This window comes from Protopterus annectens, chromosome 9.part0 (genome assembly GCF_019279795.1).
Source record: "Protopterus annectens isolate FY-2018-M chromosome 9.part0, PAN1.0, whole genome shotgun sequence".
Lineage (NCBI taxonomy): Eukaryota > Metazoa > Chordata > Ceratodontiformes > Protopteridae > Protopterus > Protopterus annectens.
Window position 1 is genome coordinate 80568456 of NC_056743.1, and position 72089 is coordinate 80640544.

The following is a 72089-nucleotide window of genomic DNA, read 5'->3' on the forward strand; positions in this document are numbered from 1 at the left end:
GAGGGCTCTGAACACAGTAGCTTACTACACAGCTATCATGCTCTTGGATCATTAGAACAGTAAACATAATTGAAACATGGGAGAATATTACTGTGATGTGGAAGCTACAAAGTGCATGCAGGTATTGTCATACTGACCTGTGGGTAGTCAACATGTACATATGGGACTCCCGCATACAGCAACATCTCTCGGCACATGCAACTACACCTAAAAGAGGAAGGCAGAACATCAGGATCAGCATGCTGTTAGTGGTGTTACACATGATACATGCTGTCAGACGTACAAAATGCATTCTAAAACTGCAATACATGTTATGTCTGCTGCCTGTCAACGCTACTCAACAATATTAATCTACAATTGTCTACCTAGTATTTTCGCCCTGTGCATCAGACCATATGAACATGTCCCTGCACCAATGGTGTAGATGATCCCAGGCATCATCATATGCACAGGGTGATAATGTTTACCAGAGGCCTAGGCTGTCATTGGATGACATCATGCATGTGTGTTAGGACCTGTGATATCATTGGGTGTGTGTGGATGTTATGCGTGTGTGTGTTGAGGTGCCCTACATTTGTTTCCAGTGTGTGTGTATGCATGCACACAGGTCTGGCATGAGGCTGACCTATACAGGGGTAATATTGACAGCTAGAGACTGTACAAGGCAGGTGTCACAGTTCACGGTGTCTGGCCACGGCCACGTGACCTGCGCCTGACAGAGGTTGCACAGGCACTACCAGGCAGAGGTCCAGATTGGGTACCATCTGATGAGACATGTCCAATGGAATTGTGTCCCTGTTGGGACCATCCAGGAGCATGTGCACGTGGCCTGATGCATCCTGGTGTGGACTGCACAGCACCAGCAACACTGCTGCTGCTACCGCCACTATGGGAGGGGGCATGTGCAGTAGCATGTTCACGTAGACCTTAAACAGGTGACGTAGCTGGCCTATGTCCACATGCCCCATGCCTCACTCCCACCAGATGTTCCAGCATAGACATTCCATGCTCGAGGATTGACATGCCACGGTCAACGACTCCCACCATGTCACCCAATCATCTATCCAAAACATCTGCAAGATGATGGTGAGCATTTGCAAGTGCCTGGATGTTGTCGGTTAATGAACAGACAGCAGCCCTCTGAAGCCTCAGACCATCTCTATTGTGCCATTCAACACATGCCTGTGCCTCCATTACAGCTGAAACATGCGTCTGGTGACTCCAGCTGATGTGCTTGGTCCCGCAGGGGAATGTTGGCCAGTGGTCCTCCTACGAACAGCACTGGACACATGCCTGTGTGGGACATCACCAGTCTGTTGACTGGGAGCATGGTGTGCAGGCACAACTTCCATAGTCACCACACTTCCCTGTTCCATGCTACCAGCCGCCAACTGTCCTTCTTCTATGGCCGGTGGTGATGGGGTATGTGCAGGCAGGGGAACTGTGTGTGAGGATGAGGGGGAGACAGGTTGAATGGCAACCAATGGCACAGATTCAGCCCCTGACAACCCTGCCTGCACCTCAATCATACTATCATCATCACTGCTAGAGTCTGTGGTGAGACTAACGTCAGGTGGACTGCAGGAGGGCAACGCACCTACATCAACACCTGTGAGGGGAAGAGAAGAACTGTGTACATTACAAGTTATATCAGATGCACACAGACAGAGACACACACACAGACAGACAGAGATACACACACAGACAGACAGAGACACAGACACACACACACACACACACACACACACACACACACACACACACACACACAGACACACACAGACACACACGCTACATGCAGGTGATATGGCAGATGGCATTCAGCTTAGACAATTATAGTTTCAGCTTAGGCAATTATAATGGTAGTCATCATACATCCCTGAGTTGCACACAACAGCATGCACCTTACATAATTATAGTGGTGGTTAGCATACATACCTGTATTTCACCCTTTGTGTTAGTATCCTATAACCCATACCTGCAAAACAATTCATGCACTTTGCACTATTTCACTACACTGCCATGGTGTGTGCAACATACACCACATGTTAACGGACCATCGCCGACCTTTGTATATCTGCCACTGATGCTTTGTGTTGGCCACCACCCCTATGTGTGAGAACATGAGCAGTAGGGTATGTCGACTGCATACTATGTTTGCCTGAGCCCTAGCTTGCATATCTCCCTCAAAGCAGTGCATGTCTGTTCAACAATATTGCGCCTACCCCTGAGCTGAGTGTAGACATTGCGCATGTGGCTGTACATACATGTTTGACATGGCTGTCCCTACTTTGCAATGGTGCCACAGACCAGCACAGGTTTACAGTACACCAGCCTGCTATGTGGTGTATGACCTTTCCAATCACATGTAGTATGACATGTCTTCTACTGACATGTTGAATGACATGCATACATGTGTAACACAATGGTGTCCTTTCCACTCTACAGTATGGCAATGGTGTCCCAATGCAGGGACATGTCATACTAACATGGGCCTTCAGCTGATGCAGTGTTTGTCCACCCTGTAAATATGCAGGGACATACTGCACATTGAGCTGATTTGCATAGCCATTGCAGGGCATCATGTGTCTTCACAATTGCTATACAGTGTGAGCTACTGACACAGTTCATAGCCATGACTATGTTCACATACAATAAATATCTAATGTGGAATGTGACCCACGTCACTGAGGTGTATACACAATAAATATGGAATGTATGACACAGGTCAGAGAAGGGTATACAGATGACACCCCTGCACATCTGCAACCATATTACTGATACCTGCCAACTATGCCCACACATGGCTAACTTACAAGTTCTCAATGTCCCACATGCCATCTGTGTACCTCACACACATGAGGAGCGGGCATGACAGTGATGTCTGACACCAGCAAGGTGAATCTACTGTATCTGCGGCTTGATGTGGATGTATGTGTATGTTGTGCAACACATATGTATTTGGATATTGTATAGGTGAATGTTTCCATGTTGTGACACACTCCAGATGTTCAAGACATATTATGTGGTGGTTTCATGTTATACCTACAGAAGCTGTGCACAGGCCTGTATGATGTTTAGTGTTTCACATCAGCAATATCACCATTACACAAAGGCCATCATGGTATTGTGTCAAGCCAATGTACAACAGGGTGTACACACATGTACATCACTTTACTGTGTGCTGTGGTTCATGTCTCTGGCCATCCTCCATGGCCATGTGTACACATGTGCATTCCAATGGTTGTGATGGCCATTTTTATTTCACATGTTAGTGTTATCCCATATGACATACACCCATAGATGTCATATGCTCCACTGAGGACAGGGTTATGCAGACAAAGGGTGGTATGTATGGGATGTGAGACATGGTTTGCAGGATAGTTGAGCAGTGTTGCAGTCAGCCCACTACATGTCATGGACATGTCTGATAACACATGACATTGTGTGACATTCATAGCAAGGGTATACTCCACAAGGGTGTATCATTTGGGCCGGGCATACTCCAGCTCCAACATATTTAGTGTGTGCACACATATGCTCTCTGTACAGTACTGTTCGTATTCCCAACATGTGTAATGCTGATATGTAGGACCTGTCCCTACAGTGGAACACACCTCCACCATTGTATTCACTGTTGTCCACACATCTGGCAATGACAGTTTGGAGGGTTTAGTGTAAGTGTTTCATATAGTCTACAATTGTTTCACATAGGTAAACAGTGTGATGCACTGCAGGTCTGACCAGTGTCCATTACCAGGACCACCCTACATTATGTGTATGTGTGTTATGGCAGATAGCATGCAATTAATATGTTCCATGCAGTATCATGCCTGGTAAATAATAACAATCTCACCTGACACAGGCTGCTGTTGCTGCAAAATGCCAGAGGTACCTAAACAGGGGTGTCACAGCAGTAAGATCATTAGCCACACCTGTGTGGTAGCTACATGGTGCAATGTCTATGTTAGCACATAAGCCAGTACAATACACTATACTATGGAGTATGCACATCTGTGCATACATAGAGTAGCAGACTATAGTATGTAGCATGTGTGCATACATGCCTTGCATATGATGTTACATTACATACTGTACAGTAACACATGTAACTATGTGATATATGGTTGTGTTTTATGTGCAGTAGTGACTTACCAGGCAACTCCAGGCTCGGTGGTTGAGAGACACCCACCTCCACAATACCAGCTAATGCTTTTGGATGGAGGTATGCAGGTGTCCCCAGGTTGGCCAATAGCTCCCCAGTACATGTGAGTGGGGGCTGGGAGAGTGCCCCCACCTGTTGCACCTTGTTCCCTGGTGATTACATTTGCACGCTGTTTCACCCATCTTATCTGGTCAGTGCAGTGCCGGCACACCTGCTGTTAGGTGCGATTGTGACCACCAACATCATTTACCCTCCTGCAGTGTTCCTCTCACAGGGCATCGTGCTGCTGTGCATCCTATGGCACATGGCTGAAGAGCATTGTGTAGTTGTCGAGGAGGTATGGGTTGAGAACCTCATCCTCCAAGTGGCTGTATGGCAGCAATCAGCTACGGGGAATACCTGGAAGACATAACAATGCAGACGGGTAACAGTAACTCACAGAGAAGTACAGCAGTACAGCTGAACATACATGTGTATCACATTTATTAAGTTTACAAATACGTCTTTGTAGATCTACATGACACTAACACCACTGAAATGTATAAGTCACACACATTTGACACCTACTGGTGATGTGATGTTATCGCCATATATGTGTGTGTCTTGCGATGACATTGCTCATACACCATGTGGATGTTGTCTTGACGTGGGCATGTCTGTTTGCCTGTAGTAGTGTCTTTACCTATCAGCACATTCCTGGATGTGTTCACATTAATGTAATCAACCTTAATGCTGTGTCTATGCCACATATATAGTCATAGCCATTAGGGACATGACCTGTGACTCTGCAGACTTGCAAGCATGTATGTGTTTTGCCATATACATCTACATGGCACTGTACAGCTGTGTAGCATCCTGCCATGTATTGCCTGTGTTGTGCATGTGTAACACATGGGAAAATAGCTAGCCTGATGGTATTTACAGGGTTGGATATCAACTATGGCATGTATGGTCATAGTGATGTGGTAAGCTATATGCCCTGGGCCATTTATGAGCCTCTGCAGACAGGTTACCTAGCTGTAGGCAACGGACAGGTAATATTCAGTGGCCAGTTCAAGCAGTGACACAGAACTGATATACATGGTTAGTGATATATTTGGCATGCGGTCATCACATCATGTCACAGAGAAGGGTGATGTGCAGCTTCGCTGGACAGGGATGCATAGTATGGCAAGAGTATGTTAAGTGTATGGGACAGGGATCTGTCAGACATGTTGTGATCCTTGTACTAGAAAGGTGGATGTCCATGATGTATGTGTTTATTTGGGATCAGGATGTGTTAAGTGTAGCATGTCCAACACCTCTGGGTTGGACATGGCTTTATTCAGGGTAGACTGCATGCTACATAGTGCAGCTAGGGATTGTGAAGGGCAATGTAGGCCATCTACACATGGACAATAACCCTTAAAAGAAATATGTGATCTATTATGGGTCACATGGGTGTTGCGTATGGCTGAGCAGTTATGTTTATATTCCTGGATGGCACCCTATCATGATTAGGGGTGCCACATATGACTATCTGTCTTTTGTGGTGATGTAACTATCAAAGGGAAGTACTGTCCAGCTGCATCTCATACACACAGTTGCCATTATGTTGACCGCTGCCTAGGTGGTAGTTAATGGGTACAGGGTTTGTAACATAGGGGATGACAATGCAATACTTAGCTGTCAGAATGTGGCCATATATCACACACCACACATCTGACACACTAAGGCCCTTCTGTATGTTGAACACAGCACAAAATGAGTTGACTTTTGTTCCTAGTTCATAGTCATTTGCAGACATCAATAGGCTGATGCCTTCTGTGTTAGTCTATGTGGTATAGATACCAAAGAGGAGGCATACCAGGAATGACCCCTGTATTACTGTGGCTAGCACTGGCTTGATGTGCGTGTATTCGGACACCTTCTGTAGTGTGGGTTCTGCCAGCAGTCCAGTTGCCAACCACTCCTGTGACACAGGTATATACACCTAGTTCACTGAGTGTAGCTGGAACACAGTATAGGTGATGGTGTCCTATGACCTGGCAAGGTCATGATATGCAGTGTGAATCAACCCTACTGCCATCTACATCTGTACCGAGTACATCAATTACACTGACCCTGTTCATGGCTGTACAGACCACACTCAGCAGGGTAGTTGTGCACTATGTCCCATTATCAATGGTGTCTCCCCTTCTGTGGGGTGTGATAACTGTTGCTGTGCACCATTCAGTGTGTACACAGCCTGACATGGAGCTATGCTTGAACATGATGAGTATGTGGATAGCTGAATGTTCTTACATTTGTGTAGGATACACCCTGGGATGGTGACAGGTCCCATGAAAGCTGTATGTATGGCATTAGAGAGTGAAGCTTGTACCTGCATAGTCATTAGTACAGGGGCCCTGTAGTGTACATGGATATATTACTAAGTGTACCTGTTGAGGTGGGGGAGAGGTGGGAGTTGGTTTATGTTCTCCAAGACCCTATCAGGATGAGCGGGTGATATTTCTGTAGGTGCAGTACTTCCCATGCCATAGTGCTGTGCAGCTCAGCAGGTCTTGTCGTTACCATTACAATTAACGACACAGCTATAGAATGCTCTGTGCTTGGCCTCATAATATGTGGCTGATTGGTTTCACGTTAGCTTTGCGTGGTTTCATATGGTGTATCTGCATCTTACTGAGGCTGACCAGGGATCAGCTACACTCATGTGTGTTCACTCTTGCAACAGTTACTTCCTTCTGTGGTACAGTTTAAAGTATGGTACCACCAGTTTGCCTACTTGTCTGTGTTGGGTTGACTCCTAGTTCTGTTTCAATGGCACAATCACTGCACATATGTGACTGCTTAAGGTTCATTTGTATAGTATTCAGCATTTGCACATGCATTGTCCATCTACATGGGTGCTATGGCACTCACCGCTCTGCTCTTAGGGAACAAAACATTGGCATTGGAGACTAACTATGTGTAGCATACTGTTAGCCATGTTTGTGTTACTACTGTCATCCAAGTCAGTGGGGTCGATGGAATCCAACATGCACTGAGCGCAGGTGTTGGTACATGAGGAGACTTCACAGTTCATAATGGAATATTTGAGAGTAGCCAATAGTATGGTTCTGTCTCAGACCTATTCTTCCTCATTACAGCACATTATGGCAGTTGGGAAGCCTGCGGCCTGGTGGGTGATCTGTCTCAAGGTGCATTTTGAATTCCACTGTGGCATAAAAGTAGCTGCTCAGCATAATGCATCTGATGTTATGCAAGTGTAATTAGCATGGGGGTGTACATATCTTTCAGGAATATGGACACACCTACGGCCCGTGTGTTCCAATAAAGGATAATGGGCAAAAGGTGAGTATGTTTTATAACATGGTCATGCAGGTGCGCTGTCTGGAACGTTGAAACATATCTCAGCCACTGCACAGATATGTTCTCCATGTTAGGGATTGACATATGTGTGTCCGTATAGTGCTTCTGACATGTATCATTGTGTAGCGAGACCAGCAGTGTATTGCTTGGCTGTCTCTGTAACAGCAGTGGACCCTCACCTGAACCATGCATGATGAAAGCACTATAGGGGAAGCATGAACCCTAGGCTGTATCCAGATTCTCAGGGGTGACAGGTGCAGGCCCTGTCTGGCAAAGCATCATGGTCTGTCAACCATGTTATCCCAGGATGACAGATACTGGATACCCTATGACATGCACCACTACACTAGACAATTGTGGACTACAATCCTTTTTTCCCTGTACTGCAGTATCATTCTGCCCAATGGCAGAATGCTACCCAGGCCTTGGGACATACCTGCATGGCCTACAAGACCTGACAGTACCCACATGAGTTTCCATGCTGTCCAGGCTACTGCATCACAGGTCCAGCACAACAACATGGAATATGCCAGAGCCATGTGTTTAGATCCATAGGTGGTCTGAGTGTATGAGTATGTGGCTAATCATGTCAGACAGGCAGCTGACAGTATGTATGCCCTCGTATAGGTCGGTGTGTAACGGAGTGCTAGAGTTTGCACTCACAAATAAGTACTGTTGAACATGTTTCCAGTCATGTGTTCAGAGGTGTGGCACAATTATGCAAACTATGTCATACAGTTTGTGTATTTCAGTGTCTGTCTTTTCCTGCTTGGGGGGGGGGTCACTTGTTTGACCAGATACTTAGACATGTCTGTGAATGTGTGTGATTTCCGGTAGTGTGTGTGGGTGTCCTTACTGTGTTCTGGTAAGGGTATGTGTTGGTTGTGTTGATGATCTTCATTTGTTAACCTACATCTCATGCCTGTCCAGTCCAGTCATGGCTGTAGATTGGGATGTCGTCCAGCTTACCTCTGTAGCTGCATCCCAGATAATGTGTGGGGTGTGGTGTTAGGTGGGTCTGGCAGTGTACATGGCATAGAGATTACATTCCCCCAGGATGGCCACATACACAAAGCTGACATTAGGAGACACCAGTAACTGACTAGTGGACATGCCTGTATGAGCAGTCAGTACTACAAGTACCAATTACTGTCTTTAGTTTACTTATTGCCTATGAAGATGTTTTAGACAGTGATGCTCACATGTAATTATTTGTGTTATGGATGTGACAACACTGGCTACTATGGAAACAGTGTAGCTACCCTTGACAGCAAACCTCCTCTGAGGAGCACATCACATCCTGTTAGTTGATTACAGATGATGCATGTGTCTACAGGTTTGTTTCCTTCTCTGGGTATATACTCGCATATCCACCAGGACCATGAGCTCAATTGGGCACAGACACCCATTCCCCAAACAGAGTCATGTATCAATAGGCTCTGATGACACTATCAACATGATCAGGATATAATAAGATAGTGTGAGCCATCACCTATGATGCGGCTATTACAGATGGGCAGCTGTCTCCTACATCCTGCACTCCTACTGCAGATGTTACACTGGAGTTAAAGATGGTGTGCAACCTGTTTCATTACCAGTGCTGTGCACTACCTTGCATGCAGTATGTGCTGGCGGCTGTTAGGTTGGACTACACAAACCTGGTAGTTCAACTAGTGTGTCTGTATTCTCAATATCCACTCTATGTAGGTGTGCACATAGCCATTTGGCCCAGCCCTGTAACAAGGGTCACTACACATTTGCATAACATGTACACATGCACAGCTGTTATTGCTTGCAAACAATAGTAGAGTAGTGGATATTACATGTGTTATGTGCATGGATAGTTACCTGGCTCTTCCAATTATCTTTGCTATCATTCTGCTAACCTGTCAGATGAATACTAATGCTATGTATCCTGTCATTTGTAATTGCCAATAGATACAACTACTGTTTGCATAACATATCAAAACTGCTATGTAGAATAGAATACAGATCTGCCTAGAATACTGTACATTACACAGTTATTGGAACAATATCCCACAATGCACGCCATATTTGCACGGTAAGCCCACATTTAACATGTTCATCTTACTTATACACCCATACATATGTCGACTGTTACAATATAACAACATATACTATCCCCTGTTATAGCACATACTTGTTGGATCAATCCTGACACTGACCATGGCTGGAAGCAAAATGGTGGGTTCCAAGCCCATAGCATCCCTTGTGGTGTATGTGGAGTGTGCCATGTGACCTACATCAGTACACACTTAGAATACTACATGCATTACTACTGGTCAACAATACATCGCTACAAGATAGCTATTTCCACTATATGCATTGATTACACTGTAATTCTTACAGTATAGATACATACACAGACACACTACATATTATACATACCATCATAGTAATCAGAGGTGTTATTAACTAGTGTACTACTCATTTTCAGTTCATCTTTCCGTGTTTTGTACTGTCTTACAGGTAGATACAGAAGGTTTGAATGTGTGACAAGGCAACCTTTTATATTTACAGATCAGTAACATGTGCTATCCCGATGGCCAATTGGTATTCCTAAGTAGCTAATTACATGCACATCAGCTGCGCTACTACTGCCTTAGCTAATACCATGGCTACAGTGGAGTATAATTGAGTACTCCACTTGGGCATTGTCCCTAAGCCTTACTTGTGAGGAAGGCAGTGTGGAGGTTTTGTTTGGTATCCATTCCAACAGCTGTATTGAGATGAATAGTAATATATCATGTGCAATGCCTAGAGGAGTTGGTCTAAATGTGAGTACTGTTGTTATATTTCTGAACATTGCTACTTGTGCAGGGTTTGTCTGTACCTAATACTTCTGCATATGTGTCAGTCTGGCCAGGTTGTCTGACCAGCTCAAGGCTGCATAGCTATGCATATAATGTTCGGGGGTTTACAGTGTGCTTACCAGACATATTTAGTGTGGTGTTACAGCATATCATACTGTGCTTATAATCAGTACTCAGTAAAACTTCCTGGTGTACGAACCATTCAACCCTCTGAAACGGGATTAATTCATACAAACCCTGTTACATCAGCAGCTGCTCAATTGTATAACAGCAACTATTTCACATAGGGCCATGTTAGTGTGTCTGTGTCCAGGTATGTTAAGGTTTCAGCAGATGTTGTACAGCAGTTGCATAAATGGCTATGGTATGACAGCATGTATTGATGTAATTATTTCGGTTGCGGGGTATATGTTGGTAGGTGTATGTAGCACATGCAGGTGTGTAAGAACCCCTTTTATACAATGTCTATATGTGTGTGGGTGTTCTTTCCCTATGTGAACACCTATCCCTTAGTGGACTAATACTATGGTAAATGCAGGCTGATTCATTAAGACACTATTAAATGCTTCCTGTATAGTATGCAGGTACTGTTAGTCCTTGAATCCTTTTGGCACTACATCAGAATGTAATGAAGATTTGCAAAATGAAAGCTGTGTAATTCTGTCATGGATATTTGCAGTCAATGCAGTTGCGTTGGTAACTGCGTCCATAAAACATATTTGTAATAGCGTATTGACATATACTCTTCATATGTTATGTTCATATTGTTTGGGGGGGGGGGGCGAATGTGTAATTGCTATAGTCCATGTTATACTCAGATATGACCACTTTGGATGCTGTCTACAGACATGTATGTATGTGTGTGTGTGTGTGTATATATATATATATGCAGACCTGTATATATTGACATGTCTCTATGTATCCCTCTCTTCTCTCTCTCTCCCTCTCTCTCTCTCTCTCTATATATATATATATATATATATGTATATATATATGAGCGTACACCTTTAATTGGGTACATGGTGGGTTGTCCTGTTTCAACACATTCCACCGTTTTGTGTTTTAACCTGTCTGCATACACAACTGGGATAGGTACAGCCCAGGCAGCTTAGTGTTAGGTTAATTGGAGGATGGAGTACATGGTTGCGGGTTCTACTCCTGGAAGGTGTTATTTTACCTCTCAGAGTAGGCATTGGTAGTGAAAGTGTGAGCAACGCACATTTACACGGTTGTGAGCAGGTTTGCCCGTGGTCTGCATGACATTAAGCAAAGGTCAAACGTGTGAAGCACTTCTCCATTTACCATGTAGCAGCACCACTTACCGTCCCGCAAACACGTGGAAACCCGCTTGCAACTACTTAAGAGTGCTTTAATCCACCTATATCCAAAAGCCCTTATTCTGGCCCTCAAAATAACCTAACAGCCCTTGCAGGTCTTGAACCCTGGACCATGAACACCACAGTCACTGACCTTACCACTACGGCATCTGAAATATGCACAAATGTTATGGTGTTTAGAATATACATTGTACTACAGACATTCCTCACTAATGAAAACATATGTGACAATCAGTTGGTGTACATATGTCTGATACATGTTAATGTTCATATGTTTGTGAAAGTAGTTGTTGCAATGTGACATGACAGGGTGTATTATGAATGAGTAAGGTTCTTGCTTTGTGTCCTTTTTATATTGTCCCCATACTCCATGTATGCCCCTCCAGTTCACTTATTGGACATCCGACCCAGGCCCTCCTTGATGCATGATTGCATTATCCATCATTCCTCCCCCACCCCGATCTTCACATACACGACAACCACCCCTTCTATGGTGACTTAGGTTAATATTAATTGTTATGATACCAGAGCTGCATGTGTTTTGTGTACACTCCAATTCCTTTGGAGTGCTTATGTGTCACGAAGTGTGTTCATAGATGCTTATATATATGGCTATTGCTGTAACTGTATAATATATATATATATATATATATATATATATATATATATATATATATATATATATATATATATATATAGTTCTTATTAGTTTGTAACAGTAATACATCTGTAGACTGGAATGTGTTGGTTCACAAACTACAGTACATTATAATGTACTGTACATATGTTGACAAGGCCACTATCCCATTTGTGATCATTACAGTGAAATGCATATGGTATAAGGTGTAGTCTCAGGACCATGAAACATGTCCACACCTCGGATGGCTTAGTGGTACATCCCATGACTATAGTGTGCATGGTCCAGGGTTCCGAGACCTGTGATTCTTTACAAATGTTTTTTGCTGCAGAGTAAGGCTCATTTATGCAGTTGTAAGCATGTTTAACAGTGTTTGTGTGGCATTATAGCAGCAGTTAAACACAGTTAAACAAACGTTGTGATGTATAACCTGTGCACGCAAACACAGCCACATCCGCTAACTACTCTGGATATATACCTGTCAGTGACGTAACATCTCACTATGTGCTGTCATGACATTACATTTTCTGTTGACTGTACTCTCCAGCACACATGGGTTTATATGGGTGATTTGAATGTTTATTATACAGATGATTACTTCCTATATATGCAAGCTGTGGTTAAGGTATACTTTTGCACATGATAAACATCCCTGCCTTTATCGAGATTGTAACCTCGAATGCACAGATACTATGCGGATGCTGTAACCATTACACTGTTGACATTAACATAGCTTCTACCTATTTCCTATTTAGATGAATTCTATGTGTAAGCTAGGCTAAGAAAAGGGTGGGAGCCCCCAAACTCACTGAGCTTCAAGTATTCTTGACATAACAACATATAACAAAAGTACTGTGAGATAATACATTACATTCCTAACTACATTAGGCATAGCCCCTCACTGACACACTTCAAGAGAAACCTTGTTGTGTGAATGGGTAACAGACTATACACCCCTAGGATCATGTGTCCCAGAACCATACAGCCAGGGGGTGGGGGAGCCTGTCCAGATAGCTGCAAGGCATGTTGGGGGAATTGAAAGGTGTTGAATTGCCACATTAACATGCCCTCTTTAGATCACTAAGTGCCCCTGTCACCCTCCACAACCCCAGTCTTCAACAGCTTCCTGCAACTCTGCCCGGAATTGCTTCATTGGCTATGCTTGACAAAGGCTCATTTACTTCATCAATGGTGCAGGGAAAGCCAACACACTGTTGCTATGCTTCTAATTGCCCTTGGGCAGATAGTCAAGTCAAGTCAAATTTTATTTATATAGCATCTTACAGACAAAATATGTCACCAAAGTGCTTTACAAAGTTACAAAAAATAAAATACAAATTCAATCAACATACATTAATAAATGCCAAATCATAAAAATAAGTCTTAAGATTTGATTTAAAAACTGCCACTGAAGAAGACTGCCGAATATAAAGTGGAAGCTCATTCCAAAGTTTTGGAGCTGCAACAGCAAAAGCTCTATCTCCCCTCGTCTTTAATCGTGACCTTGGGACCTCAAGTAAAAACAAATCTTCTGAGCGAAGTGCCCGAGCAGGGACATAAGGATGCAACATCTCTGATAAATAAATTGGGGTCAACCCCTTTAGGGCTTTAAATACCAATAACAAAATTTTAAAGCGAATTCTATAAAAAACAGGTAACCAGTGTAAGACTGCCAATGTGGGCATAGCATGATCAAATTTACGTTTGCCTTCCAAAAACTTCCCAGCAGCATTTTGAACAAGCTGCAAGCGGGACAAGGCACCCTGACTCACTCCAAATAAAATGGAGTTACAATAATCTAGACGTGAAGTTATAAAAGCATGCACCACAATTTCAAGATCACACTTAGACAAAAAAGGTTTCACCTTAGCCAAATGTCTTAACTGATAAAAAGAGGATGCCACTACCCTATTAATATGACCCCTAAAACAGAGATCTTTGTCCATTTTTACCCCCAAATTAATAACAGAATCCTTCAAATAGGGAGTAAATTCACCACAATCTGTCGTAATGGAATCCTTATAACGCCTAGAACCAAAAAGCACCACTTCTGTCTTTCCTTCATTAAGACTCAAGAAATTTTCCACCATCCATATCTTAAGCTCACGTAGGCAATCCAGAATCTTTGATAGTGATCGACCATCAGACTCATCCAAAGGTAAAGTTGACAATCATCAGCATACAGATGAAAGTCAATACCATATTTTCGTAAGATGTCTCCTAGAGGCAAAATATAAATACTAAACAACAAAGGCCCCAAGATTGAACCCTGTGGAACTCCCCAAGGAAGATGGAAAAAATCAGATGAAAAACTACCCAGCTGTACACATACCATTCTATCAATAAGGTAAGACCTAAACCAATCTAACGCCAAACCAGTGATTCCCACATAATGTTCAAGACGGTGTAAAAGCACCTCATGATCAACTGTATCAAAAGCAGCCGTTAAATCCAACAGCACTAATAATACAGATTTTCCTCCATCAGTTGCAAGAAAAATATCATTCATAGCTTTCAACAAGGCTGTCTCAGTACTATGTAACGGTTTAAAACCAGATTGAAAATTTTCTAAGAAATTATTTTTATCCAAAAAGTCCAACAATTGGCCATAGACACATCTCTCCAACACCTTACTCAAAAAAGGTAACTTGGAAATTGGCCTATAATTAGCCAGTACAGACGCATCAAGGCCCGATTTTTTTCAATAGTGGATGTATAACCCCCTTTTTAAAATCATCGGGCACTACACCAGAAAGTAAACTCGTGTTAATTATTGTCAACACGACCGCTGCCACTATAGAAGATACGTCCTTATAAACAAACGATGGTAAAACATCGTCAGGAGAACCACTAGGCTTAGCCTCATTTATCATTTTAATTAAATCTGGCAATAATATTGGATTAAAAGTACATAATTTCTTCGAAACAGGAATCAATGGACCCTGTAAAGAAACCATAGGCACAGCCATTCTTAACTTAACAACCTTATCCATAAAATATTTGAGAAAATCATTACAAATTATAGTTGAAGCCTGAGCTGGGAAATAGTCTTGAGCATTTAAAACAGAATCAATTACATCGTACAAAATCCTAGGATTATGAGAATTTTCAGAGACAAGGTTAGAATAATACATATTTTTTGCACATTTTACAGTATTCTGATAGACCTTCCAACTTTCCCTCAAAGCAATTAAAAATACGGAAAGCTTATTCTTTTTCCACTGCCTTTCACATCTTCTACATTCTCTCCCTGCAGCTCGAGTAACATCCGTTACCCACGGATTTCTTACTGAACTTTTCTTTTTCAAACACAAAGGGGCAATAATATCCAAAATATCCCTACAGGTCTCATTAAAACAGCTTAAAAAACCATTTAATGTAGACCCTTCTGAAAATTGAAACATAGCTTCTTTAAATAATAAAGAAAACCTCACAAGAACATCTTGATTAAAAAAACGTCTAAATCTAACTGGCACAGAATAATTTTCTACACTAGAATACAACTTGACATCAAATACAATAGGTTTATGATCAGAAAACACAGCATCATGTATACAAAGATTTTCCACAATAAGCCCAGATGATAATACCAGATCCAACATGTGACCACATTCATGAGTGGCCCCATCAACACACTGGTTTAAATTAAAGCAATTTAACAGATCACAAAAATCTGAAAAAAGTGGCTTATCAGGACAACACACATGAATATTATAATCCCCAAGTAAAATAATCTGATCATAATGTAAAACATACTCAGACAAGAATTCAGAGAATTCAGATATAAAAACCTTATTATAACTTGGGGGGTCTGTAAACCACTGCACAAAGATAGTAGGCTATCTGTGCACCTCTAACGTACAGGCCATCACGGCCATAATATGCGAATAAACAGACCTTCAGATCACAATATACAGTGTGAACTCACCATGTAGTCAGGAAACAGTTGAGTACAGCACTAACATACAGAACACAGATACTTAGTCACTCCAAATGCCTATCATGGAAGCTAGAAGACTGTATATGGTTAAGGCTTTCTATTGCTTACCAGTAGGTTACCTACATGGGGAGATGAAAATCAAGCACAGATGGGGAACACGCATGCAATGATACCATACTGGCCTATGTGTCTGCCTTAGACTTTGGAATACTGGTCAAAGCTTTTGGTGCCCCCCATGGTGCCTACTTAGGAGAGTCCCAAAGGTGAATACCAGCTCTGTAAACAGCACAATAGCAGATTCAATGTGGTTTATGCTACTCAACACCAGGGGTTGTGATCACAACATGCATGCATTCACAGCACTCCTCAAGATGGACATCAACATCTGTGCATTAACTGCAATTTGTCTTAAGGCTCCTGAGAGCACATCAGCACTACCAGACTACAACCCATACCACGCATTTCAGCCATGGAACATGGACTGACAGACATGGAGGGGCTGTATCCATATTCATCAGGGATACCTACACCTCCAGGTTAGTGGGGCAGCATGATATCTCTGTGATCATCCATGTGCAGCTAACATAAGCCACAACAGCAATGTGGAATGTGGCCTGCTATGGATCACCCTCAATGACCCAGGACCTCCACTCCACCTACCTGCAGACAGGGGAAAACATGACAGTCCTAACACACACCCTGGCATTGGTCGATGTCAACTACCATACCATTACCTGGGAAACGTACTCCGGTACTCACTTCTGGGACCAGCACTTCCTGGAATGTATCACCTCATATGCCCTGTATCAGGTGGTAACCTCCCTAACATGGGGTGGAAGCTACTAGATGTGGTCATCTCCAACATGGGCAACAGGTGCAACACAGTAGAGGTTAACCGGTCACTGGTTAGATCTGACCATGAACTATTCACTGTTTCCACACCCTAGCATCTCACCCACCTATGGATACCACAGTGTATACCTTTCCTACAGCTAAATTTATACTACTAGTGACAGGGGTGGGGGTTTCACAGCCCCCATGCTAAGGGGAAACACTGCTCTAGATACAGACAGATTTACAAATGCAGTCTATAAGCACCTGCATGGATATATGGATCATGCCATCGCTGGTAAACGAAGACTCACTACTCCTAGACAAGGACACCGGTCTGGTGGACCTCTGCAATAAACAGGCTATACTTTTAACATAGGACAGTCTTCCAGACACACAGCAAATCCCACGAAGGGCAGACATCCGTGATCATTATTAGTATGATACATAGGTCCCCCATGACATCATCCAAGGCTAACATCAGCAGGAGAATACGCAAGGATTCGAAAGATAACCACAAAGCCTTCTTTGGCTATGTCAAGGATCTATGTGGTGACACACAGATTTGCACTGTGCCAGTGAAATATAATGCAAAATATGCTGACCCTAATGATATCGCCAACATCCTTGCAGATGCATTTGGTGCATACTTCACCCCCTAAAGAGCCAACAACACTACCCATAAGGTACAGTATCTCAACCATCAGAGACACACAGGTGGAAATGTTCCTCTCTAACAGCAGAACACAATGTCAGTGGGGGCAGATGTTGACCCAGACTGCATCTTGCAAACTGTACATGACAATCTGCCCCCCCCACCTAATTATGCAGTCCTACCTCAGCCTCTCCACAGGCTACATGCCCATACAATGGCACGTGGCAATGGTTATTCCACTCCATCATGGGGAAATCACAACTGACCATGGTAACTACCACCCCATAAACCTGACTAGTCTATTCTGCAATGGTATGGCTTGCATCCTCATGGCACTCATTAACAATGACATTGGTAACCTTCGGACACGTGACCCAACCCAGGTCAGCTTGGTTGACTGCAGTTCATGCCTACTGAACCTGTTTTACATCTTACATACAGTCACCAAGACATTAGATGACAGTGGAGGTGGTTCACATATGCTACCTGGACCTCACCAAGGCTTTTGATACTATGCCCTACTCAGGTATTAATGATAAACACACCAGCCTGTACATTCACCCATACATCACAGGTTGGGTTGCCAATGGGCTTACACACACAACCCACATGGTATGACTAGCGGTCTCCAGGTCCAACTCTTGAACAGTCATGACTGGTGTCCCACAGGACTCAGTCCTGGGAGCCCTACTGTTTGGCATATACGTTTCAGATGTACAGGCAAACACAGGTGGACTATGGCAGACCATGTTTGGCAATGACTGCAAACTGGGAGCCATGACTGATAGTCCAGCTGACACGGACATCTCTCAGGGGGCCTCACAGAGAACATCACAGGGTGCCAATGACATGGCCTCCAGCCAAGTATCACTAACTGCATGGTCATTCCATTGTGGAATTGGCATCCACATATTAACACGAGTGGCAGCCACTTTAATACAGACCAGGTAATGGGATATCTGAGGACTAAGGTAGATAGTGATCTCCACTGTGACAATCATATCTCCACAGTAGTTAGGACATCCTTCTATGTAGGCCATCTGATTACTAAAGGATTCCCATCTAGACATACTGGGGTTATAGTGCCCCTTTACTTATCACTCATCAGTCCCATCCTAGAGTATAATAATCCATGTGGGATGTACCTCGGAGGACACGTCCAACAGCTGGGGGGTCCACGAATGTACCTCACCAAGGGGAATACTGGCCTCCAACATATGGCCTATGTAGCCAGACTGAATAAACTCCTGCTTTACTCAGTGGCATCTCGTTTACTCAGAGATGATCTCCGCTGACCAACACAGCCATGTCGTACTCTGGCTTGATGGATATGCTCCACCTATGGGAGTCCATGTCACAGTGAGCCACACACTGTAGTGAGCTGACCTTGCCTCAACAATAACCAGAAGATGCTAGAGGGATAGCTTCCTGTCACAGACACTCCCCATACTTTGGAACTACATCCCTAACTACATTTTACAGAGCCCCTCACTAACACTCTGTCAGAGAAACCTTGAAGGGTGGATGGGGAACAGTAGATGCACCCCAGGGATCCTGCCATTGGCTCTGCTCCACAGAGGGATGGTTAATGACTCAATGGGGTGGAAAATGCTGACACATTTTGGCTGGCCTTATGAATGGCCTCTGGCAATTGGCCAAGTACCTACCTATGAATCTATACATACAGTATCTGCATATGCTGATAGCTTAATTTACTGTTCAGGTGTTGACTTACCTTGTGCCACTGGCTGTTGTGTGTGTGCAATAATTGAGGGCTGCCTATGTTGGATGCACACAGTAGACTGCCTATACATGACAATTTTCAGGTAGTCTTGTGTGTATGCCATCCATTTTTACTGCGTGTGCAGGTGGAGAAAGGTGTCAGTCCCTAGGTGCTTACACTGTCAGTGTGTGTGCTATACGTTCCCTCTTTGCCAAGGCATAGGCATACTGGGCACACCTCCGTCTGCCTACTGGGGATGGCTCAGGGTGTTCATGGTCTGAGTACTTTTGTGCCTGTGGGGCCCTTGGCAATGGTGGTCTGTGAGGGCCTTCACCATTCTGTCCCTGCTGCAACTGTTTCCGCAGGACCATATTGTGTAGCATGGCACACACTATGAAGATGTGGGCACACGTGCCTGGAGAGTACTGCAAGGCTCCACCAAATACATCCAAGCAACAAAACCATGATTTCAGCATCCCAACCACACACACTATGATGATTCTGGTTTGTGCGTGTGCCTCATTATGGCATTCCTGCATGGGTGTATGTGCATTTCTGATGGGAGTCATCATCCACGGTTCCAGTGCATAGCCCAGCATCCCCCACCAGGTGGCCATTTGGGATGTTCCCCCCTGGCAAATAACCGATACAGCTGTGAGGCATGCCAGATGGAGTCGTGATAGCTTCCAGGGCTGCCAGCACATACATCGATGATAATGCCCTGGGCATTGCACATGACCTGGCAGTTGATGGAGGGGTATCCCTTGCAGTTTATGTAGCACCTTCCCTGCTGACTGGGTGGTGACTTGATGTGTATGTGCATGCAGTCTATTGCACCCAGTACCTCCGGATATTTTGCCACACTGTGAAAGAGACACGTATTGCTGGCCAACTCCTCCTGCATTTTAGGAAAGTATATGTACTCACTGGCATGTGGTAACATGGCATCCAGGAACTGGTCTAGTACCCTGTGACATACCCATGATATCTCCAGCTGGTCTTTGAAAGGTACCTGTAGCTAGTATTCTCAGGCTTACACATACCTTCGTATCCACTGGGATGGGTTCCCTCTGTTTGTTCTGGCTCTACGGTGTGGCCGGCACAGCTTTACAAGTTGCTGTAGGGTGTCCCTGTCCACCCTTTAATGCTCTACTATTTCCAGATCATGTAGCCCCTGGTAGGTTAGCCTGGGTCTGAACACTCTCCTCCTCTGGTGCCTGCGGTGGTCATGTGCATCATCCTCCACACTACCTTCAGTCTCCAACTCATGCTGGTGGATCAAAGCTATGGCAGCCCCTAACACGTATATAATAAAAGTTCCTTGTCTGTATACACCACTGGTGCAGAGTGTATGGAAATACACAAATGTGTGTGAGATGCTTTCAAACTTTATAGTATTGTGCTATGGATGCTGCTGATGTAAGTGAGTATTCATGAACTATTCCAGCTGCTATGTGTCTTAATTATGGATTTTGCAATGAGTACTGCAAGTATGATGCCTTTACTGTGGAAGATCTACTTGCCTGTTTTGATTACTCTGTTGCCCTTTAATTCACTTTTAGACCTGGATCCCCTCCCATTATCAGGCATGCATCCACATGCCGTCTTTCTTGTTTTGTACTTCCTCTACCCGGTCATGGCGAATTGTGCCTTGTAGCTGATATACTGCATATCGCCTTTGTTCTGCTTTGACACTTTGCTGTTTTCTTTGCAGTACAGCCCCTCCCCTTCCCTGTTCTGCAAGTAGCTGCTTGCAGCCTTGTTAGCTGTTGTCAATGGCCCACTGTAGGCTCCTAGCTGTTAATTAGTCATTTGTACTCCAATTTCACTGCTGCAGCATTTCCTTATTTCTTTCCTATATCCTTCCTGTTTCAGCTGCAATGCGCGATGCACATACCCGTTTACCGGGTTTACGTGCGTTTTCATCTCCGTTCACATGCATACTCAGTTGCCTTGTGTACTCTCAGCTAAGCATAGCTATGGGCAATTCGACACACCCCTATCCTGCAGCTTTGCCTAGCTAGGGGCAGACCGGTTTAGCAATGCTCCAATGTGCTTACAGCAATGGCGACACACCCCTCTCTTGATGTCATCTTTATCTCAAGGGCTCACCTCGGTGTTATAATGCTACACTGTTTTGTGCATCCTTACACCAGCGGGAAATCTGTGATTCACTATTACTCATCTCATTTGCATGGCATTGCCTACTAATTCCTAGCTACTGTGCATAACACTGTCACTGCCCCTTAGCAACCCTTGTACAGTAGCTACTGCACATAACACTGTCACAGCCCCTTAGCAACCCTTGCACCATGAGTATGGTGTAGCATGTCTGTCTTTGACTATTATGGGGAAATCATGATATGTGTTTCATTGCGGCTTTATTCTATATTTTTATATATTCCTTGCGATACCCTTTGCGTACCACTGCCCTGCACTTCCATATCGCGATAGTGCGACTATATATATATATTAAATGTTAATTTTATATTTTGTACATTTTTTTATGCCAATGGCTATATATTTAGCCATTGGCATATATTAACATTATAATACATGTGTTTTGTCGGCTGTCATGGCTCTGATTTAATGTTTGCAAAAATGTAAACTGTTTTCTACAGTTTACATTTCTGCTTGCTTACACTACACCTGCACCACTTCCTGAATCACTACATACCTTCATTTGCATGCTACACTGCTGCACATGGGGTAATTAGCATACAAGGCTCAGGAGTTGTGCGGGCATAGTGTATGCAGGTAGTGCAAGTGGAAACAGCTCGTACCTGAATCGCTCGGTGGCCATATTTGGTGTTGGATCGCCAACACTACGCCTGCACCTGCCTCAAGCTTCATGAATCTCGGGAAATGTTTCCTGGATTGAAATATGAGGCAGTACTGACAGTCTGACATAAAAACTCCCTGACAACTTTTTTCTTCTTGCTGTGTGGGAAGGAATAAACAAAGATACCAGTGCCTGCTCCAGAGTGGTTTGTGTAATGGTTATGATGTTTTCTTCACAGACACAAGATACAGGGTTTCATTCTCACCTTTGAGGGGAAATTAGCTATGCGTGATATGGCCCACAGAGGAAGCTAAGCTGTTATTACTTACCTATGAACCTACAGACCTAAGAATCAGCCAATAAGAAGCAAAGGCTTAAGAATTTGTAAACCTTCTAACAACAAAATGTTTGCTTTGAGCAAAGAAACACATTGATCATTCCCAAAAGCACACATGCCTGTTCCTAATATATATAATTTACATAGACATTTAAAAAAAAAAGTTGTCAAAAAACACATTTTACACAGGTTTTTCATGCAAACCTTCACAATAAAAAAAAAATTGACAAGTTCTATAAGTTGTAAATGTATGCTTTCTTGTTAAAGACAATACATTTCAAAAAATAAATTGTGAAAGGGTTTTCCCACTGGCCAGCCTTGAAGAATCACTCGCCAGCTGACAGTTTCATGGTGCCTGACAAATAAGCACATCAAGGAGATAAGAAAACTCTGAGGATTTTGGTACTCTTACTATCTTTATATATGTAGCTCCATTTGAGCTTGTGCAGTTAGAGCAGGGGCGGGTCCCTTAATTACAAAGCTGGCTGGTGGCAGGGGATAAGACCCGAAAATCTTAGGTTACTGCAACAGTGATCTAATCTTGAACATTTGCAGATTACTTTACCACCTTTTATTTCTTTCATACTCAGGTTACAAACTCTGAGGCAGTGCAGTAAATGTATTATGCTAATTGACTTAGTTTATCAGCTTTCTAACATTACTAGTAGGCGGTGTAAATACTTGTTAACATCAGAATCTAACCGCTCACATAGTGCACCTAAAATGTATCCCAGAGATGTTAAAATAATCATTATCTAAGTCACCAATACCTTTTTTAGGGAAACCTCTGCTACATAACACTTCTTGTTCTAATACGTTTTCACATGCACCTTCTCCCACTACTAGTCACCCTGGCTCCATAATGGCTCCATATTGTCATGTCAATACTTGAAATGCTGAGTGCAGACAAGCTGAAAAAAGCTTAAAAAAAATAAGACTAAAACACAAGGGGGGAAAGCACTGCTGCACCACTCATGTTGGGAGCAAGCTTCCCACCTTGAAGTTATACATACTAACTCCAAGATCATCATACTTTGGAGAAAAGGGAGTACTCTGAAAATGGTGTCTTGCACTTAGTGTATACAAGTCCGGTCTTTTTGCAATTCAGTCAATGCTCTAGTGGATCTCAACATTTCAAATGGTCACCTCTACAATGCGTGCTCTACACTTACCAGGATGTGCCAGAATGAGGTCACAATCAACTCTTTCTCTGGTGCCAGGATTCTGGATGTGTAAATAGCCATTAGGTCCCTTTACCTCAAGTATGACTATGATCCTGTTGTCATCACAATGAATAACCTTAAATATGCTACCTTGAGATGGAAACAGAGAGCTCTGTGTGCATGTGTCTTAGGCAGGGACACTTCGCCTTATGCAGTGTTAGGCCTTCTCTGAGAATGATGTCACAGTTTTAAACAAAAATGACTGGTTTCAACAAGTTGCTGTTTCATTCTACAATGAGTCAATCAGATGATGAATGACAGGCCATTCTGCATTGTAGGGATTACCTTCACCTCTTTTCTCAGGTCTTCTGCAAATTGACTAAGACCCTTTCTGCATCCAACATGCTTTTTTTAGACAGAGTTTGTTTATTAGACATTCTAAATTACCAGATTCTAATATGTCCTTCATAGAACACTTTAATATCATATTAACTCTTTCCCATGCCCTGATCGCAAGTACCATGTGAACATCTGCTCTCTGTTGTGTCAGTAAAGTCTAATTCCTGCATATAAAAGTCTTGCAGCATGCACGTACATCCATTTAGTACATCCCCCTTCTTATCCATGCAAACTGCCAGACTCTAGTGTCAGACTACTGGACCTTAGTGCTGCTGTCCGTTTATACCCGCAGACAGTCTGTGTCAGACGCTGCTTCTCCTGGCAAATCTCTTCAGCTATTACTACTGCTGTTTGCTGATTTTTGCATGCAGTCCTCTCAAACAGTTGCAGATTTGTTACAGAGATTTTCTCAGCTTCACTGTATTCTCTTTCTGAGTATTTTACAGAAAGAATTTCAGTATTTATTCTTTATAGGCATGGAGTTTCCTACCACTTAGACAAGCACTCAGATAAGAATATAATAATCGTATAGGCAATTGATAGCTGCATTTCCTGGAGAGTGTTTAGTAACAGAAATATGAAACAAGAATAGGCAGATAAATTGGGCAATTATCTTTGGCTTAACATGATGCAAGATGTGAGTTATTCTATCTAAGCACCACATAATATTAGTACAAGCAAATAAGAGTCAGATAGATCAGCTGAACTTTTACCCTGTAATCCACACTTGTCTTTCGAGTAAGAGCTTTATGGCTGCTGTTTTCTGCATGACAGATTGTACATCCTTCACCCATCTGAACTCATTTTCATTAACAGTGTTATCATAAAATTAGTTTTAGCAAATGAGGTTTAAATTGAGCTAACAAGATTAAAACTTCATCTCACACTTGCATCTAGAGCATATCTTTTGCCTGGCATCTTGTGGGAAATCCTCACAGAGAAAGAAAAATGCCATGTTATCTATTTTGAAATTAAGGTAGACATGCACAGGCATTTTAAGAAACTATACATGGGATTATAATAAATATCAAAGTGTTCCCATAGGTTTTGTTACTTTAACCTGAATTAAAATTGATTTTGTTTTCTCACAAAAGAAGCTTATCTTCAATCTTTTATGGTTTAGAAGATGGATGACAAAATATACTTCTTTATCTTCGTATGTTTTTTTTTTTTTTTTTTTTGCATTATTATAGCAATCTTGCTTTTCCTTAAGTCAGAATTATCAATACTTTTCATGACAAAATGCTTTCACTGTCAGCTTATCTTGCTTCACAATATAAGGCTTGCACCCTTATCACCCTTATATACTTTTATCTTTGCTTTTTAAAATATTGACAAAATACATGTCATAAGTGATTACCTCTAAATCACATTATGATGCATGTCAGTATACACATCTGTACTAACATGCATGCATATTGTATAGATATCCACAAATTGATTCCATGACTGACTGACATGTCCCACCTGGAGACAGGAAGTGATGCATGAAGGATGATGCCGGCAAGGTGTAAATGCTTACAGGACTTGAACGATTTGCGATATGGATGAATCTAAGGCTCAATGAACTATTTATTGCCACACAAATTTATCAGCTGGCACAAAGATGACTTTAATATCATGTATTTATATGAGTGATGCTTCTGTACCTTTTTTGAAATTATAGATACAAAATCAGAAAGAAAAAAGAAAAAAATATATAAGAGAGAGACTACAAGTCTAAAAGCCTGGTAAAGATAAAGTTTGTTCTTATTATAGTCCTGTTTTACATATAAGTAAAACAGAAAATAAATAAAAAGTATGTCATTTTTATATGGTATGCATCCATCTTTTAATCTTTTTTTATTGTTCTTAAACAAAGAGAGCAGATGACAATCCAGGGATACAACCTTTTAACATCTTATATTATTACAATATTTCTATGAGTTCATTTAACATTCTATAGTAATACACTGCATCAACTTGTCTTCCTTTCAAGAACCTCCAGTGCCCCCACAGTTGTACTTGTATCCCCTTTCCCCAGAATACCCCCTGTTAATCTCCAAATGCTGTTTGTCTAAGGGTCTCTATACCACTATTCCTCATTTTACTTTATATTTTTGTTTTTACCTGACAAGCCCTTGTAATTTTGGTCATCCAATCACAAAGTTTACATTAGCCTTCCTTCCTTTTCATTGTGTAGCCCCTACCATGTTCCTGCCCACTCTTATCCTCAAATCTTGTGTTATCTGTCCATCTTCAGTCTCCTACTTTGAATTTATTTCATAGCCAGCCTTTCTAAGCTTCCCATAATTTGTGCATTCATATCATTGCTCCCTGTTCTGTGTATTCTTCCATTCCCTCTTCGAACCAAGCTTTCACAGTCATTCACTTCTGCTCTCCAACAAGCAGTTGCACCTCTAATCTCACTTCTCTACAACACCCTTCCCATTCTTCTTACCGTCTATAGAGTTCATATCTTTCCAATATCTCCTTTCTCAGGAGATTCTCAAATATCTTTCTGGCCTTTCTTCAAAGGGGTATCACCTCCCTACATACTTACCACATATGTATCTGTGGGTATCACCTCTCTACATACTTACCACATATGTATCTGTGGGTATCACCTCCCTACATACTTACCACATATGTATCTGTGGGTATCACCTCCCTACATACTTACCACATATGTATCTGTGGGTATCACCTCCCTACATACTTACCACATATGTATCTGTGGGTATCACCTCCCTACATACTTACCACATATGTATCTGTGGGTATCACCTCTCTACATACTTACCACATATGTATCTGTGGGTATCACCTCCCTACATACTTACCACATATGTATCTGTGGGTATCACCTCTCTACATACTTACCACATATGTATCTGTGGGTATCACCTCCCTACATACTTACCACATATGTATCTGTGGGTATCACCTCCCTACATACTTACCACATATGTATCTGTGGGTATCACCTCCCTACATACTTACCACATATGTATCTGTGGGTATCACCTCCCTACATACTTACCACATATGTATATGTGGGTATCACCTCTCTACATACTTACCACATATATATCTCTTGCTTGCATTCTCCTCAACACAACTCCATCATACAGTATATACTGTAAGTGGCAGCTATCCTGAAATACTTTAACTGGAGTTCTATTCCACCAATGAACTAATCACTAGATGTCGCCAATAGGCCTCAGTCCACCTAGCAGTTTCATTATTTCTAATATTGCTTTCCATGGCCATTCCTCCTTCCACATCTCATCCTCTCCACTCCAGAGTTCCCTGAACTTAATAAATGCTTACCCCAGTGGAGCTAAGTGTCTGTGTATATGTCCTACCCTTCCCTTCTACACCTGGTTCCATATTTTCTTCTTAGACTGTGCTGCTCTAGCCTTCTTAGCTTGTACTCTTCTACTGCTGCTGAACCTGGTACACTTAGCCTCAATTAGCTGATAGCCCTTTCTGCCTCAGTGGAGAACTTTGCCCCATTGCCTAAGTAGGTACATACTCTCCCCATTTCCTAAGTATGTACATAATCACCCCATTTCCAAAGTACATACATACTAACCCCATTCCCTAAGTACATGCATAGTCACCCCATTCCCTAAGTATATACATAATCGCTCCATTTCCTAAGTACGTACATACCTCATTCCCTAAGTATGTACATATTTTCCCCATTTCCTAAGTACATACATACTCACTCCCATTCCCTAAGTACATACATACTTACCCCATTCCCTAAGTATGTATATACCCGCCCCATTCCCTAAGTAACTAAGTGCCTCCATACTTGTCCTTTCCCTAATATGTGCATACTGACCCCATTCCCTAAGTATGTACATACTGACCCCATTCCCTAAGTATGTACATACTGACCCCATTCCCTAAGTATGTACATACTGACCCCATTCCCTAAGTATGTGCATACTGACCCCATTCCCTAAGTATGTGCATACTGACCCCATTCCCTAAGTATGTACATACTGACCCCATTCCCTAAGTATGTACATACTGACCCCATTCCCTAAGTATGTACATACTGACCCCATTCCCTAAGTATGTACATACTGACCCCATTCCCTAAGTATGTACATACCTTCATTAGCTTCTTTCTTCCAATTTTCCACACTTTATCTACAAAAACCCTGTCCAGCCCTGTATTTTATACCACTCATCCCTTGCACTAGATTGATCTCTGTAACATGTCATCAAAAATCTCTCATTCCCCATCCTCCATTTCTTATGAAACTTGATGAACTTGAGTCACATACTGCTACAAAAACTGTGTCCATGTGTGTCCTACTTTCATTTTACTGTACTTCATCAAAGAGTCTGTTAATTCTCCTGCCAACATATCCCTGCTCTTGGGCTTATAGCAATTCAGAAAATACTTATGCAGCTGATCTTGTTCACCTGCTATCTTGACTTGTCCTTCCTCATCAGGTCTTGTAATCTCAGTCAGTGTGGACAGATAGCATTAAACAATGCAGAATAGATAAAAGCAACATAAGTACATCATCATCTAATCACAAGTTTCTTACCTTCCTTTCAGTTAAAAAATGCTTCACTATCATCATTTATATTCCTCCATGACAATGTTCTGCTCAACAACACATCCATGTGCCACCCCATCTTGAGCATGTCTAGTCACATACCTTTTTTCCATAAAGCTACAGCAGCCAGTGTGGGATATATGGTTGATGACCTATCTGTGCAGTTAATTAGAACTGCACAATTCTTTTGCATAATCAAGGTGCAAAGCACAATATTCAGCTTTTTTTCAAAAGAAAATTAATTCAGTTTAGTTTATTATGATGGGCTCACTTCATTTAGCACAGTGAAGTGTTTCAGTTAGATACTTAAACACATTTGTGATCCAGAACTAAAAGAAAAAACAAGCTTATGTCCGTCATGTTTTTAAGCAGATTTTGAGATTTGCCATGGGTTGAAGTTCATCCTTGGATGAATCAGTCCACATTTAACTGCATGTGGATTACAGGTTTGCAGAGTCACACTGAGAGGGTCAAGTAGCTGTATGTGCTCCAAACTCAGGAAACCTACAGTAAAACTCAACCTGTGAACTAAACGTAAAGGTTTTGGTACCAGTCTAGAATGAAAACAAGATAAAATGTCGGCTACAGTTTGCGATAGCAACATTTTCTCCGCATTTTTTGTTCCCAAACACCTAGCAATGATTGCACACATTCAGTTTTTTACTTCCCTCCTCTTGCTAGTTAATTATATGGGTCATTGTTATATATTCGAACATTCCAAATATCCAATACCATATGATCAAGACCATATAGTTGACATTGGAATGTTCGAATATATTATAAAAGAAAAACATACCTTAATGGTGCGAGCAGGGGGCCCCCCCTACACCCCCCACACCACCCCTACTTAAATATACCAACTTTGAGACCGCACTTCAGTGCAGAAAAGGGAAATTCTCTCATTTTGCACCATACGGCGCCATTAAAAGTCAATCTTTGAACACCTGAAATGTCGAACATATGGTCTCGACCATATGACATTCGACATTTCAAGCGTTCGTTTAATTGACATAGACCCTATTATACAGCTCACGCTTTCTAATCATTGTTGCATAGGATCACCTGTCAGCTGAGTCTTTCTAGCATGTTCTCTAATATATCCACCTCAATTTGCAGAGTCATGAGCTGCCTATTTTGATGACCTTAACTTCCAAACAGTGGTTTTTCACTCCAAATATTGTTAGACACGTCTTTTTTTTGTGACTGTCACTGCTTTAGACTAATTTTTATCTGTATAACTACAAAACACGATGATTTAATGCACACTAAGATTAGAGCTGCAGAGCAAGGCAGATGTCTTCTACAGTGGATCACATGACCCCCAATTCATCCTTTAATCTTGAATTTCAGTTTAACATTTATTCCATGTGACCTACAAAACCTTACAGAACAAAGTCACATATACTGTATACCTTTCTAAATGCATGTTCTATACATTAAGACAACTAAATACAGTGCAGTGCAATATTAAAATCACATTTCAGTGTTAAAAATCCCATTACAGAAACAAACAGACTCATCCCATTAAGAAATGGATAAAAAAGTAAATAAACAAAATAAAATAAAAAAAAATGCATCTGTAGAGAAGATCAGCCACCTCTTCACATACAACATACGCTAGAGCTGTAGCTGAACACCAAATTACAGAAAATACACACATAAATAAATACCCCCCCAAAAAAAAAGTGTACACATTTTTTAAGGTGAGATAATTTACCCAATCAAAGTTTGGGTAGTTAAAATACACTCTAAGAACTGTACTGTCATTGGTTATGTCTTGTTCAGTAATGATATCTTTGCAGTTATAGGGGAAAATAATAATTACATTTAGGTTATTATTAGTTCTTATAATATTGCATTAAATGCCCTTGGTATTAATTACTGTGTAAGCAATTACTTGTGTCATAGTATTCTTACCTTTGGATTTGTTTTTAAATGTTGATGGCAAAATCATTGTGATTCTGTTTTATCAGCTTTGTTACTGCAGAAATGTTATTTTTCAGATTTTCTGCACATACTTCACAGCAAGTGTTATGTTAGGCTTCACCTCCCCATACTTCCCTACCCCCACACAATTTTAATCTCCTTCAGTGCTACTGTTTTTCTAGTGAAGAGGCAAGCTTAGTGAACATCATTTCAATGTGTTTGCCCTCTGTAATTAAGACTGAACCCATTCACTTTATATAAACACATCCTTTGGTCAGTAATTATGTCTTCGAACATCTAATCATCTCTTTAGTATTCTGTTAATAATCTTGTCATATGGCTCAGCCATTCTAATTCTTCACAGTAAAACCTTACTATAATTTACAATAACACTCGGCACCCTTTTTTCCTGAGTATTGCGATTTGTAACATCTTGACGCACTACCATTCACATGGCACAAACTTCTGCAATTTGATTTTCATCTGAGACACCATCTGTGTGGAGTTGCAATGTCCTCCCTGTGTTTTCCCTTATTCCCTCCTTCCTTACTATTCTGAAAGACATGCTGTATGTGGACTGGTTAAATCTGAACTTTAACCTAGGTGCACATGCAGTGTGTGTGTGTGTGTGTGTGTGTGTGTGTGTGTGTGTGTGTGTGTGTGTGTGTGTGTGTGTGTGTGTGTATGTGTGTGTGTGTATATGTGTCTGTCTGTCTGTGTGTGTGTGTGTGTCTGTCTGCCTGCCTGTGTGTCTGTGTCCCTGTGTGTGGCTGTGTGTGTGTGTGTGTGTGTGTGTGTGTGTGTGTGTGTATATGTGTGTGTGTGTCTGTCTGTCTATGTCTGTCTGTGTGTGTCTGTGTGTGTGTGTCTGTGTGTCTGTCTGCCTGCCTGTGTGTCTGTGTCTCTGTGTGTGGCTGTGTGTGTGTGTGTGTGTGTGTGTGTGTGTGTGTGTGTGTGTGTGTGTGTGTGTGTGTGTGTGTGTGTGCGCGCGCGTCAGAGAGATGCATGATAAAGGACTGGCGATTTACTTCCATTCCCTTTTTGCCTAGTAAACTCCTTCGAAGGTGATGGTTGTTCACAGGGTCATTGTAGGAGTCAGATGTGACTTTTAAGCATGGAAGGATAAGATGGATAAATAATTTATTGCCTGTACTTGGTATGCGGTATTAGAGTTGTGAGGAAATAATTCATAGTGCAATTTATAATATCACTTTGTTTATTGTGAATGTCTGTAGATAGGAAAGTTTGTAAAGACCTCTACCAATTGCATATAATGAGCTTCCCAACAGCTCAACTCTAGTGTTTATAGGTGACAGACCTAAGTAAATATGAGATTTTGCTTTCTGTCATGTTCTTCAGTTGAGAAATTAAACCAAAGGCTAACCAGACAGCGCTAGTTGCATTTGATGGTCGCTAACATACATGGGAAATAACATCTAGTAATTGCAATGAAGAATGATAGGATTCAAACAGTGGCATAAAGGCAAGACTATGTTATGTACTGCTACTTATAGTACGAAAACAAACAGAAAATGAAAGCCATTGATCTCAGTCCTACCACTTAACCTTGCACATTGTATATGCATCCATTTTCCCTTTCAGAGTTTCCATTATTTTGTTCTCTAGCTGATTCGATGATGCATTGCTTTGTATACCATACATGCATAACGGATAGCTATTACTGCAGACAACTTGGTGCTTGACCGTGGAAGTTGCTTGCTGTATTCTTTTGTATACCTTTCATACATTTACTAAACTCTTCAAACTGATGTGCTGATATTTAACAAATTTAAACCATTTACATTCCCCCTTTTCATCTGTTATCCCTGATATCCTCAAAACATGTTTTACGTCAGAATTCCCACCAAAGACAGGCAGACATACATATACATACACAAACAGACAGGCAAGTGCACACATACACACAAGCCTTCATGCATATGATATGGAACAAAGTTTGTCCATTTTATAGTCATTGTTTCAAGTACACTCGGCATACTATTTATGGCACGTTAATGCCCTGGTTCCTCAATGTATAGATTGATCCTAGGCTAGTTAATGACTCTCATCATATTTTTTCATTGAATGTCAGTCCTCTCTGACCACATGTTTCTAATAAATATTACCAACATTACACTATTACTACTTGTTCATCGCTTTCAGCTGAAATTGTGCATCGCTTGAAGACATCTTCAGCAGATGCTGTACATCAAAATGTTATTTATAGTACAGACTGCTCTTGTAAATCACTCTTCGACTCAGTGCAGTTTTGAAATAGCATCACCTGATATTCTACAGGGTAGCATAGCTTCGGCCTCCATGAAGACTTTGCTAGCGCCATGGAAAGCAGGTATGCAGTCTCAGTCATGACGAATGTTAACCTGATGTAACAGTATGCTGAGTGTTTTGAAAGCCTAACTTGTGCATCATTGGCTTTGCCAAATTCACACACTGTTACTGTAAAGAAACCATCAGTGCGAAAATGCAATCAAAACACTACAGCTACTGCAATTACTTATGTACTCTGTTCAGTTAGATGAAACATTTAACTGCATAATATGTGCAATATATGCTTTAAAACATTTTATCAACAGCACTGAGAAATGGACCTGCTATAAATCTGTTTTATACATGGAGCCAGCGGTACATACTTAAAAAGATTTGGGCTGACATCTAGCATTGATTGCATGTGTTTGTGCATTACTACAAGAAAACACGTTCATAATAAATGGTGTCGTAATTTGCAGCCATGGCTGTTATTTGCCATTTTTAACTGAAACTATGACAACAATATAAGAGATCTGGTCTGAATGCAAAAGCATTCCCAATGTAGTTATTTAGTTTCTAAACCATAGATTTCAGCACTCATCAATCATTCCCAGGAATGCCTGTCTTCTGTCTTTTCATTGCCAATCAAGAAAGTCATCCCATTCCTATTTATCGATATAGACCACTTTGATTAAAAATGCAACCTAGTGTCCATTATATAATGTGAAGATGTAATAAAAAAACAGTATACAAACTTGAGGTCATACTGTTTAAAAGCTGCATTTCTCCTGATTGAATTTTAAAAAGACTAACTGATTAAGACAAAATTATCATATAGTGCCTTTCCAGGTATGACATATCTCTCAACTGTACAGATTTTTACAGAATGTCCAGATTTTTACCTAATATTTTTGGTCTATTTCTCATAAAATTGGGGTTTTCTGGCAAATTGCTGGCAAATCACTGAGGACTGTAGTCAGAAAATAATGAAAGACATTTGAATTTCAAACTTCATACCCTACAGAAAAATGTATGCTAATGCAATACCTGTTGCTTTATCAACTTTCTAAGTTTGTTAGAGCAATATTTTAAAAACATCTCTATTTTTGGGCTTTTGCTCCCATTATTTGTCCAGATTTCTTGCTCTTAGAGGTTAAGAGATATGGATGTGACCCAGCAATAATGTTTTGATGCATGACTTGCTCAAAATATACAGTAGATAAAAGCAGGCTAGCAGAATCAAACCAATGACAGTGTTTAAGCATAGCAGAATGTAGGTATACATATCTGTAACAAACTGCCACCAAATCAGTTTTTAACTACTTACCCTGTACCACATTTTACAAAATCAAACAAATTTCTTAGGATTATCGCTTCTAAGTACTGTTAGTTACCTTATGACTTAAGACTTCTGACATATGTGAAAAGATAAAGACAACATTAATGTTTTAAGTAGTGTTAGCAATTGTTTTCAGTGTTTTGCCTTTGAACCCATCACTTTACTTTTTTCTACAAAAAAAAAAAAATATTTTATCATTTCAACTTCTTATGAGTGAATTTATTGATTTAATAATTTTATTTTTGGAAGAGGAGAGTAGTCAGATATTATACGTGTTTCAGCTAGCTTCACTAGTGGAGAGGGGTAAAGCCTTGATTGCTTTTCTGTGACCTAAGTGCAATTGGTTAGTCAGTTATTTAAAAGATCTGGCTGGAAAAAGCAGTTTTGCTCATATCGGGGTGGGTGGGTGTTAAAGGCAGGATGGAGCTCAGAGGAAGAAGGCATTTTGTATGCATTCTGGGGAAAGCTTTCATCAGGGGCGGCCTGTGCTATTGGACTGCCAGACTGCAGCCCCCCCCCCCCCCCCCAAGCTGGAAAAAAGAAAAGACAATAGAAAAGAAGAAAATAAAATAAAAAAAACAATCGCAAATAGCGGACCCTCGCATGCGCACTTGCAGCATTTCCGATATCCGGACTACTGCTGAGACAGTCTGGAGTATGCGCAGACTGTCTCAGCAGCAGTCTGGATTAGGAAACATTCAAGAGCAGAGATCCCAGAAGTCTATGCAATTGTAACTGCATAGACTGTCACTGGGAAGGGATCGGACTCAGACTGCAACGTCGGCAGGCTGGAGTCTCATCGGGGGAAGAACATCTCGTGGGCTGTAATGCTCCAACAGACATAGGGCAGGCTTGTAGTGCAATGGCTGTAATGCTGCAATGAAGGGATCTACTACATCTATCCAGTGTGTGTGTGTGTGTGTGTAATGCCCCAGGTACTACATGGTGATGGGTAGAGAATAAGGCTTGAAATCTGCACCTTGGGCCCAGGTGGGAAGAGCCTGAATTCCCTACCCACCACCATTTGTAAAAATGTTGCAGATTTTTCCCTCATACTTGTTCTGACTGTTCCTCATAAAATCTGTGGTTTCTGTATTTTTGTGTCCTTGCAAAGCCAGTAGTGCATTGGTGCAGTGGTAGCATTGTTGCCTAATAGCTACATGTTCTCTGGTTTGATTCTTGGCTGGGGTGCCTTACCTTCTGTGTGGAGTCTGTATGCCCTACCTGTTTTTGTTTCCTCTAGTGTCCTCCCATCTTACAAAGACATGTGTCTGTCTGGAGTGTTTCTCCCTGGGCCTCTGCTAAAAATTAGCTTTTGTTCCAAGTCAGACTTTCCTGGTTAACAAATGTTAAAAATGACACACATTTAAATATCAGACTTCATATTCTTCAGAAAGTGCGTGGTAACACAAAAGCTTTTATTCTAGAAATTTTCTAAGTGTATAAGATGGATATTTGAAAGTTGTGCCTATTTTTGGGACTGTATTCCCCCATTATTGGCTTCATCCAGGTTTTGTGCTAAGGTTGAGAGGTATGGTAAGAACTGAATTCACTGAATATGTTTGGGGGCTATATTCCCCCATTACTGGCTTTGTCTCTAGTGTTTTTTGCTAATAGGTTGAGAGCTATGGTGAGAACTGAATTCACTGAATGTTTGTGGGCTGTATTCACGCATTGTTGGCTTTGTTCATGTGTTTTGTGGTAAGAGGTTGACAGCTGTGCTATGGTGAGAACTGAATTCACTAAATGGTAGCCATTTAAGTTTCCGTCTTCCTCTTTCACAAAACAGCTGATTTGGCATAGTGGTATGTTGCTCTGACTGTTTTGCACAGGGTCCCCTGGGTTCAAGATGTGGCAGTGAAATGTATGGTGGTAACACAGCATTTTATTCTAGCAACTTCCCAACATTATACAAGCAGTGTTTAAAATGCGTCCCTGATTTTTTTACCTTTTGTCCCCCCCAGTAAATTTTGGCTTTTTCCAGATTTCTTGTGCTGCAAAGTTCAGAGATTACAGCTAAGTGTCGAGTAGATTTTACAAGGAGCTGAGAGCTGCAGAGGAACAAAAGTTTAGTGCTGCTTATGCTAAGTCTACTTGCACTGTTAATAGCACAACAGGTAGTGTACTTGCTTTTGATGCAGAAGGCTGTGGGTTCTACTCCCACAGTAGGTAGATACATTGCTGATACTGTACTGTGTTGTAAAGGGGGTGGTGGATACTGCAGTCCTTTTTGGCAAAGATACCTAGTAACTATGAACCTGTTATCAGTTTGCTATCCATTCCCTATTGCGGTATTACTAGCTTATCATTTTTTTAATGCATGCAACATAGGCAATTTATTCTTCAAGGGCAAGAGGCACTTTATTTGTAGATAAAACAATGACATATAAAGTTGTTTGCTAGCAGCAACCTCTTTATTAGTTGCAGATTTCTTTAATGTGGATTTTATTACTTCAGAGATTGTGCATATTTACTGATACTGGTGAACTATAGAAGGTTGAGTAGACTTTTTATGATAAAAATGTTCTAAATTGGGCAGTTTTATCATTGGTGTTTGCATTTTGTTTCATTGTTTACTGGAAAAATGTTCAAAACAATAAATTTAAAATGCCCTCTTAACTGTACTGTATTGTACAAGGAATATAATGTAATAGTCAGGAAGGTGTATCAAAGAGCATGTGTATGTTTCATGTTCAAGGGGCCTATGATTTTGAAAACAGCCCAGAGTTAATCTTTATCTGCCACTGGATAATGTATTTTCTTTGAATGTGGGTTTCAATGCTCTTTCAATGCATGTGAGTTTCAAGGGCAGGGAAGTTTTAATGCTAAGTCTATTTTCATTGTGAGACTGCATTGCTTTGTTTAACAGATATCTATTAGGGTTTGTGCTGTAAAATGCAAAACAAAACTTTCAAATGAAATCTAAATCATCGCAGAAGTAAAGCAGTATGCAAATTACAGTGTTTATGGTAAACGGGGAAAAATAACCAAGGAATGGGACATTGGAATGGCTGCAGGGGGGAGGCTCCATTCGACCATGATTTTGTGAGGAGGGGGGGGTAGCAAACTCTGACAGTCCCGGTTGAACTATACCTCTCAGTTGTCCATATGTTTGCAGAATGAATAGATATTTGCTTCTTATTTTTGGTTTGTTCCTCATAAAATTTGTGGTTTTCTAGCAAATCATTTAGAAATGAAGTCACTAAATGACAGACACTGAGTTTCAGACATCATAACCTTCAGAAAAATGCATGCTAATGCAAGACCTGTTATTCTATCAACTGTCTTAAGTTTATACAAGAGCAATTTTTAGTAGAGTTTGTATGTTCCCCCAATATATTTGGCCTTGTCCAGATTTCCTGCATTAAGAGGTTGAGAGGTATGTGCAAATCGCTTTGTAGAATTAGGAATATCCAAACATCTCCATTGTCCCCAATTTTGGCTCAAAATGTTGCTCTCCCCTAATAATCCCTCCTAAAAATGGCAATTTTGGAAGAAAACGTGGAGGGTTTACAATTATATAACTGTAATGATCAGAGTTACAGATTACTTTTATTTCAGAAATGCATGTAGATGCTCTTATTTTGTTAGCTGCTCAAGTTAACAGTGTTAATATTAAAAAGGTGTCCCTTTTTTGACAGGTTCCCAGCTGTATTGTGTGGCAACTTTATATTTTTGCATCACATTTTGGTCTGTAAAATTGTGGTTTTCTGGCAAATTAGTGGCAAGTCATTAAAGATTGAAGTTAGAAAATAATGACAGACATTTGAGTTTCAGATTTCGTACCCTTCAGAAAATTTGTACTAACGCAAGACCTACTACTGTTCTATTATCTAAGTTAATAAGAGCAATATTTAAAAGTTGTCCTTATTTTTGGGCCTGTGTCCCACTTCTAGTTCTGTGTATGGCTTTGTCCAGATTTCTTGCTCTGAAGTTGAGAGGTATGAGTGTCAGAGCCATCACTGTCTGCCAGAGACATTTAAAATTGTGAAATACTTGTTGCACCCCACTCCCCACTCCCCATTGTAGTGGCTCTGGATGTGTCCAAGGAAGGCAAAGAGCAGTTATGCAGTGTAAGTGTGCAGAGTATTCCCCCATCAAAGGTAGACCACAAGTACTACCATGGCTTTTCATCTGTCCTTGATTTTGCAGAATGTTTTGGTTTTCTGTCATATTTTTATACTGTTGATTTATGCTTCTTCTTATTCAGGAAATGCATGCTGTCACAGTGCCCTGTTGCTCTGTTTAAGTAGCAATGATTTAATGACCATCAGGTAAGCTTGTCAGAGATTTTAAGATGCAAGTAAGCTTTAATAAGCATACTGTTAAAGAATTACCAGCATTGAAAGCCTTTTCGTTGTTGCCATGCTGAGAATATTTGCATAACTAGATAATGTATAAGCCTTAGGTATTGAAATGCATATGACAGTATTTGTAATAAAAGGACAGGATTACAGTATTTTCAGAAGCTCATTACATTTGTTGGAGACTTGCAGTCATCTTTTGTTGGAGACTTGCAGTCATCTTTGCAGGCTTACCCGTAAACTAAACAGAATGCCAATCTATCATGTGTGGTCCATAACTTGTGCAGAAATCCTTTAAGCAATTTATCTTGAGCTTGTTTCTTGTTTGCTGTTCATTTTTTACTTTGATCATGTCTTCCCCATGAAACAAGTAGATAGCTGTGTCAGGCAGCAGGTCTTTTTTGGATAAGAAATATTTTTACAAATGGGGGCATCACAGAGATTGCTACTTTTAGCTTGTTACTTGGTAATTTTATAAAGCTGAATATAAATTATAATTAGAACTGCAGTGCAAGGAGTAGTGGTTTGAGTGAGTGCTGCTTGTTTTTTTATACTTGATTTTGACTGGCATTTCAGTAATGTATTTAAAAAGTAATTTATTTTTTCATGCCTCACAACCTGTTTCCATCTGGATATTAAGTAAGTGGTCATGTAGCCAATGCATTGAAATATTTTTTTCTTCTACACTTCATTTTGTCTTGATTGGACTCTCGTAATGACTGTTTGGCACCCAGGGCAGCGTACTTAATTAAAGTTCCAGTTGTTGTGGTTTTGAGCATAGCTCCACCCCCTTTCTAGTTGGCCACACCCCTTCCCATTGCCCCCCCCCATTCAGCTGTCTCCTGCAGCCCTCCTTTAATTTGAAGTCACTAGCCACCACTGGCTTTTATGCCAGGAAGTCCTCACCTGTTGGTTGTCCTCTTTAGTGGATGTAAAGGAACATGTACTTGCAGTAGAAAGGAGTTGCAGGTCCAAATGGTAAAGAATCCAGCTTGTTCCCCCAGTTAGGTAATTGGGGTAAGGCTATTTAAAAGTCTTTATTCCCGAACTCTGGCAATGACACATTTAACCTTAATGGCTGGGTAGATCTTGCTTCCATGATTCAGGAGACTCCAGAATCCATTGTAATGATTGGGTTTGCGGCCAGTTAGGAGAGACATAATAGGAAACAAGAACACAGGACAAATAAAAATCCTAAAAGTCTCTCTACCATCCATTTCATTTTTACCCTACTTACCTGTGTCTGCTTTTACAATTAAAAAAAAAAAACCTTCACCCTCTCATGTTTCATAGTACCATTATGAGACCTACTAAAAATCTATGCAAATACATATGACTCTAAGAAGAATAAGCCTACCTTCTTTTAAACAATAAAATGAATAAGCCTACCTTCTTTTAAACAATAAAATGAATAAGCCTACCTTCTTTTAAACCCTATTTGTATTCCTAAACTAAGACATATAATGTATTTGCTCAAATTTAACTTGCCGACACTCCCTACTAATTTTATAACCACAGAATAAATCTTTGGACTATACTTAAACTCTTTGTATTTTATATTAAATTTGAATAAGGAAAATTAGCAAAGGCTTGCAAATGTCAATAAAAAACAAATCAATCAAATTTGGTTTATTTTTCCAAGCAGTAAAATAAGATAAAAGCTTGGTATTTGCAGAAACTTTCTGATTTTGACCCTATGGGACTTAAATGTATTACTTGTTCTTTAGACCTTGTTGCACTTAGTGGTGCTAGATATACATCTCTAATACAAGTTTTAAAAGTTTTTAACCTTCTTTCTTTCTTTTTTATGTTTCTTTTACTTTTAAACTAGCTAAATGGCAAAAGCACTGCTTAGCAAGAGTAAAATCATGGCTCGATCTATCTCACTCTCACTTTCATGGATGTGCACACTCACACACAGTTAATTTTTTTTAATTTTCTTGTTTTTTTGTTTTTTTTTTACTTTTTGCTCACTAAACAGTAAAAGTGTGGCATTTCAAATGTAAAATAATGGCAGCTGTTATCTCCGTTACAGTTGCAGGTGCAGTTTTGTCAACAGTGGCAGTTTCAAGGTGCTTCATATAAATGCAAAACATTACCAGCCAGTTCTATATCTTGATTTACACTGGGCAGGATTCACAAAGCCTCCGTGTAAGAGTTACAAGGGTTACACGGAGGCTGCAGTTAAACGGTGTGACGTCAGCATGTCATGCATATGCATGAGGGCATGCTGAATCACACCTAAGGCTTACACGGTCCATGGAAGACAGTAGGGGGCGTGTCCGTAGACCGAGCCCTGCAAACGGACACGCCCCCAGAAGAGTAAAAGTCCCGAAAGTAAACCCCCAGTGTAAATCAAGATATAGAACTGGCTGGTAATGTTTTGCATTTATATGAAGCACCTTGAAACTGCCACTGTTGATAAAACTGCACCTGCAACTGTAACGGAGATAACAGCTGCCATTATTTTACATTTGAAATGCCACACTTTTACTGTTTCAATGTGAATAAATAGAACACAACACATGCCCCCACAGACTATGAACATAAAATGTATAAATGAACATGTTATATATTTTTTTTAAATTGTAAAGATGTTTGCCCGTGAGTGCGCTCGTTTGCGCGGGCATGCCCGTAGCTTAGCCACAGTTAGCAGTCAGTGGAAAAGCATATAAGAACTACATATGCAAAGTAAGCCAAGAAGCAATAGCGTAGCGGTAGAGACATCAGCTGAAGAGCAGGCTGTCATGGTTCGAGCCCCCGAACATCAATTTTTATTTTTAGTGAAATAAGCACGAAACAAGTCCCTGACATATATGTACACATATAAAATTATATTTTATGTAAAATGTAATGAAATGGGCCATTTATTTTGAAGAAATGTGAGATAAAATAATAAAAAATGTCAGATGTGCCTATAGCTGAGCTACAGTTTAACAAGTTGAGTGCATCTGCCCGTAGGTGAGCAGTGGTTTACAGGTGTAAAATGAGTGCCCGTAGGTGAGCAGTGGTTTAACAGGTGTAAATTGAGTGCCCGGGGTTGAGCAATGTTTTAACACACTGAAACTGTGTGCCCGTAGCTGAGCTGAGCGTAATATGCGTGCCGACAGCCAAATGACGAGTAAACCAGCATAACCCATTTGCGCGGAGCTGCGCGTCGCGCCAACAAGCTAACCGACGGGCAACGTTGAGCAAGCTGTAACAAAACTGCCTTTACACAGACACACCTCCTAGCCTGTGTAGACCGTCATAAAATATAAAAAGCAGTGGCCAGGTTCGAACCCAGGATACCATGCACCATAGTCAAGGTACTGAACCACTAAGCCATGACAGTTGCACTTAGAAATGCAGTAATAGCATATATATAGGAATGAATAGAAAGAGGAGCATGAAAAAGCAGGTTTTGTGAAGCTGATGCAATTCCAAAATGGCCAATCACAGATATGTGCGGGAAAAATGGCATATATAAGCCCCATAGGCGGGAATACACAGCATAACCGATTGTAGAACCAACTTGCAGCCAGAATGTCAGGTGTAGGTGAGGGTAGTTGCTTTCGAGCACAGAGGTGGGGCATTGAGGAGTCCAAATATATGGTTTGGTTCCTTGTCCACAATCATGAGGCCCAACTCATGCAGGGCCAGGTCCTGTGGGGAGCATATAGGGCTGAGGCATGGGACCGGTTGGCTCATGATCTCACCAGTGCCACAGGGATACCAAGGACTGGTGAGCAGGTCCGTCACCACCATGTGGACCTGAAGAGACGGAAGCAGGACCAACCGAACCGTTGGATCCAGGAGGCCCGGCAAATGCCCAACACCCCACTACTGAGTAAGTTACATCTAATTATTTATGTAAGAAATTAACCTAGCTGATATTATGGAGATGTGTATTCCAATATTACTTTATTTATATTACAGCTGCAGGTGTCCATTCTGTGAACCATAGAGCCTATGGAGATAGGCTGGCATGGTTGCGCCACCAGGCAGGTCAGTAATTCTCTCCCTGTAACTGTAAATAAATATAAAAGTATGACCATTAGCAAAAGAGTGCAGTGTAGTCACTAAGTAATAAAATGCGAAGTAACATTGTAAGAGGGTTTGCAAGTATTGCTTGATTACAAAAGTGTGATGCAGTCTGTAATCCAAACAGAAAAATGAAACAAGTCTGAAATAAAGTCTGAAATAAAGATGTCCCACCTGTAATATAATAGTACATAACCTGCAGCAGGCTGAAAAGTACAGCTGCAGAAGCTGAGTAAAACACATGTGTGAAATATATCCCTGTTGAAATACAGAAACATGACAGAAGTGAGACTGTTGGAAAGGATTGTTATAACTACAGGTAAAACATGTCAATAAAGCCTAGAATTAAGTACCATCCTGAATTGTAAAAATAAAACAAGTGAGAGAGTGTGAGAAAGAGTTATGAATCCGCCAATAAAGTAGTAATAACTCCTGAATAAAGTATACTGCAGTCAGTACAGAATGAAATGAATGTGACAAGCAGAATCAAACTGTAAAATGTGTTGAAAATGTTACCACAGCTGGAATGTGTATCCCAAAATCTGGATATGTTGCTCTCAGTCTGCAATATGCAGATAGTATGGTTGCCTGAAATACCAAACATCCACAGTTGTCTATAGCTATATAAAGCAAATGTAACAGGATGATGTAGCTGAACAGAGCCAGATATGAATGTGTATGAATAAAAATGAAAATGTATATTGATGTAGCAATAACATTCCTATCACCAACTTGAAGTAGTTATCACATAGGGAACTGTAGGCAGAACTGTAGTGTGTATATATCTGCAGCTATTAGAAATGTGCAGCATATGTATTGGTATTTGAAGTTGTTAATTAAATTTTCTTCACCCTACCCTATAACCACATATAATCCATTCCACGTGAAATTGGTATGTGCAATCACAATTAACACCCCTGGACATTTGTCCTGTTGGGTCATACATATTTGTATGTACGTTGATGCATCTGCCCTGTTCATACATCCAAACCTGATGACCTGTTGCCACCAATCAACCCTGCATGTTGTTGGACTGTGTATTGCTGTTCAAAATATGCATGTGTTATGCTTGCTGTTCAATGGTTTGAATATCTGGGTGTTTGGTTAATGGGAATACTAATGCATGCTGTTACAACTAATTGTGAATGGTATTGTACGTTACTTACCCAAACTGTCATGAAATAATGCAAAACATAGGACGACAGGGAAGGCGGGTTCCAGCGGACCCACCTCTCCCTCCTCAGCTGGCGAGTGCACCTGGCAGTAGTGCCCAGGCCGGACCCTCCGGTGGCCCTGTGCCACCTGTGGGTGGAAGCGCTGCAGGGGATGGGGCTCACCCCCCCTCTGCAAGTGTGGCCGGAGGAGAACATCCACTCACCCTCCATAATGTCCGGACTGTGGTGCGTAGGGAGATCCGGGAAGCTGTTCTTGGGCCCCTACGCCAGCTTGAGGCACAGGTGGTACAACTAATGGGCGTGCCTGCTGCCCAGCCTACACAGCCCCCAGCACAGCCCCATCCTGGGCAGTGAAAGCACAGTGGCAACTGCCCATGGGTGGGGATATCAGTTCCACTGTTGCCATCTGTGGGCTCATGGGCTCTAGATATCCAAACATCCATCCCCGTCAATTGTGTAACCCCCCCACATGTGTCATACACCGCCCCTGTATGCGTCTTGTTTGTCTTGTCTGTTAACCTACCCAACCTACCTCCCCAGCTATACCGACTTCCCGTACCTGACATACCACTCTCACCTGAAAAAAAAAAAAAAAAAAAGGGCACTCTATACCCACAAAAAAATTACGCCCCATACATAGCTGCCCATTTCGCACACTTGTCTGCTGGACATGGAAACTGTAAATTACAATTGGCTGTACAACAAGTATTACTGTTGTCCTTACACCTCTCTCAGGGGTGGGGGAAAAAAAAAAAAGGTTTCAAAAAAATGGGTTCCACACCCCCAAAAAAGAATAAATCTTTGGACTATACTTAAACTCTTTGTATTTTATATTAAATTTGAATAAGGAAAATTAGCAAAGGCTTGCAAATGTCAATAAAAACAAATCAATCAAATTTGGTTTATTTTTTCCAAGCAGTAAAATAAGATAAAAGCTTGGTATTTGCAGAAACTTTCTGATTTTGACCCTATGGGACTTAAATGTATTACTTGTTCTTTAGACCTTGTTGCACTTAGTGGTGCTAGATATACATCTCTAATACAAGTTTTAAAAGTTTTTAACCTTCTTTCTTTCTTTTTATGTTTCTTTTACTTTTAAACTAGCTAAATGGCAAAAGCACTGCTTAGCAAGAGTAAAATCATGGCTCGATCTATCTCACTCTCACTTTCATGGATGTGCACACTCACACACAGTTAATTTTTTTTAATTTTCTTGTTTTTTTGTTTTACTTTTTGCTCACTAAACAGTAGTAAAGTGTGGCATTCAAATGTAAAATAATGGCAGCTGTTATCTCGTTACAGTTGCAGGTGCAGTTTGTCAACAGTGGCAGTTTCAAGGTGCTTCATATAAATGCAAACATTACCAGCCAGTTCTATATCTTGATTTACACTGGGCAGGATTCACAAAGCCTCCGTGTAAGAGTTACAAGGTTACGGAGGCTGCAGTTAAGGTGACGAGCCAGCGTCAGCATGTCATGCATATGCATGAGGGCATGCTGAATCACACAAAGGCTACACCGGTCCATGGAAGACAGTAGGGGCGTGTCCGTGGAGCCGAGCCCTGCAAGCGGACACGCCCCAGAAGAGTAAAAGTCCAGTAAACCCCAGTGTAAATCAAGATATAGAACTGGCTGGTAATGTTTTGCATTTATATGAAGCACCTTGAAACTGCCACTGTTGATAAAACTGCACCTGCAACTGCCGGAGATAACAGCTGCCATTATTTTACATTTGAAATGCCACACTTTTACTGTTTCAATGTGAATAAATAGAACACAACACATGCCCCCACAGACTATGAACATAAAATGTATAAATGAACATGTTATATATTTTTTTTAAATTGTAAAGATGTTTGCCCGTGAGTGCTCGTTTTTGTGGCATGCCCGTAACAGCCACAGTTAGCAGTCAGTGGAAAAGCATATAAGAACTACATATGCAAAGTAAGCCAAGAAGCAATAGCGTAGCGGTAGAGACATCAGCTGAAGAGCAGGCTGTCATGGTTCGAGCCCCCGAACATCAATTTTTATTTTTAGTGAAATAAGCACGAAACAAGTCCCTGACATATATGTACACATATAAAATTATATTTTATGTAAAATGTAATGAAATGGGCCATTTATTTTGAAGAAATGTGAGATAAAATAATAAAAAATGTCAGATGTGCCTATAGCTGAGCTACAGTTTAACAAGTTGAGTGCATCTGCCCGTAGGTGAGCAGTGGTTTACAGGTGTAAAATGAGTGCCCGTAGGTGAGCAGTGGTTTAACAGGTGTAAATTGAGTGCCCGGGGTTGAGCAATGTTTTAACACACTGAAACTGTGTGCCCGTAGCTGAGCTGGCGTAATATGCGTGCCGACAGCCAAATGGCGAGTAAACCAGCATAACCCATTTCGCGGAGCTGCGTCGGCGTAACAAGCTAACCGACGGGCAACGCGTTGAGCAAGCTGTAACAAAACTGCCTTTACACAGACACACCTCCTAGCCTGTGTAGACCGTCATAAAATATAAAAAGCAGTGGCCAGGTTCGAACCCAGGATACCATGCACCATAGTCAAGGTACTGAACCACTAAGCCATGACAGTTGCACTTAGAAATGCAGTAATAGCATATATATAGGAATGAATAGAAAGAGGAGCATGAAAAAGCAGGTTTTGTGAAGCTGATGCAATTCCAAAATGGCCAATCACAGATATGTGCGGGAAAAATGGCATATATAAGCCCCATAGGTGGGAATACACAGCATAACCGATTGTAGAACCAACTTGCAGCCAGAATGTCAGGTGTAGGTGAGGGTAGTTGCTTTCGAGCACAGAGGTGGGGCATTGAGGAGTCCAAATATATGGTTTGGTTCCTTGTCCACAATCATGAGGCCCAACTCATGCAGGGCCAGGTCCTGTGGGGAGCATATAGGGCTGAGGCATGGGACGGTTGGCTCATGATCTCACCAGTGCCACAGGGATACCAAGGACTGGTGAGCAGGTCCGTCACCACCATGTGGACCTGAAGAGACGGAAGCAGGACCAACCGAACCGTTGGATCCAGGAGGCCCGGCAAATGCCCAACACCCCACTACTGAGTAAGTTACATCTAATTATTTATGTAAGAAATTAACCTAGCTGATATTATGGAGATGTGTATTCCAATATTACTTTATTTATATTACAGCTGCAGGTGTCCATTCTGTGAACCATAGAGCCTATGGAGATAGGCTGGCATGGTTGCGCCACCAGGCAGGTCAGTAATTCTCTCCCTGTAACTGTAAATAAATATAAAAGTATGACCATTAGCAAAAGAGTGCAGTGTAGTCACTAAGTAATAAAATGCGTAAGTAACATTGTAAGAGGGTTTGCAAGTATTGCTTGATTACAAAAGTGTGATGCAGTCTGTAATCCAAACAGAAAAATGAAACAAGTCTGAAATAAAGTCTGAAATAAAGATGTCCCACCTGTAATATAATAGTACATAACCTGCAGCAGGCTGAAAAGTACAGCTGCAGAAGCTGAGTAAAACACATGTGTGAAATATATCCCTGTTGAAATACAGAAACATGACAGAAGTGAGACTGTTGGAAAGGATTGTTATAACTACAGGTAAAACATGTCAATAAAGCCTAGAATTAAGTACCATCCTGAATTGTAAAAATAAAACAAGTGAGAGAGTGTGAGAAAGAGTTATGAATCCGCCAATAAAGTAGTAATAACTCCTGAATAAAGTATACTGCAGTCAGTACAGAATGAAATGAATGTGACAAGCAGAATCAAACTGTAAAATGTGTTCGAAATGTTACCGCAGCTGGAATGTGTATCCCAAAATCTGGATATGTTGCTCTCAGTCTGCAATATGCAGATAGTATGGTTGCCTGAAATACCAAACATCCACAGTTGTCTATAGCTATATAAAGCAAATGTAACAGGATGATGTAGCTGAACAGAGCCAGATATGAATGTGTATGAATAAAAATGAAAATGTATATTGATGTAGCAATAACATTCCTATCACCAACTTGAAGTAGTTATCACATAGGGAACTGTAGGCAGAACTGTAGTGTGTATATATCTGCAGCTATTAGAAATGTGCAGCATATGTATTGGTATTTGAAGTTGTTAATTAAATTTTCTTCACCCTACCCTATAACCACATATAATCCATTCCACGTGAAATTGGTATGTGCAATCACAATTAACACCCTGGACATTTGTCCTGTTGGGTCATACATATTTGTATATGCGTTGATGCAGCTGCCCTGTTCATACATCCAAACCTGATGACCTGTTGCCACCAATCAACCCTGCATGTTGTTGGACTGTGTATTGCTGTTCAAAATATGCATGTGTTATGCTTGCTGTTCAATGGTTTGAATATCTGGGTGTTTGGTTAATGGGAATACTAATGCATGCTGTTACAACTAATTGTGAATGGTATTGCGTTACTAACCCAAACTGTCATGAAATAATGCAAAACATAGGACGACAGGGAAGGCGGGTTCCAGCGGACCCACCTCTCCCTCCTCAGCTGGCGAGTGCACCTGGCAGTAGTGCCCAGGCCGGACCCTCCGGTGGCCCTGTGCCACCTGTGGGTGGAAGCGCTGCAGGGGATGGGGCTCACCCCCCCTCTGCAAGTGTGGCCGGAGGAGAACATCCACTCACCCTCCATAATGTCCGGACTGTGGTGCGTAGGGAGATCCGGGAAGCTGTTCTTGGGCCCCTCGCCAGCTTGAGGCACAAGTGGCACAACTAACGGGCGTACCTGCTGCCCGGCCTACACAGCCCCAGCACAGCCCCATCCTGGGCAGTGAAAGCACAGTGGCAACTGCCCATGGGTGGGGATATCAGTTCCACTGTTGCCATCTGTGGGCTCATGGGCTCTAGATATCCAAACATCCATCCCTGTCAATTGTGTAACCCCCACATGTGTCATACACCGCCCCTGTATGCGTCTTGTTTGTCTTGTCTGTTAACCTACCCAACCTACCTCCCCAGCTATACCGACTTCCCGTACCTGACATACCACTCTCACCTGAAAAAAAAAAGGGCACTCTATACCCACAAAAAAATTACGCCCCATACATAGCTGCCCATTTCGCACACTTGTCTGCTGGACATGGAAACTGTAAATTACAATTGGCTGTACAACAAGTATTACTGTTGTCCTTACACCTCTCTCAGGGGTGGAAGGTTTCAAATGTCACACCAAATTACAAACATATGCACAGCTGTTGCTGATGAAGAAACGGGCAGCTATGGGCCTTACCTACATCCATCCTGAAAAACCCGAGCTTGTTTCCCTACTGTCTTACCCTCTTTGTGACCCCTTTTTCACCACTTTCCTGTCTCCCCATTTTCATTTCTTTCAAAGAAAATAGCGCGGGTGTGCGCAAGAGTAAGCACTTTTAAGCGGTTGTAAGTGGATGTGCGTGGAGCTGAACACCAGTGCGCATCCGTGAGATCCGCGCAAACCAGCGCTAATCCGGTTACAACTGCTTAAAAGTGCCTTAGTCACTCTGAATGACAAGGCCTGTAGTCTGCTCAAAAGCAAAATAAAATCCCACTGACAGTCCCGAACCCAGGACCTTGGAAACAGTAGTCTGCATGACTTACCACTAAGCCATGACTGTTATATAAGAACATTGTGCTACAATAAATATATCATGTAATAGTAGGAATGAATGTAAAGGGAATATAGGATGTGTAGTACACAAAGCATGTCGTGTATATTTACTGTCAAATGTAGTGGATGTCTAGAATAGTAGTGTGTGAACAGAAACAGCCATGCTAGTTGGTAGCTAGTAGGTAATAATGTCACTGTAGCACCTTGTAAGCCACACACATACTCACAGCAGGATAATCACTGCCCATACCCCACAACCTCTTACAGGAACACATCCGGACTAAGTAGTAAAAAATGTAGAGCAAAGGGCCAAAAACAGGGACACATTCCAAATAATGCTACAACAAACTTAGACAGTTGAGAGAGTAACAGGTTCTGCATTTTGTTGGATGTTTGGAAGCGTATGAAGTCTGAAACTGAAATGTTTGTCACTATAGTCTGACTTGAGCCCAGAGTGATTTGCCAGAAAAAGCTGTTTATGAGATATTGACCAAAATATGAGGCAAAAATGTGGACAACCTGCAAATATCTGTACACTTGAGAGGTCTGACACTGCTATATTTGAATAGTTAAGAGCCTAGACATAGCAACAGTGACTGAGTTACAGGGATGCCCCACAGACTTCCTGTGAAATGTACAAACAGTAGGCAGAAAGGTGTTACAACACATGCAATGGTAACTATTACAACACATGCAATGGTAACTATGAAGTACTGAAAGTATGCACCACTTGCACGGCAGAAATAGTGTAGTAATACATATGCTCATGCTATCCCACAGTCACAACTGCAGAATACCAGACAATTTAATGGGTGTACCCCACTGATATGTACCATTCCATGAGGCAGATAAAAGATGCACCTGAGAGTCTCTGGGGCCTGCTCAGCAGCATACTCAAATACCCTAATAGATGTCAAGGCCCACACCATGGCCAGACCACACTGCATGCAGTAACACCCTAGCAGATATAGCAAGCATTCCAAGGTGTGAATGTACATGGAAATTAGGAAAGCCACAGCAACACACTACGGTCAAGACACCTAGCAGGCATACAAGTAGTGAATGTAAAGGGCAAATATTGAAGCCATAGCAGCAAAGTGCAAGAGCCACTGCTATATACCAGTTACACAACATGTCCCACAGGAAAGCACACACACACACACATTAACAGTAGTAGTAGTCTTAGGTGTCAGTGTACATACACACTTAGTACAGGAAACTGGAGAAATGAATGGAGAAATGTTAATCTACAACACAGCCAGAAATATGAGAGAGATACTAACCTTTACACTCGCAGAACAGTGTCCACAGCATACCAGCATGGTCCCTGCCCTTAAACTCTGAAAGGGCTACGCCTATCTCACATACCTTTTTATAGCACTATCCTGGAATCACAGTGAGAACTGCAATCAGTGCACAACTGGCTGCATGCAATTAGCAAATGCTGGCTAACAATTGGTGCAGAGGCCATCACACATGGACATATGCAGAGACCTACAAATCATGCTGTACTCCCAGTCCACACATGCAATACTTTCATTGCACCCTGTGGAGGTAGGGAGAGACAGAGAGAGAGAAAAAAAAAACATACACAAACAAAACCAGACATCAAAACCCACTCGAAAGCTGCCAACTGCCAACTGGAGCAGCAGGACACCAAACCAAATGGCAACGCAAGCAGCTGTGACAAACACAGGTAATGTAAAGTAATACTTTAAAAGTCTACATACTGTGAACCCTCCATATGTGTCATTGGTCTGTATCCATATGTATATGAAGATGTGCATAGGGCAGGGAACATACAGCAACTATCAGTGAAGGCTGTACATACATATGTATGTGAGGGCATCTATGTGCACATATCAATGTAGGTTGAATGTAGGTTGTAGTGCAATGTACAAAGTAGGTTTCACAGTTATGTATGTTTAGCAGTATGTTAGTGTGTGTATACAGTTTTGTAAACAAACATGTTGATATACCTATCTATCATATGGATACGTATGTATGTCAATATATGTATGTATATATATATATATATATATATATATATATATATATATATATATATATATATATGTATATATACATAGAGAGGGATGTAGGAATACATAGACAGATGTAGATAGAATATGTAGAAACATATATATGTAATACACACATACAGATATAGATATATGTAGATACATATACATAGACAGACAGATCTGACTATCTACAGATATGACTGTATATGACGATCTCACACTCCCCCTGTCCCACCCCCTCTGACACTCTCACCCTCCCCTCCATATCTATAGCAATATATGTACATCGATATATATATATGTGTATATGTATACAGACATATATATATATATATATATATATATATATATATATATATATATATATATATAGACATTATATATATATATATATATATATATATATATAGAGAGAGAGAGAGAGAGATGTATATATATTCTGAGTGAGGCACATGTGTACAGATGTATTGCAACAGGTGCCTGGTGACAAAGGCATGGAGTGAACACCAGTGTCAAAACTGGAGTACCATACCCCATTTCAAATCACCTACACCAGTAACCACCAGATATGTGATTGGCTGTCCACCACTGCATGTGTCAGGGGTGAACAGGGTCATAAATGTGTACAATAGTCCCCCCAATGATAGTCACAGTGGCACACTATTCCTGGAATACCTGCACATGGTATGAGTCAGCAGACATGGTGTGTCAGCTACGGACATGTAGGTCAGTGTACCCCTCCACACCACACAATGGCTGCCACGGTATGTACCTCACATGACAGCTACATATATGGAGAAGGAAACAGTGACATGTACAACACTGTGACAATGCACTCAAACACATTACCAATGCACAGTGACTGACAACACCACAGAGTACACACATACTACCCACATAGAGGTTACCACTCCTGGATTTACATACTTAAGTCACACCCATGACAGATGTCCAACAACCATAGTAACACCTCACACCATCCACAACCTAAATGACTGTTGTGTGTCGTCCATGACACTGCAGTAGAGAGCACATGGCGGAGGTACAGGTTCCTACCCACAGATAAAACATACCCTGCAATAAACCACACAGCATTAAAAAGCAAGACTCCCCATGAGTACATGTCACACATACCCCTGCTGAATGTTAGTCAGATAGGTAATATGCCATATGAGTCACCCTGTGTAACTGTTTGACAGGAGCAGGTACCATCACATCACATGTGTCACAATGGTCAGGGTAGCAGAACAGTATGCTGCTGTAGTCCCAGGGGCAATAGCATATTGTATTATATTGTATTGTAATATATTGTATTGTGTTGTATTGTATTGGTATGTAGAGGTGCCTCCTTCATGGATTGGAACCACTGCTGCTGTACGCCAGTGTACAGGTACATATCCTGTAGTCAGGCTAGTGTTACATATCACTTCTATATGTGTGTTTAGCTCCTCTTGGAGTTCATGTAGCATGCAACCGGGGATACCATCAGGTCCCATTGATGCTGTGTTTTCTGCTTTTCTGAGGGCGGCTCTCACCTGGACATCTGTGATGACAGGGAGGTTACAGTCAGCTGGGATAAGTATGTCTTAGTTTGGGGGAGAGGGAGGGGGGAAACTTGCACTGAACCTGTCTGCCACAATGTTGCCAATATCTGTGGGTTCAGTGAATTATTTGTTATTGTGTACTAACTATGAGCATATTGGAGGGTTTCTGACCAGGTTGCTAACATAACTGAAGAAGGCCTTGTGGTTATCTGTAGTGTCCCCATTGATTTCCCTCTCAAAGTTGCCCATGGATGTTTGTATGAGAGAAAATAGCTCCTTACTAGTGCTGATCAGACATGCCTTCCCGTTATGGAATTATGCTCTGTCTTGCAGTAGCTTCCATCTTTTGTTATACAATCTGTCTATGGCTGGGGTCCACCAGACAGGATGCTTTCCCTTTGTGGAGAGTGTCTTGGTCTTATATGGGATTGCATGATCCATGTATTCTCAGAGATGTCCGTAGAAATCATTTGTGACGGGGTCAGCATTGTGGGTTGTGTCTTCCACTGGCCCAGTGGGCTTAAAGGATACCATGTCAGTGTTACGAAGTGTAAAGTTTGCATTTGAAATGTTATTCACTGTAATCGTTTGTGCTGGTGGTGGAGGTGGGATATGTATATCCAGGGCAATTAGTTTGTGGTCAGCACACAGTAGTTGACGATGTACCCCATACAGTACCTCGATACAACCCCCCAGAGTGAGGAGGTGCTTTGGACCTGAATCAGTGTTCTGACTGCTGGGGTTTGGTAGTATGTTGTATGAAGTGTGCCAGGTACTGTTGCACAGTTGTTGGCTGAGCACTGATACCTGGCCATTTACATGTGTATCCACCAATAGACAGACAGATGCTATATATGTGAGATATGTTGTATCACAACAGTCGAGTAGCATGTGTAGTATGTGTGCCAAATTCTGCTGACATATTTTGCTGATATCATGTTATTTCCTTTTTCAGGACCATGGCTCACCAGCGCAATCCAGCGTACTCTGCAGCTGAGGATGAGGAAATACACCAGAGCCTGGTGCGGGATTATGCAATACTCTTTTCCTGCACCAGCCAGAATCAGCAGGAGAGGACTGCACTGTGGCAAGACCTGGTCCGTCGGGTAAATGACATAGGCACACATAATAGGACATAGGAGCAGGTACGACATCACTGCAGTGATTTAATCAGAAATGTCCATCAGCGTGTGTCGGATATCCACAGGCAACAGGTTGCCACAGGTGGTGGGGTGGCTACACATCCCCCACTCACCAGACTGGAGGGACTACTCATAAGTGTTGTGGCTCCAGCCCGACAACAACAACAGCAGCAGACCTGCATTATGACGGAGGCTGGAGCCACACAGAAGCAAGACTACGAGCGTGCAGGTAATATGCCATATGTATAGTTGACTGTTGTGTACACTGGTAGTTAATGCATGTGTGAGGTGTGTCCTTGGTTTGTAGCTGTCATCATAGTATTTAATGTGCAAGTGTGATATTCTCAATATCAGCAGCTGACCTGTGAAAGGCAACTGTTGTACTACTGACCTGTATCATACTCAGTAACAATGGCACAGTTGTGCCCGCTGACATTAATTTCCTCACTTCTGCAGGTCCCTCCGGTGTAACAGCAATGCAGCCTATCCATGCTGGTGAGTGTGTATTAACAATACCTTTAATAGTCTTGATAGTAATAGTAATATTAGGCTCACTTAGTAGTGCTCTGCGTATGCATGCAGGTGTGTCTGTGTTTGTGTGTTGATATCTCGCATACTGAGTAGTGTGCAACTGTGTGCAAGTGTGCATGTGTGCAACTGTGTGCAAGTGTGCATGTGTGCAACTGTGTGCATGTGTGCATGTGTGCAACTGTGTGCATGTGTGCACCTGTGCATGTGTGCATGTGTGCATCACTGGTAACATTGTGTAGACATTGTAAACTGTGTTTCCTGTTTTCCTCCCACAGGTTCTGGTGCTGCTCTGGTGTCATGCAGCAGGGAACCTGAATCAGGTGCCACGGGTACTGATAATGATGACATCTGTGCATACCTCTCAACCTCTTAGAGCAAAAAATCTGGACAAAGCTAAAATGAAGGGGGGACAAATAGGGCAGATTTTAAATATTGCACTTACAAACTTAGAAAGTTGAGAGAATTATAGATTTTGCATTAGCATGAATTTTCTAAAGGATGTGGAGTCTTAAACTCAAATATTTGTCATTATTTAATGACTTCAATCTTCAGCTGTTTGCCAGAAAGGTACAGATTTTAGGAGGAACACACCAAAAATATGAGACAAAAATCTGGACATTCTGTGAAATTCTGTACAGTTGAGAGGTATGCATCTGTGTAATGGCACAGGAAGGTATGCCAGGGTCCGTCATTGGTCAGCCAATTGACAGTACACAGCTGTCAACCCCATCAATGTGCACAGTCATCCTGCCAATACACCCTTTGTCACCAATGTCCCTAGGTGATGGACAGGATACACTGGGCATTGACCAGGGTAATGTGGTATCTGTGGCACATGCCTCCCCACACAGCAGCCATGGGCATGGTCCTGAGATGGTACCACACAGACAGATGTCCAGGGGTTCTCGTGTGAGGATCCGTGGCATAATGCCCCTGTCAGACATGCCCACAGAGGTCTTACAACCTCAGCTATGTTTCGGGCTGTCATGCAGGCACAGTCACGTATGGAACGGTACACCAGACAGGGTCTGAGGGAGCTGAGAGCATGTCGCACAGCCATGACTGACAGTATGTGTGACATTGCGGCTGCCATCCGTAATTTCACCGATGTCATAGACAGACATTGTGGGGACATATTAGATTGGTTCCACAACTACATGTCCATGAGCCAGGGCAATGGTGGACGGTTGAGGCGTCGATGTGGGCGTATGCCAGCAACAGCAGCAGCTGGTAGTCATCGTGGATGACAACAGGGCCGCGGCCACCCCCATAGTGCCAGCAGCAGCCCCAGCAATGCTGGGTCTGTGCTGTCATCAGACCGCCCCAGGAGACCATGTGCACGTGTCTCTGGACAGGCCCGACAGGGATCTGTGTCCAGTCAATGAACACCTGCTTCTGATGACAGTACCCAGTCTGGATTGGTACCGGATACGGTCCGTAGCACCCCTGCAAGGCACAGGTACCATGTCCGTGGCCAGAGACACTGATCTGTATGACGTGGCAGGTACAGTCTGTGGCTGTCCACAAACACCAATATATGGCAGCCATGAGGTGGAACTGTGTGCATCCATACACACATGCGAATTGACAACACCTAGGGCTACCACATACAAGCACACACTGCATCAACATTGCCCCACCTTGTATTGCTGTCCCTCACCAACACACATACACATACATGTCAATTGGTGGTATCAGTGGCAGACTCAGGCATACCAAGTTCACACCCTGTGCATATGATGAAACTGTGCCACCTCCTGCAATCTGTAACATCAGTGCAGGTACAGGTTAACATGTTGCTGATGCACAGGGTGACTACATAGACGTGTAGTAATAGTATCATGTTGTTAACAGTACTGTGTGCTGATATAATTGTGGGTATATCCCAGCATGCCTGATGCAGTAAGGGTATGATTGTCTTGTACTGTTGTCTACACTCATGGTAAGTACCATAGTGTATCATCTGCACATGTTGGCATACTGGTGGTAAGGATGTCAACAGAAGGCTACATACATAGGTAGCACAGGGGATAAGGTAATTGATACGCAATGATGGACATGTAAACTGCAAGTGGCATGTTGCCCACACTGGACTCTGCAATGCAGATGTTTGAGGATGTTGATATGTGTGCAGTACTACATGACTGGTACAGGACACACAAGAGCACCCTAGCACTGCAAGCTCACATCTCATACCATGCTAGACAGCCCCAACACACAAAACTAACTTTCACATGAGGGAGAGTCCCCATAAATGTCAGGGATACTGTGGTGGCACGACAGGTAGCATACATCCTACTAAGTATGGAACCACTGAGTTAAGGCTCAGTGTCTGTTATTTGACATGTGTATTACTGCAGGTATGAGCACCTGGGTTTCCATCCAGTTATTGTACATCCTGACTGTACATGGTCTGTACACTTGTGTGCGCTGAGACTGGACCCTAGCCATTTGACCTGTGTATTTCCATGTACATGTGTATAGTGCCTGCATATTTGCACTGTTACCTACTGGAAGTGGTACAGCTTGTTTTTTGTACAATGGACTACATGCAGCCCTGCTTACTGTAGCTTTGTTTGCATGCATGTTTGCTTGCAGTTACCCTGGAACACTGATCCCACCTGCATTGCAGAGTTACAGAGCTTCTGTGGACTCCTAGTGACATCTGCATAGCTTACTATATGTATGTCCATGTCTCACTTGACAGAACATCACTGTTTGTCCTGTTCACATGTACGTTGCCTGTGACACATTGCATATGACTTAACTGACATTTGTCCACGTGAGCAGTCATATATGCCAGTGCTAACTAATCACAGGCACTACACCCTCACATACTCACCTTCTGTACCTTGTTTCCCATTGGCCCTATGTGCTGTTAATCACCGTGGCAATCACAATACTATGGTAGCATGTGCAAAGGTCACTTGTCAGTCACCTCTATGATACAGTTGTGGAATATGTGGGTCATGTGGCAATGTCACAGCTGCCATTTGTCAGATAATGGAGTTTGTTCGACTATGTAGTTATTATTATTAAATTTAATAGCTTGTGGATGTAAATTTTTAAGTCTAGTTAGGATAGTATTGGTTTTTAAAGGCATATATCCAGGTCCATGATTAATTTTAGTATTGAAATTTATACACTACCCTACCAATATTAAAAATTTTTTTTCTATTACTGCAGTATAAGGTATCAACTATGGAAGGGTAAGTCCCTGTTAGAAATTCATATGTTGGTTATATATTTATATATAGATGTATGAATTTAGGCAGGGTATGATGTATAGAAGATTTATACTAAAAGAAGAATTTTTATTAGTACATTTTTTAATGGCATATATATATATATTTTTTATATGTATAAAGGTACAACAATGTTTTTTTATTTGTTAATAATGTGATGTTAACAATCTGATTAATAGCACTATTGCCACTTTTCTTAGTATTTGGACGGTTAGCCATAGGTCAAACGCATTCAATACCTAATGTTAATACAAGGTTATCAAACATACTTGTGGCTATTAGACTTTTTGAAGTTTCCTGCATTTAACATCGGGCTATCCCACTCAGTTCCTGAATGCAATCCATGTTGTGTATATGTTAATTTGCTCAGGAAATGATGTAAGTAATTAATTAACCTAGTGGGCGTATTCAAACATTTAGTTACTTAAACAGAATGTTTGAATCGAATTGCATTATGTCTGAGGAAGTTCGGGCAGTGCACCGAACGAAAAACGCTGGTCTTAGTGTTTTACGTTATTTGGTTCTTAGTGCTTGGTACAACCATCTGCTTTGCTAGCCTTGCGTATAATAAAGAGTTTTAATCATCTGTGGACTCCTGTGGTTGTATTTATCTACCTTAATTTCAACACTGAATGGATTATTTCATCTAACTACGTGCCGTTCATCTCGGATACTCTTGTGGATACTACCCTTCAGCTTGTTATTTAGTACAGCTGCCACATGTACACAGTCAACCCTCTCCCCTACACATGGACGTACAACACATGTATGAGATGCAACCACATAGCCAAACTGGGGACTAAGCACTCTGAACCCAGTACTGGCATAACCTGTCAGGTGGCATGAAATACTACAGTGATTACAATACTAGTCTGATGTAGACCTACACTGACAGCAATCCAAACACGTAAACACACTGGGCCATTCGTGGAGCCTCAGAATAGCATCCTGCCTGAGCAGCAGACACCTCTGCAGCTGGCACACAGACATACGTTAAGCCGGAACACAGCACGTGCAACACATAGCACACAAATCCTGTGTGCCAAACAGTCACAGCCTTTACGGCTAGACAACACACCTTCTACAGTTGTGTTAGGTACCTTTATTGTCCGGTACAGTGAGGTCCCGCTCACCAGGCTGGACAAGGTGAAGGACACAGTGATATGCCCGTGGGGCACTATGGTCCACCACATAACACAAGCATACAGGTCAGTCAGAGGCATGGACACATATGACTCAGTCATTGTCCATGCCACTATGGCTGACCTGTGATGTACCCCCCTGGACTACATGATAGGGAACATAGAAGGGCTCTCTGAGCATGTGGCACAGAGTGGTATGACCCTGACCTTGGTTGGCATCATACCCTCACCAGGAATGCTGACGTATTACTGAATGCTGATAAATTACTGTAGCTACAACACCCTAGCTGAAAGGTTCCTAGCATGTAGTCACTGCATTGCTATGGAACAACTTGTTACCACTCCCACAACAGGTGAAAACATGCAGCACCTGTTCATCAACAACATGTAGACTATATGCCCCAGACCAGATGTGTATCCCTCGCTGCTAGGATGATACCATATACAACTCACACTTTATATACACATACCACATGCAGCACCCGCACAGAAGACCACAGTCATAATGTTATCCAGTGCAAATACCATGTATTCACATGTGGCGTCAGACATGGGAACTATTGAAGGTCACAGGTAAATATGTGTATTTGGCACACACATACATCATCTGTGTCCATTGCCATTACTGGTTTAATCGATGTCATGCATTATTGTGAACAACAACCCACACACATGGGCATTCTGTGTGACAAAAACACACGTGGCATGTGTGGAATTCAAAGCCATAACTAACTGTGCTATGACAGTAGTGAGAGACGCAGTAGCAGAGCGTGCTATTTGCATTACTGGGAGATTTGCCCTCTTCTTCTGTACTTGTACGGTGCTGACATCATCGCTGTGTAGAGATTGGAATATGCAGCAGCTGGTGTGTTGTACTGGTTGCCAAAAGAGTCAGTTCTCTCACACATGTAATTGCACCCACCCTACTTCCACCCCCCCCACACACACACACTTGCCATTTGCAGGATTCAAACCCCTACCTAACTATGTTATGAAACTCAAGATGGACGCATTAGCAGAGCACACTATTCGCATTACCTGGAGGTTTCCCTTCTCCTGCTTTACTTATAGGGTGCTGACATCATCAGTGTTTAGAAAGGGGAATGTGCATCCTGTAGTGTGTTCTCCTAGTTGCCAAAAGGGACATTTCCCTCACACAGAATTGCACACACACTAACCCCCCTCATCCAAACACACACACTTGCCATTTGCAGGATTCAAACCCCTACCTAACTATGTTATGACACTCAAGACGGATGCATTAGCGGAGCGCGCTATTCGCATTACTGGGAGGTTTCTCTTCTCCTGCTGTACTTATAGGGTGCTGACATCATCAGTGTTTAGAAAGAGGAATGTGCATCCTGTAGTGTGTTCTCCTAGTTGCCAAAAGGGACATTTCTTTCATACAGAATTGCACACACACTGAGCATTTTCAGGATTCAAACCCCTACCTAAGTATGTTATGACACTCGAGATGGACGCATTAGCGGAGTGCGCTCTTCACATTACTGGGAGGTTTTCCTTCTCCTGCTGTACTTACAGGGTGCTGACATCATCAGTGTTTAGAAAGGGGAATGTGCATCCTGTAGTGTGTTCTCCTAGTTGCCAAAAGGGACATTTCTTTCATACAGAATTGCACACACACTAACCCCCCTCCACACACACTGAGCATTTGCAGGATTCAAACCCTTACCTAACTATGTTATGATACTCGAGACAGACGCATTAGCAGAGCGCGCTATTCGTATTACTGGGAGGTTTCCCTTCTCTGGCTGTACTTATAGGGTGCTGACATCATCAGTGTTTAGAAAGAGGAATGTGCATCCTGTAGTGTGTTCTCCTAGTTGCCAAAAGGGACATTTCTCTCACACAGAATTGTATGCACACTAACCCCCTCACCCAAACACACACACTGAGCATTTGCAGGATTCAAAACCCTACCTAACTATGTTATGACACTCGAGACAGACGCATTAGCAGAGCGCGCTATTCGCATTACTGGGAGGTTTTCCTTCTCCTGCTGTACTTATAGGGTGCTGACATCATCAGTGTTTAGAAAGGGGAATGTGCATCCTGTAGTGTGTTTTCCCAGTTGCCAAAAGGGACATTTCCCTCACACAGAATTGCACACACACCAACCCTGCTCACCCACACACACACACACACTGAGCATTTGCATGGTTCAAACTCCTACCTAACTATATTATGACACTTGAGGGAGACGCATTAGCAGAGCGCACTGTCCGAATTACTGGGCATCTGTTCTGCACCTGCAGTATTTATAGGGTGCTGACATCATTATTTCTACAGAGGTATGTACATCTAGTACTACCTGTCAGGTGGGGGATAGCATATATATGCATTTGCAGCCACCTACTTCAGGGTCAGATATGCACATCAGCATTGACAGGTTATGTACTATACCATGCTTCGTGACCACAGGACCTGTAACACACAACCAGTTCGGACCACCCCTCCCACATCCAGGACACACACTTTGCTTCCCTGGGAACAGTGCCAAGATATGCAGGTGTTCACATACACCATTTCAGTTGTTAACGTTAGGTACAGGTATATTGTGTGTGGGAACTACTCAGGCCTCTACAACATTACCCTACAGCCACTACAATTTGTGAGTCCATGTGCTATGGCAGAACCACTCACCACAGCCACAAGGGGGAATACATATTGCAACTGACCATCTGCAACATGGGTACTCACTGTTGCACACCAGAGGTAGACCACCATTGTTGATATCTGACCATACCCACCTTTCCCTGGACATCCATATCCCATCCCCACCCCCAGGCAAGGTTGTCACTGCAAACAAAGTGTATTTATCAAAAGCGGACTTTACACTTGTGAAGACTGGGGTGGAAGACTTCAAAGGACCCATGCTGGGGGAGTATACAGGCCACTCTGCATAATCCTTGACAATTGCATTCTATGAGCATGTGGAAGGTTTGCATTGATCATGCTATCCCAAATATACCCATGACTCCTCCACAACAGGACACCTGTCAGGTGTACACCAGCCATATATGAGCTGTCCAACAGACAGAGTGAGCTAATACATTGCAGAGCAGTAGCCCACAGAGGGAGGACATCTCTGAACAGTACTGGCACGACACTTCATTCCCTCATAATCAGCACGACAAAGTGTTGACTGTGAAATTGTCCACACAATGCAGATAAGGCTCCCCTCAGTCTGTTATTGATGCCCACTTACTGTTAGAGGTCCTCACCAACCCTCTTCCAGCACACACCAACAACATGGATGTGGCTTAGCAAATTCAACCCCTGGGATCTCCACTGTGTCCCTGCTTGACGGAGGCACAGCACACTAGCCTCACACGGTGCCTTATGTGACCTACTTTACAGTGGCACAGTAGCCTACTGTACTGGGAGGCAGGCCAAGCACACTCTGGCTAAGCTGTCATTCCCTAGGGCAAACAGCCTAGTGTTGACCTCTACACCCATATGTTTAATTGTCAGATGCACAATATTTGTTGCTGATAGACTGTTTGCAGGTCTTTATTGCCATAGCATTCCCTGTTTCTATGAACAACTTGTGTATCTGTGGAAGATGTTTGAATATGAGAGGGATCCACTATATCACTTATGTCTCTGTAGTCATTTAACTGTGTGCACTGGGCAGATTGCTGTAATGTGGTTGGTTCCTGGAATAACACGTACAAATACCAGATATGTGTGGCCAACTGCTAAACTGAGATTTGTCCTAAGTGTGTGAGCATGCCCAGTTCAGGCTTTCCATAGCATGTTGTCTGACATATGTCTCATTTATCAAAGTGTACGAGCATGCCCAGTGTGAGCTTTCCATATGTTGAACTCTGCAGCCCACCACATTTGTGGATGAGTGTGAACTTTAACAATATCTCACATTTATGGTTGTGTGTTGTGTGTCATGTTGTGTACTTACTGTCCAACTGCTTTGTGTCTGAACACAACAGGGATTATACTGTGCCTGCAGGGTTTGCATGGGATACTTTGCATACAGTTGTCAACATCCTTTCATACTGACCTAACACTGTAGTACCGTATAGTGTACTGGTTCAGTACTTTCACTGTGGTGGACAGTATCCCGGGCTTTAGTCCTATCACTGCTTTACATTTTCATAGTGAGCACAACAGACTGGTTAGGGGCCAGTTGTGCACATCTGACCATGTTGCATTATGTTCAGATATGAACTACTTAAACCAGGCTTGTCCAACATTGGTAGTGTATTCCACAACATAGGTGGACATTGGCAAACACTAGCGATGTGCCCTAGGCCATTTCTAATGCTAGTCGGAGAGTGTGTTTGTCCTTCGACACACATTGTAAGTGGAGTTTGCCATGACATATGTCATGGTTAGTATATTGTGCCTCCGTCTACCCGTGACATAACAGTGATACCCAGGGTAAACCTACCATCTCCCATCCACTCATCAAGATTCCTCTTGAGGAGAGTCGATGAGTGACTCTCTGGCTAACCTGTACTGGGAGTTTACTCAAGAGTGGGGGTGGCTTCTGTGTTATGGATCATTCAGTACAGCTTGTCCTATGTATGTCAGTGCTGGGGTTCAGATGTCTCATGTGCATAGCTCACTGCCATTCAGATTGTACAAGGTGCAGCATGTTCATTGATTCCAGCTTGGACATGGCTTTATACATCAGGCACAGCTTGCCTCTGGGTGGGCAGTATGGCAGTGTGTGGGGCTGCAGTTTGTTTAATCAGGCAACACATGGCATCTGTTCAAGCTCTTTGATACTCCTGGTGAGGTACTTTTGGGGACTTTACAGTTGATGGAGGTGTCTGCTGAAGTACATCCCACAGGGGCTATTGTAGTCAATTGTAACGCTGATGAAGGATGACTGCAGAGCCACAATGACCTCCCCTTATCTAGATCTGACAACCTTCATGATTAGGTGGGTATATGGTATGTTTCTGTAACCACTACAGCCACATGCTTGTCCAATGCAGGATATCTATCAACTTGTGTCCCCAGGTCTCTTATTACATGTTAAGTACTTAATGGGTTAACACCTATGTGGTAATTGGTGGGCACTTACTGTATATCCACAGGGGTTGACTATACACCTTTCTGCAATTAGCTTGCTAACATGGCTATGGCACCAGTTGTCTGTTTCTATGTGGCCCTTTTGTGGGATGCTTGTGTCAGCTGGAGGGTCAGATATGGTGGCCAGTTTGTAGTCCTCTGCAAACTTGTTCAGACACAGTCCTTCCATGTTGGCCTGTACCTATGGGACATATATACCAAACGAGGGAGGTCCCAGGACCAAGCCTTGTGGGATTCCAGTTATATCTGGTTTGTAGTCTGACATGGCTGCAGCATGTCTGACCATGTCAGTTCTGTCCTTGGTCTGGTTTGCAACCCCTTTACTGACATAGGGGTTTATATTTAAGCTGGTGAGCTTATCTATAATGAACATGTGGGGTATTGTATGGAAGCCTTTGCAAGGTCCAGCTACGCTGTGTGGACCACATTGCCCTCATCAATGACCTTAATGACTGTTTCAAATGAGTCAAACATGTTTAAGGGGCAGGATCTGCACTTAAGAAAGCCACACTGGGTAGGGTCCGGTGTCAGTAGGTCCCCAATATCTTTGTCTGTGGTACATGCTGATCCTTTCCATAGCTGTGCAGACCAAGCTTGTCAGGATTATGGGGTGGTAGTTTGCAGTATCCATTCAGGCAACACCTTTGTTGAGAAGGACCACTGTTGTTGTACACTGCTCTTTGGGTACATATCCTGTGGTAAGGCTGACATTGAGCAGTAGTGTTATTTGGCATTCCATTCTTCTTGGAGTCCATGTTGGACTCAGCCCAGGACACCATCTCATACCATTGATGCTGTGTGTTTTGCTTTGTAGATGCTGGCTGTTACCTCAGCATCTGCAATGTCAGGGGGCCAGCAGTCTGCTGGTATAGATATTTTGCATTTGGGGGGGGGGGGTTGCACTCCACCTGTCAGGTTGGATGTTGGCAATATGTGTGTGTGTTTGGTATGTTGTTTGCAATATTTGAGTGATTCAGAGCATATCTGTGAATTCCCAACAAGGTTCCTACCATCAGTTAAGAAATCCTTGTGATTATCCTTAGTGTCCTGTACAATTTGTATCTTCATAGGTTCATAGGTTCATACTAGGCTATCCACCCTAGGGCATTTATAAGCCTAGCCAGAGTGTGTGTGGCTTTCGCCACCCCTTGCTATGTGAATATTATGGCCATTTACGATTTACTTTACTGTGCCTCTGTCTGGACGTGACACAGTGAAGACCCCCAGTGTACATCTACGATCATCCATCCACTTGGCAAGATTCCTGTTGAAGAGTGTCAGTGAGGGGCTCTGCCTAACATGGAGTGGGATTCTTTTCCAGGGTGTAGGGAGCCTCTGGGTTATGTATTTGTCCCTCCAGCACATCCTATTTCATTATGTGTTGAGGTTGACATCTCTCACTCTCACAGCTCAGATGGCTTTGGGTTTTCTGGGGTGGAGCATGTCCATTACTCCTGTGTTGGACATGGCCTTGTACAACAGGCATACAATGCCTCTGTGTAGGCAGTATGTGACTGCATTCAGCTGGGGTGTCTACAGCCAGGCAGCATATGACATATATTTGAGACCCTTTATCCTCTTGGTGAGGTACCTTTGAGGTCTTTCTAACTGCTGCAGGTGTTGGGTAAGGTACATCCCAAATGAGGCATTGTACTAGATTATGGGTCTGATAAGAGAACAGTATAGGGGCACAATGACCTCTGTTGATGTAGATGTGAATCCTTTCATGATACGGTGTCCAATATAGACAGTCTTCCTAGCCACGTTGGCAATGTGAGTGTCACATAACAGGTTACTGTCCACTTGTGTCCCTAGGTCCCTGATTACTCCTTCCATACATAATGGATTACCACCTATGTGGTAATTTGTGAGTACCTTGTTTGGTATTTGGTGAGACATTCATACTGTCCAGTGTCTTCAAGACGGCTGGGTGGGGTTCCTGTGTGTGAGAGTGTGGTCTGTAGCATGCTACAGACTGTACAGCAGTTTTGCCTACGGTTAGTTGCACATGGGTGGTCTCTGATGCTTCGTGCATTGTCAGTTACCTGGACATGTTGGTGTCTGTGCTGAATATGGATACTCCCCCTCCTTTTATGTTTTGGTCCAGGTTTTGGAGCCATAACGCATGATATGAGGTATAACCTGGTAGTGCTGGTGTGCTGTCAGGAGCCTTGCTGCAGGTTTCTGTTACTGCACGGACATCAATATTCTCCATACTGGGGAGGGCCTCAGGAGCATGCATATTGAGGTTTACACATCTGGCATTGGTCAGCATTACCTTTATGTTTCTTTCCACTTATGTTTTCTAGGGTGGTGGGTTAGTCTTTTCAGCCTTGCCTACAAAAGGCTCTATGGAGGTGGCAAAATCCTTATCCAATATCCAGACGTCCAGGGGTAACAGGTGCAAGCCATCCCTGGAACAGCAGCGTGGCTTGTCAAGCATGACATCCCAAGCAGACAGACATTGGATCCCCTTGGAATGACACCAGTAATTGTGCCACTTGTTAAAGCTGATCATTCTGTGTTTGTACTGTGGCATCATTCTTGGTGAGGGTAGGATGCTGCAAACGGTCAGTGTCATACCGGCCTGGACGACATAATCGGAGAGCTCATCTATGTCTCTTTTCATGTAGTCCGGGGAGGTACAACTCAGGTCATTCACGCCAGCATGGACAATGACTGCATCATATTTCTACTTGCTTTGGGGTGACCTGCGTACTTGTGTTATGTGGCGTATTGTAGCAGCCTACAGGCAGCTTACTGTACCCTTTCCCTTGTTCAGTCTGGTGAGCGGGACAGCAGTGTGTCTGACTATGGAGTCACCTATTACAACTCTATCAGGCATGTTGTTTCTCCTTCTGGCCTGTGACTGTTTGGCACACCAGCTTTGTGTACTGTGTGTTGCATGTGCTATGTTTGGAGGTTGTGGTTGCTTGGGTGTCTGCTTTGGAGGCCTCTGTTGATGTGGTGTGTTTGTAATTAGGGCCTCCGGGAATGTTTTGCTGTGTTTGTCTTTGGTTTGCAGTTGTGATAGGTCTATGTGGGACTGGGTTTGTGGTGTGTGTGGCTACCTTCTCCTCCTGACTAGTTTTGACAGTACTGAGTTGAGGGAGCTCAGCCTCCGGTTTGGATAAATGGTTGCATCTCTCACATATATTTGTATTTCTTGGGGGGAGTTGAGGGTTGTCTGTGTACTTGGGGCAGGTGTAACATTGCCTCAAAATTCACAGATTCAACTTGTTGTAGCTGGCCTTAGTGGATTGTATGTGTGGACATATTTTATTGCCATACTACTGATCAGTGATTACTTCCCTTTTTATGTTTGCTCTATCATGTAGTAGCTTCCTCATTCTCTTGCATGGTTTGGTAATGGCTGGAGTCCACCATGCCAGATGCCTGCGTGTATGACATTGTGTCTTGGTTTTATTTGGGATTGCATAATCCAAGCATTCCTGGCAGTGTTCATGGAATGCCTGTATAACAGGTTCTGAGGTGTGGCCCATATTTTGCACTTGCACAGGGCCTTTAATGGATTCCACATCAGTTTGGAGGAGTGCAACTTTTGCTTTACACATGTTTTTCACTGTGGTTTTCTGGCCAAGGACTGTGGTCAGGATGTGTATATCCGGTGTGATTACTCTATGGTCTGGTCTTACCAGTGAGGGATACACTTCCCATCTTGCCATCCAGTACCCATGTTGCTGATTATCACATCCAGTATGCTTACCCCTCTTGTGAGAGTGGTACGTTGTTCCTGGGCATTTTGGTTTATGGATTCTAGGAACTTTTGTCCTACAGTGTTGAAGCTAGTATAATGCTCCCAGTCTATGTTTGGGTATTTTCAGTCACCCAATATAATGTGGTTTGGAGAGCTTGATATATTCATGTATTCCAACATAGGCCAAGTGCAGTTCCTGGTGTTAGGATAGTAGTCTGTAGCAGGCTATAAACTGGGAGGCAGTTTTAGCCACTGTTACTTGACCATGGCTAGTCCATGCTGCTTCTTGTTGTGGTACCAACATGGGGGTGTGGTTATCCTTGACAATTATTGCTAGTCACCCTCCTTTTGTAGCTTGTGCCATGTTTTGAGGCTGTACAGCACATTATGAGGTGTAACCTGGTAGTGTTAGGGTGCTGTTGTGAGCCTTGACCCAGTTTTCTGTTACAGGACAGATATCAACATTCTCCATACTGGGGGAGTTTAGACTGCATGCATCTTGCTGTTTAGACTTCTGGCATTGGGTAGCATTACATCTAGGTTCTTATCCCTTGTGATACCTATGGAGGTGGGTTTGTGTTTTGAGCCTTACATATTCAGGGCACGCTGTGAGTAACAACAGCCTTTGCCAGTATCCATAAGGCCTGGACTGATAGGTGCATGCCACCCCTAGCAGGTGGAGCATTATGTCATGCTCAGCATGTCATCCCAGGCTGGCACACATTGGATCCCCTTTGATTAACTGCAATACTTCAGCCAATTATTGCAATTGATCATCTCATCGTCATATTGTGGCATCATGCTTGGTGAGGGTAGGATGTTAGTCAGGGTCATCAAGTGTGCATATACTACATGGTGTTACATTGCTTAACACATGGCATTCATGCCTCAGGTGGTGCTGCAGGGCTGCCTCTGTCTGATGCACATACTACACTCCCTGTACATGTTTGAGAGCAGGTTATGTCATTTTAGGCATCCCTGTTATTATATGAGTGAGTCAGAGAGGGGTATCATTCCCAGGGTTCCTACTGAGCCAGTGTATGTGCTATGCGTTGCCTCTTTGCCAAGGCCAGGGCATACTGGGCACACCTCCGTCTGCCTACTGGGGCAGGCTCAGGTTATTCCTCCTCCGAGTCACGCTCTGCCTGTGATGGCCTTGGCAATGTTGGGGGGCTGTTTGGCCCGGCCCTATGCTGGTCCTGCTGCAGCTGTTTTCGCAAGATCATATTATGTAGCATAGCACATACCATGACAATTTGGGTACATGTAGTTGGTGAGTACTGCAATGCTCCACCAGATGTGTCCAGATACCGGAACTGTGACTTGAACAGCCCAAACACACGCTCTATTACATTACGTGTTTGTGCGTGTGCCTCATTATGGCGTTCCTGTTCAGGTGTGTGTGCGTTTCTGATGGGTGTCATCAGCCACAGCTCCAGTGCATAACCTGCATCCCCCACTAGGTGTCCATGTGGGATGTCCCCATTGGCAAATGTCTGGTACAGCTGCATCAAATGCCAGATATGGGAATCATGGTAGCTCCCAGGGCAGCCAGCACACACATCCATTATTATGCCCTGGGCATCGCACACAACCTGGCAGTTGATGGAGGGGAAGCCCTTGCGGTTAATGTAGGCCCTACCCTGCTCACCGGCTGGTGCTTTGATGCATATATGCGTGCAGTCTATTGCACCCACTACCTCAGGGTATTCTGCTATTTGCTGGAAGAGACACATATTGCTGGCCAATACCTCACTGGCATTGGGGAAATATACATGATCACCGACATGTGCTGACATGGCATCCAGGAACTGGTGCAGTACCCTGTAGGCTGATGCCTGTGATATCCCCATCATATCACCAGTTGGTCTCTGGAAGGTACCTGTTGCTAGTATTCTTAGGCCAACACATACCTTGGTTTCCACTGGGATGGGTTCCCCTCTGTTGGTTCTGTGTGTGAGGCGTGGCCTGCACAGCTTGAAAATTTGCTGCAGGAGGTCTCTGTCTACTCTGTAGCGCTCCACTATCTCCAGCTCATGTAACCCGTGGTAGGTGACCCTGGGCTTGTACACTCTTCTCCGTCTCCTCACTGTGGGTTGTCTGGCACCATTTGCATTGTCACCACCCTCAGCAAGTAGCCTATGTCTCCTTATGACAGCTATGGCAGCCCCTAGCATTTCTGCTCTGAGTTCAGCTTTTTCAGTTTTCACTTCTAATAGCTTACTCCTGTCTTGCAGTGTCTCTTGAGAGAAACATCCTGCACTGCTGTTTGCAGAGTTTTAAGTGCTTGGCTGAGCTACTATTCTACCTGTGTAATTGCCTGCTTCTAATTGTTTTCACCTGCTAGCTCCAGCAGTATTCCCTGTTAGCTTCCTATTAATTCTGTTGCTTCCCGTTTCCTCTCTGTTTCCTCAGGGGGGAGCAACGCGCATACCAGCAGAAACACGCTCACAGTGGCTTACACTCACGCACACATGCTTACACGGTTTAGAATCTTGTTATTCAGGTTAAAACATGCGCAAACAGTCTTACAAGTCTGCCAACAGGCTCCCACATGCTCAGTCTGCCTTACACGCGCACACACTGCCCTACTCGCACCTCATGGGGCGCTGCGCATGCAGCCAGCAAGAAACTTTGGTGTAAGCAACAGTGTACACCTTCCATTTCTTGACTTTCCCATGCTTATCTTGTGGCACTCCTCTTTCCATGATATGTGTCTGACATCTGTCATGTAACACTGACCTCCAATGAACTGCATTTCTTTCTGCCATTCCCCCCTGTGATGTCACCTATCTCCTACTCCCCCTTATGTATCTCTTACACTACTCAGAATGTGCTCATTTGCTATGTGACAGTGGAATTCAGTATCCTAACACTCATTTACATCAGATTGCCTACTAATGCTTAGTTACATGTCTTAGACTCAGCTTCCCCCCTTAGCAACCACTAAACAGTGGCCATGTTGTTTTTGGTCTGCTGGTCCCTGCATTGTAAATCCATGTATTGCATAAAACCCACATTTGTGGGTTTATAACCTTAATTTTTATGTTTTATATATCACAGCCCGTTTGCGCGGGGCTGCGCTGTGTTTAAACTAAAAATATTTATTTTTCATATTTGCATCGGGGTACCTTGCCAATGGCCACATATTTGGCCATTGGCATGCTGCCTGACATATATGCACCCTTTATTTGGAGCTGACATGGCTCCATTGTGTTTTTTGCAGAAACGTACTCAGTTGTCAACTGAGTACATTTCTGCAGCTAAAACGGCTCTTACACGGGCTGCTTTGGGCTTCCTGGATCGCTAATCTACCTCATTTGCATGCCTTTCGGCTGCAAGTGAGATGATTAGCATATCCATGCCCACTCCGTGTAAGAGATGTTTTAGCTGGTCTCTTACACGGAATTTCGGGCTGTTCCTGGATCGCGAGGGCTGCATGGAGTCTTACACTACTCTTAGACTCCGTGCAAGCCTTCGTGAATCCTGCCCACTGCCTCCACATTGTTTGTCACTTCACTCCAATTCACAATCAAGAACATTTTTCATCATTCTCAGTAGTAAATGCTGAGCATAGTAAAAGCTTGAATCAGTCAGTAACTCATACCTGTATAAATATTTTTCCTCTTCACCACATAATCCATTTTCTTCATAACTAGCGTTGTTGATACATTTATTAACAGTGACTTGGTGTACAGTCATATTGATGGCTGTATAGAGAAAACTGTATCCACTCATATTAAGAAAAAGACAAGTCATCCTGGTGGAATCACAATATGACTTAGTTATACAACAAAAGAAAAAAAAATCTTGGTCAAGCGTAGAAGGAACAAACCCAGGCATAATAAAAGCCCCCGACCAAGCTAAACAGGCAACCATGGGGGTTAATTAAAACTTCAGTAGCTACATTTGAAGAAAAAAACAGCTTCTCAGACAAAGAACAACCACAAAGCTTTGCAAAACTATGTCCTCAACTTCACAGCAATGTGCAGAATTTATTGTATGTGGTATCACCCACACTGTACCTGAGACGACTGCCAACCTTTAGGTTGACACTTCCAACTCAAATTTCTCCACCACTCCCCTCTGATAGTCCAAAGGAATTATCTCATATCATAATCCCCCAACCATTATTATGGAACACGTCATCGGTGCGCTTTTCAAGGGCAAAAAATACTGCATCGATGAGTCCTGGAAACATTTTGAGCAGCTTACTAAAGGCCATGAAACATGATCTCTGTGGTCCACATGAACCGTTTTTCATCTGGAGCCTACAGTCAGGTTTTGTGCCCAAA